The sequence below is a fragment of the Helicoverpa armigera genome, chromosome 10, assembly GCF_030705265.1.
Source record: "Helicoverpa armigera isolate CAAS_96S chromosome 10, ASM3070526v1, whole genome shotgun sequence".
NCBI classification, from domain to species: domain Eukaryota; kingdom Metazoa; phylum Arthropoda; class Insecta; order Lepidoptera; family Noctuidae; genus Helicoverpa; species Helicoverpa armigera.
The window spans coordinates 8032873-8093820 of NC_087129.1; the positions used below are offsets into that span (position 1 = coordinate 8032873).

At 37.5% G+C, this 60948-nt stretch overlaps 5 protein-coding genes and 1 long non-coding RNA gene across 11 annotated transcripts; 3 read left to right on the top strand and 3 right to left on the bottom strand.

Moving 5' to 3' along the window:
- Positions 1-6262: 6262 nt before the first annotated feature.
- LOC110378432 (G1/S-specific cyclin-D3) lies at positions 6263-27225 on the top strand. The gene is made up of 5 exons (XM_021337675.3): positions 6263-6788; positions 9129-9350; positions 19514-19676; positions 24317-24438; positions 24627-27225. The coding sequence occupies exons 1-5, from the start codon at positions 6555-6557 to the stop codon at positions 24804-24806; spliced, it is 921 nt and encodes a 306-aa protein (XP_021193350.3). The 5' UTR covers positions 6263-6554; the 3' UTR covers positions 24807-27225.
- Positions 12906-13862, bottom strand: LOC135117398 (uncharacterized). The gene is made up of 3 exons (XR_010276877.1): positions 13649-13862; positions 13352-13564; positions 12906-13060 (listed from the first exon to the last, which is right to left on the bottom strand). It is a non-coding gene; the product is annotated as an uncharacterized LOC135117398 (long non-coding RNA).
- Positions 27226-27791: 566 nt separating the features above from the next.
- On the bottom strand, positions 27792-39984 carry LOC110378430 (protein lava lamp). Its single transcript, XM_021337673.3, has 10 exons — positions 39563-39984; positions 39055-39196; positions 38547-38663; positions 38285-38442; positions 37680-37881; positions 36422-37591; positions 36115-36222; positions 29536-36004; positions 29238-29392; positions 27792-28843 (listed from the first exon to the last, which is right to left on the bottom strand). Exons 1-10 carry the CDS (start codon positions 39677-39679, stop codon positions 28764-28766), a joined length of 8718 nt encoding a protein of 2905 aa, XP_021193348.3. The 5' UTR covers positions 39680-39984; the 3' UTR covers positions 27792-28763.
- Positions 39985-40153: 169 nt separating this feature from the next.
- LOC110378444 (large ribosomal subunit protein bL28m) lies at positions 40154-42257 on the top strand. Its single transcript, XM_021337698.3, has 5 exons — positions 40154-40314; positions 40414-40681; positions 40753-41072; positions 41223-41404; positions 42059-42257. Exons 1-5 carry the CDS (start codon positions 40297-40299, stop codon positions 42114-42116), a joined length of 846 nt encoding a protein of 281 aa, XP_021193373.1. The 5' UTR covers positions 40154-40296; the 3' UTR covers positions 42117-42257.
- Positions 42258-43168: 911 nt separating this feature from the next.
- On the bottom strand, positions 43169-58335 carry LOC110378433 (probable phosphorylase b kinase regulatory subunit alpha). 6 transcript variants are annotated; one of them, XM_064036496.1, is made up of 19 exons: positions 57895-58335; positions 55249-56234; positions 54959-55172; positions 54728-54837; positions 54436-54583; positions 52766-52930; positions 52360-52527; positions 52028-52163; positions 51861-51940; positions 51472-51657; positions 50998-51254; positions 50566-50604; positions 47076-47204; positions 46269-46407; positions 46024-46068; positions 45464-45568; positions 45195-45310; positions 44561-44818; positions 43169-44177 (listed from the first exon to the last, which is right to left on the bottom strand). In XM_064036496.1, the coding sequence occupies exons 1-19, from the start codon at positions 58151-58153 to the stop codon at positions 43962-43964; spliced, it is 3756 nt and encodes a 1251-aa protein (XP_063892566.1). In that variant the 5' UTR covers positions 58154-58335; the 3' UTR covers positions 43169-43961. The 6 variants fall into 6 exon arrangements, with proteins under 6 accessions (XP_063892566.1, XP_063892565.1, XP_063892567.1 ...); XM_064036495.1 differs by lacking the exon at positions 54436-54583 and adding an exon at positions 53660-53807 and having other exon boundaries at positions 57895-58334; XM_064036497.1 differs by lacking the exons at positions 50566-50604; positions 54436-54583 and adding an exon at positions 53660-53807 and having other exon boundaries at positions 57895-58334.
- Positions 58336-59261: 926 nt separating this feature from the next.
- On the top strand, positions 59262-60711 carry LOC110378443 (uncharacterized). Its single transcript, XM_021337694.3, has one exon. It carries the CDS (start codon positions 59377-59379, stop codon positions 60142-60144), a length of 768 nt encoding a protein of 255 aa, XP_021193369.3. The 5' UTR covers positions 59262-59376; the 3' UTR covers positions 60145-60711.
- The last annotated feature ends 237 nt before the right edge of the window (positions 60712-60948 follow it).

The following is a 60948-nucleotide window of genomic DNA, read 5'->3' on the forward strand; positions in this document are numbered from 1 at the left end:
TTTAATAAATTAATACTTGCAACATAACTTAACGATGGTAACAGAATAGCTTTTTGTAAATTCATGAAGCAAACCAGTCAGCGTAACGCAAGATAAAACTAAGTACTTATATATCTAAAACAATAAGTAAAACATTAATTGAATCCCTCTTCTCTTATTTTCCATACAATAAAAAGTGTTCCATTTTTCTTAGTTTCGGCACGGACTACTAAGATTAAGAATTACCTAAATGAAGCATTCTGAGAATTGCGCACAAAGATATACGTCGAGATTAAATTGCTCACAAGTTGGTAACATAACGACAAGTCAAGCCAATGAATGTCTGTCATTTGTTAAGGACGTGCATGACATCATACCGCCAAGTCAGTGGTGCCCCTGGAACTGCCTGCCGTCTGCCGGCCCTCCATAGATAAGATATTACATTAGCTCCTTCTCCTACTGAAGTAGGTCTTATGTAATGGTTCCAAGCTGATGACAGCGGTGGTTGATACTCAATCTATGTAGGAAATAAGTTAGTGGAGTTAAGTAAGCAATTAAAGCACCAGCATACATTTAAAGTACAAAGGTATAGTAAAAAATTTTTTTGAATAATGTAATACTTATCATTATTTTAATATTTTTTAAGCAAAATGGCACAATCACATTATCATTTTAATAATGTAATTTTCCATAGCAGTATAATGATTTTGGTAGGTATTTTTTTCATGGAATTGTTCACTAACTACGCTCGAGTATGTCGAGTTCAATAACCTCAACGACAAGCTATTATTAGAATTTGTTTTATTTTATTTATGCATATTCCACAAAATTTTGATGAGCTGTATGTTTTAATAAAAGCATATAACACTCGAGCCGGCTATCAATATTGATTTAATTGACTTTTAAATTAGTTGGTTAGGTAAATACCGACATATGCTTGAGTTATGTGTGGTGGGAGAGATGTGAGGTGTGAGCAGATGTTGGGCCGGGCGCGGGGCCTCACGCTGGTACACTCGCTCGCAGCTGAAACCCATGAGCACCTCCGCGGTGACGTCACTCCGGACGCCGCCCGCGCCGATCAAGGACAGTAAACATTAGCAGGTCAACGCTCGCCGCTGTCTCTAGTCGCTTTTTTTCAATTCGGCCATGACTGCCCTACCAACAGCCGTGAAGAATCGTTCCCAAAGAGGCCCACTAATGGATACACATTATAAAACCTATCTAGGAACCACAATTGAAAATACTCATTTTCACCCGGAAGTGTGAACAAAGACCCTTTGTTGCTTGTACAAGCTTTAGCAATACCTTGCTGAAATAGGTACATCCTGAAAGATAAATGGTTAGGTTACAAAGACACGTATAAAGCCTCCACAAAAAAGGTTCTATTGCCAAACCTAATAGCACAGCAATTCCAAGACAACTATTTGAAATCGTTTCTTGATTAAAGACATATAATTAAAGAAACGATCTTTATAAAAACTCTATCTAAAACCATAACATTAAAAAAGTTGTTATGAGTTACTTTCGTAGTGAACGGACAATTTCCGATGGGAAAATAAATGAGTCGCTACGCTGGCCGAGTGTCTTGCGGTCTGCGTAGCCGACTGACTGGACACGGGAGTACAAGCTAAGCATTGCGGCCCAAACTCACCAAAGTATTGTGGCATAACTTATACATTAATTGGAGATGTCAATCTTGGAATAACTCACGGCGTGGTTTGATATAATTTGTGGATACTAATAAGCGTTGGATTGCGTGCGAAAAGCTGTTAAACCTGTCACAGTGTTTCGGGCCTTTGATCAATATGTTGTAATAAACTTAGCGAAACCAACGCGTTGATGCCCGCCCGGTGCCGCTGGATATGTTTAAATTGCACGTTACGTTCCTGCCCGTAGCCTTTTAGCTTTTTTAGGTTGTGTAGTGTTGTGGTTATCTAATCTACTTTATTGATAAACGTAGGTATACGCTAATGGAATAAAAACGTTAATGTGCACAATCAACGAGTTATTTGCAGATTATTTCGTGTGCATGTTTGTTTGACGTACGTTTTCTGGACTTTATCCATGTAGGTGGGGTAGCATGACATGTACTTATGAATAAGGTGATATCCTTATTTTAAATAGTATCACACAAGTAAGAATACTCAGCGTGCTACCTATAAAAGCTGCTGAACCCACATGAGTAATTTTGACACAGTATTTAATAAAGCTATTATACTAATTATTACAAGTACATACTTTGAAACAATAATAGGATTCAGGTTGGTTTGGTGGGTTTAAGAACATTATAACTTCCTTGGGCCATCTCTCATGGAATCGACTACACTACCTAGAAAGAAAATGTCTAAGAAGTAAGTTATGCAGAGAGTTAACTCCTTCTAAAAGTTGTATTCCACAAATAAATCAAATAGCAGTTTTACTAAACATCTAATCGATTTTGTGCATCACAAAAAATCTTCAATCTAACCAGGAAATCAGATACAGAATGACTTCCAAAACAGATTCTATAATGCACGATGAAAAAGAGTGTACAGGAAAACGAGATTTTTGAAGCCAAAGCTCTTTTATTACGTCCAAAAAAAACTTGGGTGTACTTGTCAAACGGTTACTGAGAAAAACATTGTGGCTGCAGACGTGTTTTATTGAGAGGTCCATGCTCCTACGGTGGACATCTAAGCGGAACGATGAATTGATGCCTGAATACCTGCACTGGCTTTGCGCCTCTGCGGCTATCACGCGATAATTTCATCCTTCATTTTGAATGGCACTCTTCAAATGATTTGTACGTTAACAAGAAGTGTATTCAAGTGACTAAACTTACACTTATGCCATTCGTTTTACTTCAAATATACAAAGATCTTATAAAATGATGGCTGCATTAATACATATAGTACCACTTCTACCACGTATGATGTTTCCTATACTTTTCCTTCAATCACAACGGTGTTATTAGAGTGCCGGAGTTTTTTTACACCATCGAAGTGACTGAGCTAAACATGAACATTGACATGACAAAAATCATAAGTAATTTATAGGTAGAGTGGGTTGATTAATTTAATGTATTCCTAAACCTACCTATGGATTGCTTGATAGAAGCTTAATCGATCTGTTGTCACTAGTAGAACATGACTTCCTAGGCAATATGTAGGTAGGTATGTGTAATATGAAGAAGACATTCCTTAGTTACTTATAACTTTTAGTAAAGAGTGGTCGGTTTGGCCGATCAACGGTGCCGGTTGCATTCCATTTTGCCGCGTTCCATTACGCAGTGTCGTGTCGTGGTTCCAAGAAACAGTGATGTCCCGCTCGCACTAAGCATTCCATATTATTGCCGTGTTTTGGAATTCTGTTCATTGTTTGCGCTCAAGCTCATTTCAATACAAGTAAGGAAACTAAGCGCGTATCCGGTCAAAGGTCTAGAAGAATTGCTACCCACTAGAGGCAACTCCCTCTTCATGATTCAGTCGCTATGACTTAGATATGGCACAAAGAAGAGCAGCAAAAAGCGAGTGAGCGATCTCAATGCTGGAGCAGTCCGGTGTCCACCGCAGAAAGAAAGTAACGCGAGGCGTTTGCAATAAAAATTAAAAATACGCGAAACAATAAAAGTGTCGCCCTCATATTGGCGGAGTGGAGTGAAGGAAGCCGGCTAGTCGGTGATTAATGACGCGCGGTTATAGCGTACTTCCTGTGCGAACCGAGCCCTGCGCCTGCGCACACCTCAGATTTGAATTAGTAAAAAACCTCGCGAAGGAGTTGATCGACCCGCAGCTATTGCCATAAGCAAGTGCTTTTATATGGCCGTTGACATTCAACAACAATGAGAACAAATCGCCGATCGATCACTAGCTTTATTCAGTAATTAACTGCGAGATATTAGAGACACGTTCTTCGAGAAATGGACGTTGGCGGTTATAGCGAATAATTCAAGCAACGGACATACATATGTGTTAAGAAATATAATTAACATTCTGGAACTTGAACTTTGTTGCTTCAACTAAGTACCTATCTATAGATAGCTTTTATCACGAGTACAAGAAATCTGTGTGTCCGTCGAAAAACCGTGACGATTAAAATTTTCGATTTGTTTGGGTTTTTATACCTCGGAGATTCACGATCTCGACTGAAGAGTGAAGTTTAAATATCGTAAATGGAAAACCGCTCGTATAGGTAGTTACTTATATACCTTTGTAGTTTTCATAGAGAGCTACATCCTGCTGTCGATGACAAGAGCTACGAAGTAGACCCGGCTAACATGGTAGCGTTTTCCGCTCAATTTTCACGATACACGCAAGTCCAGAGCACTTGTAAGTTTTCATCTACATACTCGTGTGTTTCGTAAGCATAACAAACTTTTTGTGTCTTTCTTACTTTAATGGAAGTTAACCAATATGCGCTAGTAAGGCTTTATCGAATTCTTCATGTTTTATGATACTTAGTTAAAAAACTATGAATCGTATTTATGCACACCAGACTGGTAAAATCGATTAAATTTTTTGTGATAAATTCTAACGATTTTCGGGTCAGAAACCTAAACTCATTTAAACGAAACATGAAACGCTCACTTTTATAAATAGTTTCCGTATAAACTGTCTGTCTACCCATTTAAATTAAAGTAGTATCCATCTAAAAACGACAAGAAATTGTGGACAGTTTGTTATAATTGTATTTATTTTAGATTTTTAAGATATTGCGGAAATATTACTACAGGCAATTTCTTAACGAAGTATTGACTGTTAAAAAAAAGTAGGTAAATGTATTTTTTGTGTTTCAAAAACAACCATTCGGATTATCCAATGAAGTAATGTACATCTTAATGAAACATACACCAGAACAGCGATACACGTATAGGTAAACCATCAGTAAACTACTCTATTACTAAAAGGATTGAAAACTTTTAAAAAGTGATAAAACCAATTATGATTTTCCCCTGACTTGAATCATTAATTTCTTGTCAATGTGTAAAGCATTTTCCTTTGTGAAAGTTGGTTAGATATCATGTTGAATAGGTATTAAGTGAGAAAGGTAAGAAAAGTAGCATTACTTAGTAAGCTTTTGATAACTAAGATCGGGTGTGGTTCGGATCCTTGCTTGCGCGCGTATGGGGAGTGTGTTGTAATAAAGGGATTTCCCCGAATTACAATGAAAATGGTGTCAGTCTCAACGGTCATAACTGACACCCGATAATAGTAATTTAGGTAAGTACAGTATGTATGTAAATAATTTCCAAAATAAGTCACTCCCATCAGAATCTCTGATAGGAAAGGTAAATTGTAACGACTTTACCTAAGGAGATAGGCAGATAATACAGACTTCCCTCGTTCTTAAGTTATTAATCGTGAATATAAAATAATTATCTTATACTTAACGAAATGAACCAATTTTGCTGAAATTCCGAATATGAAAATTGTTTATAGGTAAATTCTTGTGCATTGAATCTCTGCTGGGAAACAAAAATATTTGATAAGTAAGCAAGTAAATCTAGATTGTAAATAAAACCGTGGACCACCTTAGAATTGCTGCTTACTTAATTACATATTGATGATAATAAATTAGGTACTATCCTGTCGATCTAACACTAATTATAAAGGTGATTGTAGGTAAATAGGTAGGTATTTCCGTCTGTCGCACTTTCTCACCAAAACCGCTAAACTGACCTACCTATGATCTCAGATCAACTTTGATCTGAGCCTATGATGATGATAATAAACCATTCTGATGAAACTTGGAAATCTCGCTTATAGGTACATAGAAACCTTCACCAGATCTTGTAAGGTAGGTCATTTCCAAAGAATAAATAAGGGTCAACCGAGTTATCGAGAATTCACAGACAGATCGCTGATCATGTGATGTCAACAAACAAATCTGTTTTATTATTATGATGAGCAGACAGGCGTGAGGCCTGCATGAAGGCTGGCCGTGCCGTCGTGCCGTGGTCACAGACTCGCAGCCGCCCTAGCCTCGGTGCTGTGGAAAGTTCAGTGGCCGCCTGCGCCCGCCCCACCGGCACCGGCCTCAAGCCGGCAATTACATTGCTGCACTCATGTAAACACTGAATGCCTCTTATTCATATTACGTCAGATAGGTACCTACCTAAAGTTTACATTCAAATGTAAACTTTTTGAAAGAAATACAAGTGTTCCATGTCATCATCCCATCTACATCTTTGACTATTCCATTATGTAGGTATACGTATTCAATCCGTGGAATTCATCTTATATTGTAAGTTAGTAGGTACGTATCTACTAGAATGAGAAGCAAGAATCGAGACTGAGTGAGAAGTTCTTCAAAGCGTGAGCGAGCAAGAAAACATGTTATGTATTATTATTTGAACGTCGAATGGGAGAAACCTGCGTGCGGGCCTCACGGGCCCCGCCCCGCCCCCCGCACCGCGCCGATCATATGTTCGGCGGCGAGGCGCTTACCGGCTGCTCACTGCGACTCGGGCACTCGCCGTCGTCGCAACGCAACGCGCATCACTCCACGCCGGCCGCTCGCGCACGATCAGCTGTCCGCCACAATACGCCGAGACCGGCCGCGACGCGAGCTGTCAATAAGCCGCAGTGCGGTGTAACATGGAGCTGCTGTGCGCGGAGCGCGTGAGCCCCGAGAGCGGAGACAGCGTGCGGCCGCCAGCCGGCCGCTCGCACCGGGCCGCCGCGCCCGACCCGGTGCTGCTGCGGCGCCGCGTGCTCGACAACCTGCTGCGGACCGAGGAGCGCTACGCCGTCACCGCCAACTACTTTGGCACCGTGCAGGCCGAGGTCACGCCGCACATGCGCCGCCTCGTCGCCGAGTGGATGCTAGAGGTGAGCGCACCCGCGCCGCATGCCGCACCCACACCGCTCCATCCGCGGATCGCGCAACCCGAACGATCGCCATTTTGTCTCGTTTTCCGGCCACGTGTAGGTACTCCCTGCCGTCGCCGGCGGCACCAGTGGCTCCCGTATGCTCTCGCCACTGTCTGCTGACGGGCCCCCTCGCGCTCCTGTGACTCCTCGCGGAGCGGGGACGTTACTCCAACCTACATTGGTGGAAGAGTGTTGCACTTGTGTTGTTACAGGATGGTGATTACGAAAACCTCGACATATTACTCAGCTGTTTCAATGCTGGATGTTATGACTTTGTTTACACGATCAGCTGATTACTGTTTTGTTCCACATGTTAGAATCTTATAAGAATAACAATCATTATCAACTTGTTTGTCGTAAATATCTCGAGCACACGAACGATGGTTTGTCAAAAGTTGAAGATTAGGTATAGTTATATGAATGAGTAAGCATCAAGTCGGTACTACTCGAGCAAGTAACTGGTGGCGTAGCGTGCGCAGTGCGCGAGGGGCCCCGGCAGCGCGGGCGCGGTCGCCGACCGATGCGACTCCGCTCGTTCTATTTGAATAATCAGCTGATTTTGACACGCACACAGCTGACGCTCCGCTGCGCACTTATCTTTTGCTCGTATATGTACATATAAATAATTACTAGCGCACACACCAACGTCATTGTTCGTACTCAGTGGCCTACATGACGTGTAATTTATTATGATCTTTGCTTATTTAGTTAGTAGAATTTAACTGGTAGTTGGTAGATTTTTTTTATTGTTTTATGTTACGCATATCGTAATAGTTATGTTCTGTAGTTCAGTCGTGCTTACTAGTAGAACCAATTAGTGTTTAGATGAGGTATTAAAGTAATGAATGTGCCGGTGGCCACGTGGTGGAGCCGGCCGGCGGGTCTGACGTCACGGTGCGCGCGCGCTGCCGCCGCATGCACCTCGCGGCACAGCACGGCACGGTCGCCACCTCGGCTTACCTCGTGCTTGAAACTAGTCGCATACCGATGTTTCAGCACAAGCAGACCGAAACGATCCTCACTTAGTCAGGTCAATGACATCACCAACGTGCTCACATTAACTTTTATGTTTAATCATCAAGCTCACCCAAAAAGCATTATAATATGACGATCCAAAGATTGTTCACGGAATCGTATTATACAGGGTGATTTCCAGCGTCCAGAAAGCTTCGCGTGTTTACCGTCTTAAAGAGTGTAAAAATGTTCATAGATAACTCAACAAAGTTCTATTGATTTATATTACTGACTCGGTACCTAGTTACCTACTACGACAGTCGTCTCGCCTGTGCCATTCATTAAATCTTTTCTCGTTCTCGTTATGGTTGGACAATTAGGATGTTGTAAAGACCGTGCTCTGCATACCTACATCTACTTACTATTATTAGCATTCTTATAGCTTTTTCAGCTATTCGGTTTTAAACTCGTCATCTATTCGGAGGCCGCGTTGTTGAAACAAAAGAGATGCAGGCAGATTGTTTGGTGATTGAGCTTTAGGAATCAGCACATACTCGTGTGAGGTAGTTAATTACCTGTGGGCGAGGTAGAGCGTGAGAGTGTGAGCGGTATGCAGCGGGTTATACGTTATAGTACATGTTTTGTTTTCACGGTGATACGATTGGATCCGTGCCGGTTCGCGAGTCGCGTTACCGTGCGAAACAATGCCGGGAACAGCCGCGCCGTTCCGTCTCTCATGACACTCTCTAACTACTTACTTTATGACTACTTTGGAACAGGGTACATCCTTTCGCTTTTCCCAGCTTTCCATTTTACGGTACCTGCCTACTGTTATGGGAACTGTTTGATTTTTCTTTAGTAAATTTTGAACTTTATAACGTAAATAACTCGTTCGATTCTTGTTATCTATGCTTTAGTTTTGTAGGTACAGCTTAATGTTAATCACGTTATATATTACAAGGAAAAATACACCTATTTACGTGGCATTAAATAAGCACGAACAAGTTATTTCCGGGTCCTGAAATTACCAATTATTTTCCAAACAAAATGTATCTCTGAAGTAATATGTGGTAGCAACGTATTACATTATAACGCGAACAGTTCCGGCTCTAGTCCAGTACGTTCAGGAACCATTAACGTTGATAAGGAACGTATAACTGCTGCACTGCAGGAAAGTAACGCGCGCTGTATTTATCGCAATAAGTGTGTATTTCCATTTTATATATAGGTTATCAGGAATTCCCGATGATAAACTAAGCATAGGCCTGGGTGCGGTATCGACTATTTCTAAGAAACAAAACAGTTATTCCGTTGCAAAGTTTATGAACAATTGTTTCATTTCAGGTATGTGAAGACCAGGGGTGTCAGGAGGAAGTGTTTCCTCTCGCCATATCGTATCTGGATCGGTTCCTGAGCACTTGTGCGGTCAGCAAGAGCCAAGTGCAGCTGCTGGGCACGGCGTGCCTGCTGCTGGCGTCCAAGCTGCGCGAGCCCGGCTCCCGCGCGCTGCCCGCCGAGCTGCTGGTCTTCTACACCGCCAACAGCATCACTCTCACCGACCTATGCGTAAGTAGCTACCTACTTCTGCCGTTAATCCTACATCTATGTCTAAAGAGATATCGCGTAAGCACAATGAAATACTTCGTGCAACACTGCCAGCCAGTGTCATCAGCGATTCAATCAATTCATTGGTTGCGTACTGTTAATTACATCAATAGCACACGGAGTATGCGCCTGGCGTTCCGCGCACTGCCATATGAAGTAATATGAAGATTTAATTAACTTTCTTCGTCTCGGGAAACAGCTGATCTCATTAATCATGCAGTTTCGTGTGGCTGAGTTTTTGCATTGCGCACGCGCATGCACTAATTTTGCAGTTAGCTCTGCTAGGTGCTTTCGTGTCGTTCACTCGGCTGATTTCTAAATCATTCGCGCTCTGAACATCCGCGAGAGATTGGAATTCCAGTTTTATGTCGGAACATTAATTATATCTATGGAGTGATCGACTCTAGGCGCTACGCCGACTGTGTGATGAGATTTATCTCACCACGTGTTCTACTTGCCACGTCGCCTCTCCAGGCGAATCACCTATTCTCTTCGTATGGTGACTGCTACAACTAAAAATACATGATATGAGATTGTAGCGTTTATAGAAAACATCAGTGACTAAACAGAACACGCTGGTATTTATAACTGTTCCTAAAAATAGCCGCACTCGCCTTTAAATTAAAATATAAATAAAAAGGTAAAGTTCGAGCCTCATCCGTGTAATGTATTAGGTATGTAGATACTGTTCCCGGATTATTGATATTCTGTATAGGGACAATAAGTTTAATAAACTTTTCCTTGTATTGTTTATCGTTGCCTTGGCAGTTATTATTCTATAAAATAAAAGGTATTAAACCTTAAAATGTTGTTCGATCATCCGTATTACAGAAATATTAATTTTATGTGAGTTTCTTACTAAATTATTTTTTTGTTCAAGTTCGAGGTAGCGTGAATCAGATTTTGTACTGTACTTGTAGGTTTATATATTTAGGATAATATTGTGAATTCTTTAGAAATTGGGTAGGTACCTATTATATTTAGAGTAACTCATTACGTTTTGATTGTGGGACTGTTATCCCGGCGACACTGACACAGCTTGTTCCGTTCTCGCAGCGCACCATTACTCATAGTGGTCTTGTGCAGTGTCTGGTAACATGGTACTCACGTGGACAACTTTCCTAATCTTAATAAAGGGCATTGGCATTTAGGTTTGTTTTGCTTATCTATTTCAATATTTCAGTACCGTTACATTACGAATAGTAAAGTTTAGCATGGCGCCTGGCGTTGGGCAGATTCCCAGTAATAGTAGCTGAGCGGTGTTATTTCATGTATAGTAGGTATTTGCATTTAATATAACGTATTACGTGTTGGCTGTGCTGCATTTCGGGCGCGGCGGCCACCCGCCGGGGCCCCGTCCGTCGCCGCTCGTCCCGTAGATAATAAGTGCACACCACATTTTCGCGCGTCATAATACACGACTCGTTCTGCCTGCGATGCAAGTGCATTCCGCGCTTTGCGCTTGTCGTTTGTACCAGTATTTAGTAACGGCAATTTCACAATCGGGTATTAATAAGTTATTGATTTATTCGTAGCGAAGTACTTAACATAATGTAGGTATCTACTGCACTGGGTAGCAACGACTGCTCTAAATTAGGGCGCTGGTAAGCGGCCATACGAAATGATTGTAATTATACGACATACCGTAGGTGCCACAGAGTACTTTTTATATTATGAAATAGAGGTCCAACTCGACTACCAAACTAAGTAAGACAAGTGGCGCCTTCTGAACGCAGGTTTAAGAAACTATTTGTCAATATATATACATATAGCTACATAAAGCAGTGGTTACTGGGTCTAGGTAGATTTTTGTTTCTTTTTGTTTAATATTTATAAGATGTTTTTCAATAAATAAAACACTGATAACCTTTAATATAATTTATTTTTTTCTTTTAAAACATTTCATGTATAATTTTTTCGCTTTTAGCTTATAGGAATCCGTATCATCATCACACTCTCTCCTATTTATTAATATTTTATTAATATCTTTACAGTAATTGTAAATAAAGAATCTGCAGGATATATTGATTAAAAAGTCTATTAATTTTTCTTTATGAATTTCACATTTTATGAAATCGAATTTCAAATGTATAAATATTAATGTTTTGATGAAATCTTTTAAATATTTTTTTCCAAACATTTTTAATTATTGTGTAATTTATATCCTGCAGATTCGAAACACAATTTAAGAGAGAGTCGCTGGGACTGCAAAGCCATTTTTATTAGCATACTCTCTATATTTTAAATAATCGTGTTCCTGATCGGACATTAAATTTTTTACATTCACTACAACCCTTGAAGACTTTCTTCTTAGCGGTTTTAATAAAATAACCGCTAACATATTGTAGCCCCCAATTATACGGGGTCGCTTTTGTCTTCAAGGGCTGTAAATTCAATGTCCGGAATCTCAGAGAGCTCACAATTTATTTGTTCTTTGCAGGCCCCGCTTGTGATGAGAACTTCATGCAAAGCGTGGCAATTATCTGCCTCACAATTTGTCCCTGGGGCATGGACACTAGATAGGCTGTTTATTAAAAGGCTGCTAAATGCTGCTTCAAATCCATCTGGAGTAGGGTTTACGTTGCGGCATCCTTGACTCCTTATCGATCCAAAAATTTTCTATTGGATCCTGATTCAGATGCCGCAACCAAACCGATGTCACTCCGTACTTCGCAGCAATTTTTTAAAAGCAGTTCTATTCCTTCTAGTGTCCATACCCAGTTACTTAAGGTGGGAACATACTCCACATTCGAGGTTTTACATTCACAAATTTCATATTTTTAAAAATATTTTTGCCTCCATCCATGTTTTGTGATGTATTGAGTTCGGCGTCGCAGGTCCCAGCAGTGGTTTACTGTGCTTCCTTCCCGAAGCTTCCGTTAATGGAGTCAAAAGTTTGTCAAAACAAGATGACGTCCGCTGTATTTTGCGCATCTTGAGAGATTATTCCTTTTCTGCAAAAATAAGAAAAAATATTAATAAATATTCCTCACACGTTCTTACAACGCAATCTAGTCCCAAACAAAGCATTGCTTGCTTGTAATTTGGGTACAGCAGACAACCAATAAATGAACTTATATAAATATAAATATTTTATAAATAACATAACATAGTGTACATATGTAGAAACACCCACACACATAAATGTTTGACTTATGCGGGAATCGAACCCGCGACCTCCTGTGGCAGGCAGATACACTGGCTACTATGGCATCTAGTCATCAATAAGAAACTTGTTATTATTAAATCTGAACTGGGAGCAGTTTTTAATTTGTGAAAACTTTTACTATACAATCTTCCGCCCGCGGTTCTACCGCATCCCGTTTTTTGGTAAATGTGACATTCAAGTTACTCAATTTCAGCCTAATTTGTAGGAATAAATGATCTTTGAAATAACTTCACTCAAAAATGGCTGGACCGATTTGGTTGAAATTTGGTATGTAGATAGGTGATACCCTGGATTAAGACATAGGCCACTTTTATCAATACACCATGCGACGGCCGCAAGTGGAAGCTAGTACATACGTAATGTAAATGTATGTATGTATGTATAAAAATGAATTGCTTGTTTATATGTATATGATAAAATATACCTTTTGATGTAGACGGTCCTGAAATCTGAAGAGGTCTTAGTGCTCTTTTTTCAATGCTGAATTTCGAGCAAGATAATCCTGTAAACAACGATAAAATAATATGAATTATAAATATAGTAAATTTTGAAATGTAATATAGAAACTCTTGTATGACATACTGCGTACATACAGAAATTGTGGCTCCAAAGAAATCTCTATTCAGATGTTTTAGACTTACTGCAGCTTTTCATTTTGTGATTTGGAAAGTTTACTTTAAACTCAAATAACATGACTGTTTATTTCTTTCTAACATCAACTCTAGAAATTTGAGACTTAGGTACTCTTTAAGGTAAACAGGTACCTTAATTTGGGTATTTTACTAAAACTAACCTGGCATGTTTTTTGTAGGTACAGCTCCTTTGGCAAGTCGGTTATTCCGGCACCAATATTTTGGTTCGAAATGATCATTACAGACGCGGCGGTATTTGAAAATATGGTTATTTTCAAGTTGCAAAATGTCACCACCAATATGAAAGACCCATGTATTAAATAGCTGCCTATCCTTATCTGGATTAGGGAATTTATGTAAATACCCCGTAGTGTCTGAAAAAGGGTAACAAGTTAGAATTCAGTGGAGTCGTGACAAAATGACGACTATTTGTTTTAAGGATGTTGATAAATGCTTACCTAAGCCATTTGTACATCCGGGAACACAACACTTTCTATTAGACATGATAAATATTAATTATCACAAAACGGGTCAACGAGTCCTATCTCAAGCACAAAATTCACAAGATTTCGATCACCTCAAGCACAAAATCGACACGGCCGAAGGAGCAGAGGCTCAACTTAACGGACTTAGGTGGATAAAGCACTAATAGGGATAAAATCTGGAAAAACAAACAAGACACCGAAAAGCACTTCAGCGCAAACCGGCAGCCAAATTTGTTTGATTGACAATTTTGCATAATGTTGCATGTAGAAAATGGATTTAATGTTGCCAGTAGAAAATAAATTCTTGAATTTTATTTTATTTCTGGCTAATTGATAATAAACATTAAATTTTAGTAATTGCTTCAATATGCAACTCAAAATTTTTATTATTTATTTTTTTATTTTAGCTGAAAAAAAAGATAGGGTAAGAGTAGAACCAATAAAAGATGTGATAGCGCCCTCTTACACACCTAAGCATAACTACTACGCAATCGCGCATCATCGTCATTACAAATAACGCCATCTATATTTCAGTTTCTTTAATATCTTACATTATAATACTACCAAATTAAAATGACACTTCCATGTAAGGACCTCAATGTATTTACTGTCTCACTTCATTTTGCAGACCTATAATGATACGTTTTCTCGTTTGCCACTATTAAGATTGTCACCCCTGGTAGGTGCGTATGGCGAGCGGTGGTCGTGGAATGCGACAGGTCGCGGTCTGGGAGAGGGCTGCCCTGCGGACAGTGTCCCCTAACGAGCCGGCGGCTTCTCGGAACAACTGCCGAACGAGGCTCGCGTTTCAATCAGACCAATTACAGGCGAAACACGCGGCTTATTTTTTCTCACGCGCCGCGGTGCAAGTCGCGATCGCGCTCGCCTAATCTCATCTCACGAAACTGCTCTGGATCGACAACACGCTCGTAAATGGATCGCACGTTCAAATTGACTAGGTATTTTTAATTTTTCACGATTGAATTTTTTACACGTCAGTCGTGAGTGGGACTCGCAAGTGTTCATCTGCAATATACGCGTTATGCTAATGCACTGAGTCATGCTGCTCATGCCAACCAGTTAGACGCCGGTATCGCGTCTTAGTATCGATATCAATAATAAATAAATTGTTTATGATAATTGCCTTTAACGGGTAATCATCAAATTCTTGGTAAATATAACATGAAATGGTACACATTTCTGTCGGACCCACCATAGATGCTATGCTAGCCGTAGCCATAGCCATAATGACCCGTCAATAATTTTAATAACATACCAAATAGGTCAATGACATAATAATATTAGGTATTTAAAATGTTATTTGAAGATTCTTTAATTTTGAGTAACATAGGTCGAACAAATCGTGTAGTGCAGGTAAAATTGGTTTCGTAGCAATTTCGTAGACTCGCTACGCTACGAATAATCGTAGATGCTCCAATTCAGACAAACATTAATATTTTCCTGATAATGCTCGTTTCGATAAAGAAAAAACGACCGATTGCAATTTAAAACAAATAATCATTGGTTTATCAAGTCTTTGGAATCTTTCGCACATTATCGGAATAACGGTTTTTGCACATCATACACTCGTACAGTACCTACTAAAAATATGCTCATCTTATAAATAACCAGTCATCCAAGTGTAGCAAATAGAAGTCTGCGCCAATTAATTAAGTTTTTATCTAAATCTAAGTTAACGCGGTATAAGCTAGAGTGTTAACCTGTAATTTTTTCCATGTGCGATTGTGTGAATGTCGGACAGATGAGTAGACTAGAGAGTATGTGTGTGACGCGGGCGGTGTGTGTCGCGGCGGTGTGGGTGAACAATCGGTTAGATTTGATTGTTGAGGTTGTTGGCGGTTGGGCGGCGCGGGCGCACAGGCTGGAGCAAAAAGAGCACGTCCTGGCCTCCGAGCGGGTATAATGCGGGGTTCTCGCGGTCGAGCGCCGCCGCTCAGCGCTCGCCCATAAAACCTGCGCGTTCTCACATCCACACTACCACTGTAAACGTTTATTATAATTGAAGCATAAGTTTACGACCGCGGTGCCAGTTTGTCAAAAGACTATTCAATATTGCGTTTACGGTTAAAATTTAACTTTAATGAGAACTATTACAAGCAAAATCAAGTTCGATATCATAAACTTCTTAATGCATGTTTGGTCGACGCACATTCCGAACTATATGAAAGAGTCCTAGCTATGAGGGGTTACCCTATTTAAAGTTCTAATAATAAATCTGGGAATGCAATAATCTTTTAAAGGAAATTATTGTTTAGAATATGAGGAATGAGCATATTAGCACGAGCGCGCGTTGTTTGCCGATCTCACGGCGCGCCGCTGCTTGTTTCCGGTGCAAATGAAACTTCCCCCGCGAACTAATGCGACAGAACAAAACGACTACTTGTGTGCACTGCCTATGTAACTACCAATATATCATATACACCGAGCACATTCGTGTATGTGTACACAACTGGTGTATTGCAGTGCGACTCGAATAATGCAACACCATTTATGTCATTACGTAGGTAACCTACTGCATATAAGTTTTATATAACAATTGAAATAAATAATCTCTCTCCTTACATTTGACGGGTTCAACCCACAAATACCACCTGAAATGTTGAAGGTAACCCGAAGAACATGACGAAGCGGTCATCTTGGCATCGAACCTTACGAACAACATACAAACTTTGGTATGATCTATTCATGCCTTGAAATATTTATATTTTCGACATCACTGTGAACCTAACACCGCAACAAAGAAACAACTGGAATTGTTATTGATATCTGTTTTATTTTCTGTATTATGCGTGACGACATGTCTGCATATCGATTGGTTAAACGACTCGTATCGTTTGTGTCCAAAAAGTTGATTTACCCAGCTATTGAAAAGTCGGAGAACCAGTCGCATTCCACTCGGCTCGGAAACTCCATGAGGCCCTTTCCGATCGGTTTCCCTTTGTTTCTTTTGGTTGACGGCCGCCGATTCCTTAACATTGCGTTCGGAGAGCATTCAGTCAGTCAAAGATAACTGCATATGTTGTATGACACCTAGGCTAGAACAGAAATGGTGTTAACGAGCGCGTGTGCACGATAACCTCAGCGCACACAAGTGAAGGTGCAGCGCCCGCCACGCTGCCGCTGGCGACTGCTCGTTAGAAAATTGTGTCACTTAGCGCGCTTAATAACATCACGCCCATACGTTACTTACTTCAAACTATTGCTACTTTATCGAGATTGTGCACCACAAGTTTCCCGTCTACTTGCTGCGCTAATGTCAACAAACTGCAACCTACCTCAGCTCTCGATCAGCGATCTTAATTCACAAAGACCATAGTTTAAACAGCAGTTATTATTAGTATACAATTTGCCACTAAAAGGTACCTTCAACGGTAATAAAATTCCAATGGGTGGTTGTTGAACAACTGGTCCTATGCGGGCTATGGCATTGAGTGTAAAAAATGAAAATTTGTGGTTAGAAATAACGCCGTAAGGACCGCGGCTTGGGAGACGGGTCCCATACCCATTGTGCTGCCTCAACCCGTCACCAGTTCTAGGCACGATGCCCGAGTTATGGACAACACTCCGAAATTGAATGTTGTAGAAGAATCTTCTTCGAATTATTAATTATTATGTACATACTTATATCATGTTTAAGACGTTGGACACAGTCACCTTATCGTTTAATACATACGGCGGTGCTCATAACTGTCAATATAATCATTTTACAGGAATGCGCTGATGGTTATAATGTCTTACGTAAGAATTGCGATATCGTACATGCCTAGCACGTTTTGTACGCTCACAGCAAATTTTGTATTCAATACTGCACTCCTGAGGTTTTCATCGATGACTGTCTCCAATTAGGTTTAGTAATAATAATCTAACGGCGAACCGGCTGAAGACATATTCTAAGTTCAAAACTAAAGCCTCATTGTTGGAATCTGCATTTGATAGTACTCATATTTACATTCCTAAGTCCAAAATAACTTAATATCCGGTAAGCCTGCATGTCCCCATCCGCATCTAGAAAATTCCGAAGTTGTTTAGTCTCATGAGCTTAGTGGCCACGCGACACCGAGCTCATTGTTTGATTCTAATAGCGGCGCAGTCACACCGTTCGATGAAATTGGATAAAGCATGGGAACCGAGTGTGGAATTCAGCGAGTGTGTTGCGGGCAACGAGGGCTGTTTGCATAGCTCGCTTTATTGGCTGTAACGTGGTTCGATAACTGCTGCGGCCGCCGCACCCGGCCCGCCGCCCGGCCTCCTCCACTCTAATGAACACTCGCTTGCAACTTTACGAGCTGCATTCCATCCGTCTCGGGTGGACCGACTCCACACATGCGAGATGTGTGCGCACTGCGCACCCACAGCCGCGCCGCTCCCTGCTCTGAGCACTCACTCCTGTGCCTCGGCTAATTTATGAGATCAGCTGATAGGGGTAGGCTTTAGAAAAAAAAAAAACAAATATCAAAACATTTTTTATAACAACGTCTCTTAGATCGGTACATCCGTCGGGTCGCCTACATTTGCGGTGAACGTTTTATGAATGCATTGTCTTGGAAGAGCTTTTCAACCATCCGTAAGTCGTACGATAAAGCGAATCTTCTCATTTCGCGGTCGACCCGCATACTGGCGTGGTTAGCCGCTTTTACTCACCTACTCTTTTTAGCTTCTGTGTCAAACCGTTTATAAATATTGTTGTTCATTGGCAAAAGTTCTTATTCATACTTATTTATTAAATCTGATAGTATCATTGTATCGTCGTGTGGCGTTCTCACAAACACACACAGGGACAGTACCGATTTAATTCGACTTCCAGTGATGATACTTCATTCATTCATAAACATGATATGCGGAGAATCTATATGCCCTAACATCGTTCCCTCGCCGAACAATTGCCAACTCTAAACTCATCGGTATGAGGAGCATATTCGGCTGAATGAGAAGTAACAGCCGTGCCGCCGCGGTCGACCCCGCCGATTGAGTTAAGTAAACATCGAGTATTATCTGTCAACGGACATGCAACTCGTACATGTACGAGTGTATACGTACACAAAATAATCAACTTATTCATAAAACGACACATTCAGATATAGGGATAAGCTGTGTTGTTACTAATTCTTTAAAAATTGCGTGAATGCGAGAAAAGATCATACTTTAAACAAGAGCTTCATACAAAGTTAATTTTTATGTAGGTCAACTGCTGTTTGGTTTTCGAAAGATAACAACTTGATAAAGTTGAACAGGTTTGTCGTCTTTGATTTGCCATTTGTGTTGTTAGACACTACGTTCTACATTAGAGCTCTATTTTGGGTCTTCGTAACCTAAGCAGCGATATCAGAGCAGTCACTTGCGTCATGCTTGCACAATTATACGATAAAAATACTCAGATATACGTTTAATAATTTAAAACAACTTGGAAACAATAAGTAGAGCTTAACGCAGAATATAAGTTAATACAGATATAAGTATTTTCATCTATATAGGTACGTTTAGTCTGAACCCACGACGAAGTGTTTTCTGAACATGTCGACTAGGTATACTTTACATACTTTGTTTTGGAATGAGACTAAACAAAACATGTACTAAAACGGTAACATTGTTCATATTGTGATTGCACAACCCAGCTCCGGGGACTACCTACGCGCCGTTCCGGGAAGTCGAGCGAAACTCGGCGTGTTAGTGATTATAGTGGCGGATGTGGCGACAGGAATGCTATTTATTATCCAACTGTATGGATATTGACCTTTCTGGTTTTTAACTGCTAAATCTATATTTTTTTGAAATGTACTACCTAGTTACCTACTTAATAAAATATTTCTTTGGCAACAGAGCTGGGAGCTGCTGGTGCTGTCGAAGCTAAAGTGGGACGTGGCGGGAGTGACAGCGCACGACTTCCTACCGCTGCTGTTGTCGCGGCTGCCGCTGCGAGGCCTCGTCAACACGGAGATGGTGCACAGACACGCGCAGACCTTCATCTCGCTCGCCGCCAGAGGTACGTGTCACTATAAACCCTGGAACTGTAGCAGCACTACAATATGATATACCTTATCATCTATATAAAACATACGCTTGCCGAACCCAAACGATACCCAAAACGTCAGACTATAAAAACTCACGGTTACTTACACCCAACTTAAAAATAGCCGTGTTCGTAGGGATGATGTCAGCTGATTCTTGGCCGTCAAAACCAATCCACATAAAATACACGAACAGAAGGTTCATGTACCAAATCCTGATTATTTAAAACAGGGAGAAAACGACTACGCAGATAGTCTGACACGGATTTATGCGAAAATAGTTATTGTTTAGTAGTTGGCATATTATCAGGCTGTGTCGGTATCATGTGTTGCATAGACATCTCGCTTGAATGAGAATATAACGTTTTGTTAGCAACGGCAGACGGTAATTAGCATCTAGATACCACGTCATGTCACGACAATGTCGTCTTGCGCTGCGGACCGCGTTGGTCTATGGACACATGTCACTGAACCTTTACTTCAATACTCTATTTTCCATATATTTTTTTATTTTATTACTCAACTTTACGCAATCAGCGTCTTCTATAATGACGTGGATTGTTAATGTCTTTCCATTGGTATCAAACGTCTCAGTTTTATCACTGTAGATAAATTATATATGAACATTGTTAATCATGGCCTCTTTGCTATGTACAAAATTCTATGTTAATAAATTAGATGCAACACGGTAATGGTTCTAATACCATTAGCTAAGAAACACCCTAAGAAATGTTGTTATTAACCTTAAGAATAAAAAGAACTAATTCATGAATAGTCGAGAGGATTTAGTAGGAAACTGGATATTTAATAGTTATTTATTAGGTGTAGAATGTTTAGGTTACGGTGTAGGTCAATTTATTAGTAGAAAAGATGGTTATCATTCGCTGGCGGCTAGCAGAGAGATGTGAATAGGTTTGTTTACAGTGAGGGCAGAGCGCGGCTCGGCGGCTGTGTGTGTCCTGGCAGCGGCCGCGCCGGCGCCTCCCACGCGGCTCGCCTGAGCACATTCCAGCACGCCTCGGGACTCGGCCCCCGCGCCGCGCGCTCGCCCCGCTACCCTCATGGGATCATATGTTTTTGTGCAACGGTTTTTGTTGTTCGCCGCCGCTGTCGTATTGTTTTTTGTTCAAGAAGTTCACGCTCCAGCTCTTTTATTTCACTTGCTTCTCGGATATCATCTCTCACTTGTGAGTCCAAGGCGAATGAAATCTCCACCGCTAATGTAGCCAACCGAGTGCGCAACTACTAATTTCCATTTATGAAATATTGATGATCTTGTATCTTCGAGCTAATTGAAGATTACCGCGATATTCATGTCATCATAAAATGAAAACTACAAAAGGCCCATTATCTTTGATGGATTGAGAATAATAATACCATGGTTTTGTTTCTATATAAAGGTCGTATGTGTGAGGTGCGTGTATGTGTAGCGTGTACTACCCTCCAGGCAGCAGCGGCGAGATCGCGTAGACTTGACGTTTCGCGGTATCGAGCGAACCCGCATTATGTATCATTATTTGAATGGCACAATTTACTCTGGAATCATAACTCGTCGGGATATTAAATTTGTAATGGGTTATTTTAATGCTGACAACTCTCGCCGGCCTCTACCAATGATGATGATAACTTATACATATTTTGTTTTTAAAAGTGTTGTCTCGTCGCGCCGTCGTCCATCCAGAGTAATTTTGCAGGCATAGGTGTAGTTAAGGCATAGCTATTCTCACATAGTTAGAATGCGAGGTGTGATGCCGGCCTATATTGCGTGAGACAGGTATCTTATCTGCGTCGGACGTTTTCTTTGACATGTGTGAGCGCTTCGCATCGGATAGCAATCGTTACCGCCGCCGATGTCGCGGGGGCCGCGCGGTATTTGTTCCGGTGCCCAATGAATGCCGTGTCTACTATCTCCGGACTTGTGATGCTCGATTACAAAATAATCGATTAAATCCTCAAATAAATTGGCATATGGACGAACACGCTAGTGTCGAGTCAGAATTGACTATCTCGTAATAATTTTGAGCGATCTTCTCAACCCACTTTTAAACGAATAGACATCTACGTAGTTCGGCCTTGTCGGATCGTTCACCTCGCGAATCGACTATTACGTGTAGCTCCTACCTGTACCGACAACACCTACTATACGCAGGTTGGTACTTCATTTTCCAGGGCAGCAATATAACTATTATGTCATTGCTATCATCATTAATCGTAGGTAAACAAAAGTCGGATGCTCTCAACACAATAAGCTGTCAGGATGTCAAAGGACTATAAATTTAACTTAGGAATAATTAACAACACTCTCCGTACAACGAACTTTAACAAGTGATATGGAATCGAGAAACGGAAGTATCACCGTGCGTAGACAGGCCGTACTTGGCTTCGGCCTGTCTACGAGGGGCGACACTGAACACAATTTTATTAATTTACATACACACCAAAGTGCGGTGGGACCGACGCTGTGCTACTTCCTCTAGAAAGTGTACATTAGTGTTATTAGCTCGTGATGCAGCAGTCGCGTCACGACTAATAAGGACGGCCTCGCTTCCGCTGCGTGTGTGTCCTGTAGCGAGCGCACTCCGGCGCACTAGGCGTCTAGGTAGCGAGGGCTCACATTCGGCAGTGGCTGTTGATGCGCTCGTGACAAAGGGACTCCTCGGCAGGGTCGGCAGCGGTCGGCAACGGTCGGCCGGCGCGGACGCGCACTGGGTACTGCGCTGTTTGATTAACATCAGATTATGCAAATACCTCGAGTGAGCGGCCGCTTTCGTTGTTTCATCTCTCTCTTTTTATTCGTTCCCTCTGCCCGTTCCCTTTATCTCGGGTATGCCGACATGCAAATTAAAAAAAATGAAAATAAATCTTTTAAATGAGCTGAAAGAGTGTTCGATATCCATACATTGGTTGGTATAATGGAGTCTACTTAATGATGAATGGAGGGCCCTTGTAGACTTCACTCATATTGTTTTGCGTCTTCGAGTTAGTGGGCATTTGTGGTTCCATGCTGAGCTTCTTATCTCACGCTTATAATAGCGTGGGAAGATATACAATTTTAAATTCTCATTTAGGCAAAAATATTTTCTTTTATATGTATTTAAAAGCGGTGTTGGTATCCATCATTCGGTCGGTTTGTTCTTACTAAGCTTTGACAAGGTCAGCCAGCAGATTTTCCTGCTACATTATCAAGTGAAGCAGCTATACGTGGTGAACTGTAACTACTGATAAGCTGCTTTGAAATATTTGCTTGATGGTAATGAGGTGTACCTAGGGCTGCGATCTCGAATTTCGCGAAACCCGGACAAACATTTAAAAAACCCGGACATTTGGCGTAAATCGCATTTTTCCCCCGAAGGAGTACGATTTTGTTTTAAAAAAATAATACCTATTTTGTAAAATAATACCTATTTACATATACTTAAATTCAATGAGGTGCTTTCTTACATGAAAAGTGTCCGGGTTTTCCCCGGACGCTTCTAGAAAACCCGCCCGGACGTCCCCCGGACGGGGTCAAAACGAGGACAAATCCGGGGAAACCCGGACGGATGGCAGCCCTAGGTGTACCTATCCTGTTTTTTTAAAACCCTGGGAAATCCATTTCTTTTAGGTAATTTTCCCAATAGTATATTTTTTTTTAAGTAGGAAAAGGAGTCATTAATTAAAATTAACGACTAAATACCTATATTTGTTAATCAAATGTTTTGGTTGTTAATGATAGCCAAGTCTGTTGGAAGAAAACGCGTTCAAACATGTTCAATTAGTTACATTCATAGATGTGATTGTGTGTAAAGTAATGATGATGACGCAAAAACGAGATTACGTACCTTCTTGCTATAATCAAGTTAACAAATCTAGCTTATAGATAGGTAATTAGTAGGAAATAATAAATTCAACAAGCAAATACATGTTTCCTAAATAAAAATATATAGAGCCAAAGTAATGCCCGCAGCCCGCTTGTAAAATGTTGTTTTTCATGATAATTATCACAATTTAAGCAGTTTTCCTGCCTGATATTCTGGTCCGTGTAGGTATTCCATACAAAACACAAGCAGTGTTCGTTCAATATCAGCTTACATACGTGTGCACGTATATGATGTATGTTGGTATAATGGTTTTGCCAAAGTAAGCCCGTGAGAAATATTCAAGTGAGGCGAAGGAGCGAGCCTGTGGAATGCGGCCGCGAGGGCGGTTGCCGGCTCCTTTGAGGCTGCACTCTCCACAGGAGACTGACAACCTGCGAGACAGAGAAAGGAACATTTCTTTTGCCGGATATGCCCCACTCCTCTAGCGTCTACGGCCGACGATCGCCGTATTCGCGCCGTCTACGCTCCTCGCCTACTTGAAAACCTAATGCGCTACACTTTAACTACCTTCAATTTTAACGTTAAACTCTGAATGCAATGAGGAAGCACTGCAGGAAAATTTATTTAAATTACCGTCGAGTGGACTGATCCCTCTGCGTTAATAAACAAACGGTCGCTTGTTTAACTAAATAATCAGAGCGCTGAAATAACGGATAATTTTAATTGATGTAACAACAGAAGTTGGTATGTTTCCGGATTTATGAATAAGATTTAGAATGTGTACAGTGGATATAATGAGTGTTTGTTTGTTACAGACTACGAGTTCACGTTGTACTCGGCGAGCACGCTGGCGTCGTGCAGCATCGCGGCGGCGCTGCGCGGCCTCGGCCTCGACGGCCATCTGGCGCGCCTGCACGAACTCACGCGCATCGATTTGGTAAGTTTCTCTCAATTGCACTAACATACTATCATAGATAACGAGATCATTTTATACTTTGTCAGATTCCTGTAAATAGTTGCCTGTTTATAGTTCAGCTAGCAGATTGTATAGATGTTATGCAGTTCCCTATGAGGATTTAAATTGTCAATTGAAGTATGTGATCTAACGATGAGTTGTTGTTATAGGACTGCCTCCAGACATGCCTTGAGCAGATCGAGGAGATGGTGCAGACCATGATAGAGGAGCGCAGCACTGTCCCAAACGGACAGCCGCGCGAGGCAGCGGGCTGGACGCCGCCGCCGACGCAGGACAAGGCGCACAGTAACGCCGCCACGCCCACCGACGTCCGCGACGTACACTTCTGAACCTCGGCCTCCGGAGACCATTGCTTTAATTACGGTGCACCAGTACGGAAATACTTTAAACTAACATGTTCAAGATGCCCGTGATCAAGGACTGAACCCAAGACTGACAATCGTATGTCTCTAACGTAGGTAATTTTGTACGTATCTTACTAATTGCAACTTGCGCATACATAATAAAATAAGTGTAAGCCCTGCGTGCTACTTGTAATTTGCCTCTAGTCTGTGCGTTCACTAAAACTGTTTTGCATTGAACGAGTTTACTTTAGATAAAACTTTCAGTTCTAGTTTTTACGGTTCTTGAAATTACAATCTACCTCTTAATAATTTAAGCTTCAATTTCACCTGCCGAGTGTGCTCTAATAAACTGTAATAGTTTGCCAATAAAATAGCTGTTACAAATAGTCATTACCTTGTTACATGTTCGTATGGGACCAAAGTTAGCTTCACATTTTTTTCTTATTTTATAACAGGAACTGACTCAATCCTTCAGTTAATTTGTAATTATTATATAGTAGTTTTATGCAAGTATATAACTTTTGTCAGTAAGATTTTAATCAGCTGATTCAATCACTGATGGTAAAAGTAAGCCAAGGTACAATACCTTTAACTTTTACTAAATTCCAATCAATCGTTTAGAAGTTCAAATTAATTTTTGTTTACATTTTGGTTTGCGAAATTCAAGCTGGGATAACTGAATGACATCAGATTTGTGTTATTGTATCGGGGGAAGGCAATAAATTACGCTTGTGTATTGTAAAAACTAATATTACGTACATTTACACATATTATATTTATGAAACACTACGGAGTCAGAACTATGTATAAAATTAGCCGAGCATCTGCAAATAATATTTACATGATAAATAAAATAGGTAATAATGTAGGCAAGGGGCTGTATATTTTTTGTTTTGGTATTGCACTTTTAAACTTATGTATGTAAGCAAATTGATTTATTACCTTTGTTCCTTACATATTAGTTCATAAAATATTGTGATAAGTGTTATAAATTTTAATTTAATTTCGTATCATAGTCACTTCCAGTCATAATATGTTAACTTAGAAGTACTATGCGACACCATTTCGGATTATTGCTAAACAAAAATCAAAAAACAATGTGATCCATGCTTAAGATGTTTAGGTTAGCACTTAGTTATAAAATCACGCGATCGTTCCTATGTTTGAACCATCTGAACTAACATACATGCAATAGTCATCAAGTTCCACTATTTGTACTTAATATTTCGACTAGACTAATTAATTATCGAAGCGCTCGTAACTTTAATTAAAAATTGTGATATAATATCTTCATATTTAGTTATATAGTTTATGTTAATTATAATTTAAGTACGGGTGGCGTAGGCAGACAAAGTGAGTGTTGTTTAAAATTTGAATAAGTTTATATAATTTTTAGATGTAAGTTAGATATCCGCACTCTGATAAAGAAACGTGCACGTTTAGTTTTGAATAGTTATATATAAAGTGAACAAGAAATCACTCCAATGTCTTCCATGAGTCTGTGAGAGCCGGCAGAACGTTGCTCTGTCTCCTCACATGTTTAGTAAGGTATTGCGTTTATATTTTTATAGTTTGTACTTCTTGTTATATCACATACGCCTGATTGTTCGTACAGAGTATAAGTTTAACTATTTAGGATCTGGTGTTGATGTACATATTTTAGATTAACTGTAAATAGTATATTAGATATGCTGTAAGCATGTGGTGCCATAAGTTACACTACTAAACGAGTATTTTTTAAAGAACCCTATACATATACATTGATTTAGTATCTCAGAGACTTGATACAATACCTACAGATGTTTAAATAACTATATTCGATAAGCGATACCCTTCAATGCAAGATTATATATATTTGCACAAACTTGGTTGTGGAGTAAAAACATACCTAATGTTTAGGTAACTCAATAGTAAATACACTGTCAGACATGAACATACTGCCTAATAGAAATATATGTTTAATATATTAGCTTGTATATAAAATTATGTGGGAAAACATACGCATTACGAAGTTAGTCTTATTAAATGCTATTTGGCTTTTGGACTGGCTTTTTCGAAATAGAATAAGAAATTTAGTATGTTTATATGAAGTTAGATTTATAAAATGTTAAGGAAAATTGTATTTTCCAATGATGCGATTTATAACAAAGGAAAAAATGCTTTAGAGCTACTTAGCTCAAATAGAGGTGAGCTTTGAGCAATTTATATGAATGATTATACTTTAATAATAACATAAGGACCAAAATTCTAAAAGTAATTATGACAAGAACATTTTCATTACTTTGATTTTATATTGTGATTTATTATTTTTAAGTGACATATTGGATTATAATAGAAAATAAGTCGTTGAGAGTGTAAATATCTAAAGAAAAAGTAATAAAAAATTCCAAAATATAAAACAAAATAGTATTATTATTTCTCCAAAACATACAGAAATCTTCGGGAGATATCGAGAAAGAATTTTATAAAGACGGATTTGCCAATAATTATATCTTGCATAATAAATAGATTTTTTTTAAAAATAGTTCTAAATAAAAAAGCTACATTATCCCTAAATAACATTGGCTATACTTAATCGGGACGCGAGTAATACCGCAAAAGCCGCTATTTGACATTCATGAGCCGAAGAGGATTTATTTTATTATCTAATGGGCTAACTCTTTAGGTCAGTTCTTACTATAGCCCAGTCAATTTAGACATGGAGATGATTCTCTGCCATAATAAATGCCCACTTCAGAATTTTGGTGGAGACCTTTGAAAAGTCCCTATCGATCCCATGAATGCAGTAAAATATTCATGGTTCTCTACAGTCTTACCAACTTATGTAAAGTGAGTTATAGATACTTATAATTGTGGGGTACTAGCGCAAAGTCGAAGTTTTAATTAACTTTATGAATTTGTAATTGCATAATAAAAAACAAAAAAATTAAAAAGTCTGAATCTCTGAAGAATGAGCATCATAGAAACACATTTTCAAATGAACACTGTTTATTCAAGAAACAAATTTACAAATTCAATATACAAGGATCCTTATTCACGTAGAATCCGCTGGTTATATACATAAATTATACAGGTTTCGAATTTAATAATACATGTTACAAGTGTGAACAGCTAACGTGAACAACGATAACATTTACATTATGACCTATGAATGAAAAGGCACGATTTAACCATTTGGAAAATATCAATTTCAAAAATTAACAATTCAGCAATTGGCTGAATAACTGACATCACAATTTAATTTAAAATTAATAAAAATAAAACAAAGAATACAAAATAAATAGGATAGTGTAATGGAACAGGTTTTTCGTATCTAGCATCACTAATTACATAATACATTACTTTGTCTACAACGTAAATAGGAAACGCAAGTGAAAGAAAACAGGGAAGGTTGATGAAGGAATGCATTAAGCTCAACACTTAGAAATGTTACTATATCGTTCGTTCGTACTTGCCAATCTAGTTTTTCTTATGCCCGAGTTTCCTCCACATGGATAAGTTTGTTAGGAACCTCACCCGTTATTTTAAAACCATCCACGATCAATAACAGGGCATAAGAATCGTATTTATTTTATATTTCGCATACCAGACCATAAATATAAAAGTAACTAATTATTGTACTAGGTTACAGATGGAAGATATAGATTCAAGAAAATATAGGGAAGATAAACGATCTGGTAATTATTAATTTTCGTTGGCAAGTTTCTAAGGGCACAATTTACTACTAAATGTTTTGCGAAACATTTAAAAATTGTGATGTGCAGAGTGGTGGCTCTTTTGATAAATGCAAGTAAAAGCAGAGAGAATTTTATTTTAACAGGCACCTAATTTTTTGGTCTCGTACTCACAGGAAAGTTTCTGTATTTCGAAAATTCATCGGTGTGATAGAGGACGGTTGGTTTAACCTCATTATAATATTAACCTATACAATAAATGCGCGACTCACATGTGGACTACTTTTGGCGTACTTTTCCCTCGGAGCCAGTTTAGAAGAACAGTTGATGTACTTTGGGAATCCCGAGCTGAAAACAAAATAAAAATCGTCAAAATTGGGATTATAGATAAACCGTAATTAATGTGACATTATAAGTACGATACCAAAAATAAATCAATAAGTCCTTGGAACCATATTTCATCATTCATAACAAAATCAATTTTAAATCAGTATGGGACTTGGGCCTCCTAACTAAAACTGCCTGTATGTCATGTCATGTATGATGTCCTCCCAGTCGATTATCGGGTACGGCGGCTGTCATGTCAGGAGATCAGCGAACTGCGCAGGACATATTATAGTGCACAAGCATTTGCGCAGACAGGTGCACTCACTATTCCTTCACTCTCATAGCCCGATGGGCCGGCAATCCCATGACGGTGTCACGTATGAGTAATATGAATAGGTGAATGATGTCCACTTACAGAGCGTGTGATGTGCTTGCGCGAGCTGGTCGACGGCTTCGGGCGGCAGATGGGCGACGTCTCGCTGCAGCAGTCGCAGGTCTAGTTGGCGCTGCTCGCTCTCCTGGCGCAGCCGCACGTCCCGGCTGTGTCTCACTGTGCGGAGCTCCGTCAACCTGCGGTAGTAGAGGAATGGTTATGATTGTCCGTAAGCAACACGAATCGTTTGATGTTCACATTTTTTTTTTACGTGAGCAGTAGGCAATTATTTTAATTCAATAATTGATTAGATAACAAACTTATATCGTTCGTTACTTACTTGGCCTGCAACTTCGGCTTCTCCCCTTCGCTCGGATCGCTTATACTACTGCTTCGGGACGTCTGCCCCCGGTGGGTATCAACAAACTCTCTCTCTACTGTAAAGCTCGGCAGTTCAGATATAGTTTCCTGACTAGAGTTCATGGATTCCTCAAACTCCGATGTCTTGAACTTGTTCTTCATCTCTTCATTCAAACGTAGACTGTCTGATAAGCGCAACTGTAAGGTATCTCTTTCTTCCAACAACTGTGTTAGTTCCATGGTGAGCTCTTCGCACCGGACGTCTCTCTGATGCAACATGTAGAGTGCCAGGTCCAGTTCAGCTCTGGGCACGGCGTCCAGTAGGTCTTTGTTCATAACATTTTCCGTTTGTTCACCCTCAGCACCAGGCTTGGTATCCGACGCAAACGATACGTGTTTTTGTATCTTGGAACTGGATGATTTCATCAGATTTTGTAAATTCGTTATCTCGTCATTTAGACCAACTATTTCAATTTCTTGGTTTTCTAAGGCAGCTTGCATTTCCGCAGCCTTCGTGGAATGGCTCTCCAATTCCTGATTTAAGTCAGTTATTTGTTTATTCAGATTTGTACATTCTATTATTTTGGCATTTAATTCTTCTAATAAATTTTCTTTTTCAGAATCTGCTTCACTTCTTGCTTTTTCGTAGAAACTATCTTTTTCGTGCATCTTTAGCCTAAGGACTGCTAGCTCCGATTCTTTTTCAAAGCTTAAATCTTCCACTTTTTTTTCATATTCCAATAATTGCTTTCTAACATTCTCAAATTCTTCATTCCTTTGTGCTAATGTTATGGTGTAGTCATGTGTCTTTTGATATATTTCGCTTTCTTTCATTCGAAGCTGATTAGTCACTTCTACAACCTTTTCTTCTGCTTCTTTTATTTTGCTATGTAAATCCAAAATAACTTGATTTAACTCATCATTATTGGTTTTGAATGCTAATAACTCATTTTGAATATTTCTGAAAGTTTCTTCATATGATTCATTATGTTTATGATTCTTTACAGTGAGCTCTTGAATAATTTTCTCATATTCCTCTTGTTGTTCTAAATATTTATTTTCATGGCCAACTTTTTCATCTTCCATTTCTGATCGTAACATATCTAATTGGTTCATAACTTCGGCATATTTAGTTTGTAAGTTGCGAACATGTTCTTCTTTGTCTTCTAGTTTAGTTTGTAACGAGGTTACTTGTTCCATTATTATCAATTTGCTAGTTTCTTCTTGATTAGAAGACTGCACATTATCAAGTAACTGCTCATATTTAGCTTCGGAAGCACTAAGCTGTGTTCTCAATTCTGATTCAATTTTTTGGAAGTCAGCTTCTCTTTGAGCTAGATGTTGCTTCCATAATTCTGCTATTTCAAAGCCACGTTGGTCCACAGCACTTGATACTGACGAACGTAACTCTGCAACAGTTGATAGCAAATTGTCGTTTTCTCCATTCAAATTTTGCAACTTAATGTTTAATTCGTTTATTTGCTCCTGATATTCCTTTGATTTTAATGTTAATTCCTGATTTTCTGACTCTAACAGGGCTATTCTTGCGTTTGCATCATCTAAGTTTTGCTTCAATTGTATGCAATGCTGTTCCAGAGAACTACATTTTTCAGCAAGAGCCAAACTGTCTGCGCTTGGTGCTTTTTCTAGGCCTTGTTGTTCTTCATGCCAAAGTAACTTTGATTTAAGGTTTTCTAGTTCCGACTGTAGAGTTGATATTTGATTCTTTGCTTCAGATTCGAAGTGTTTCAGAGTTATTGTCTCTTCTTCTAATTTTGAATATTTCTCTAACAATGAAATCTTTTCAGCTTCATAGCTTGTTTTGATTTCTTCATTGTCATTAATTATTTTGTCATGTAATTGTGACAAGTCTGTATACTGGATTTCAATGTTTTGCAACTTTTCTTTTAAAAGCTCGTTAGCTTTCAATAGTTCAATATTAGATGTTTGCAGCTCTTCTAGCTGGCTTTGAATTTGAGCACAATTCTGGCAAGGGGTCTGCTGGTGCTGCAATTGCTTATTAAGATTAGCAATTTCATTTTGTAGCATTGTTTGTTGTGTTAGAAGGTCTTTGTTTTGAACATTTAATTGATCTAATAACGACTGTAACTCGTCGTTCTCTTTCTCAATTTTCATTAGTTCTTCTTTGAATTTATTTTCATCAACATTTTGTACTGGTGACTTAGGTTCTTGTTGTTGCGTATCTTTTGTGTCACCACCCCATTGTAATGTCGAAATTTTGTCATTTGCTTCCTTGAATTTAAATTTCCACAATTCAATTTCGTTTTCTAACTTCTCTTTCATTTCAGTCAGTCTATCATTAGCGTTCTGGAAGATTTCGTTCTGTTTCCTCAAGGAGTCTTTGTCTCGTTTTTCTTTAGCTATATCTGTATTGAGTTCTTCAATTTTCTTTTCTAATTCTTGTACATTGAGCCTTAATTCATCCTCCATTGCATTATCGAAGAAGGATGTCTGAGACATTTGCTTGGCTAACTTAAGTTCATTGTTGAGCATTTCATTATTGCTCTTAAATTCTTTTAATTTTTTCAACGCCTTTAATAGTTTTGTATTATTTGCTTCGAGTTCAGCCTTCAGGGCTTCATTTTCTGCTTTAAGCTGGTTAATTTGATCATTTAAATGTGAAAATCCAGGAGTAACATTCGTAATTTCTTCGCATTCACCTAATCCCCAGCCTTCATCTGAATTAAAAGGATCTGCCTCAGGTAGAGCACTGTCATCATCATCTTTCGTATAGCAAACATACGCCTTTTTAGGTGTAATCATTGGTTCTTCAATTCCCTCTTGTCCAGCGGGCTGCTTTTGTATGCTTTCAGAAACTTTTTTAGAGACATGCTTGCTTTCCACTAATGGTTCTTCTACCCCAGAAACTATTTGAGATTCGAGAGCAGACATATCAATATTCTTTGTATCTGCACTCAATTGTTCAATAGTTGAAGAAATAATCATCCCTTCAGTTTTGGGTATGTTCATTTCAAATGTTAACTTCTGATTTTCTTGTAATTCCTTTATCTGTTCATCTTTTTGTGAAAGTTTGGCGTGTAATTGCTCATTGGCCTCTTTCAAAGATTGAGTTTCGAAAGTTAATTTCTCTAATTCAGATGAAGAAGCTTGTAACTTTGCCAACAATTCTGATATTTTACTTTGCATATCTGATGATAATGTGACGTTGTTGGTTTGTTGAATTTGTAGCATGTTGTTAAGTTCTACATTTTCTTGATTTTTACTATTAACAATAGCATTTAGTTTATTTATTTCAGATATATACTGTTCTGTATAATCAGGCGTCGTGACCTCTTTTTTGTTAGATAATTTCTCTTCCAATTCTTGATTAATATTATGGAGTTCTTCAATATTAATACTCATATTTTCAAGATTGGTCTTATATTCTTGTAGTTTAGCCTCTAATTGAGATACATATTCATTCACCTTCTCATATTTTTCATTTAGGGATTTCTTTTCTTTAATAGCGTTTTCAATTTGTGTATTGAATTCTGATTCTAGTTCTTCGATTTCTTGTTTCTTGTGCATTATTAAAGTTTGATAGTCATGTGTTACTCTTTTTAGGTTTGAGTCAAGTTCTCTTATTTGGTTCTGATATTTCGATACTTCGGATTCAAGGGAGTCAAACTTATTGGCCTTATCTAGTATCACATTATAGTGCTCCTGTATTTCCGAAAGGGCTTTCCTTAACTTTTGATTATCCTCGTTCAAATGTTGGAGTTTATACTGCAACTCCTTATTCTCATTGTCAATCTCAAATAGTTGTTTCTCAAGAACTCTGTCATGGTCCATCAGTACAGCTAACCGACCCACTAACTCATCCTCCTGACTTGTATATTCTGAGTAAGCCTTCTGTTTTTCTTGAAGTTGACTACCTAATTGATCCGCTTTTCTTTCTAGGGAATGTCTTCTGTCCTCCATAACTGAAATACTTTCTTCTAGGCGGCAAATGCGACTTTTGTATTTACTGATTTCAGTTTCTAGGTTTTCAATGTACAAATCACGTTCTTGAACTTTAGCGTCGTAACCAAATTGCACTTGATTTTGTTGATGCTCATAATGCTCTACTTTGTTCAATAGCTCAGCAATTTGCATTTGTTTTTGATTAATATCAGCTTCCAAACTGGATATTTTCGTGGTCAAGTTAGTATTGTTCTTCTGCTCTATTTCATGTTCTACTAACTTATTATTTAATACATCAATCTGTTCCTTAAAATGCATATTTTCTTCGCGTGCGATATGCAGGTCTTTATGTAGAACATTCACTGAATCATTGAGGTGAGATATTTCTTGGGAAGACGTCACTATCCTCTCCTGCAAAGATTTAATTTCTAATTGAAGCTGGTTAATATCCTGAGATCTCTGTTGTTCTATGGAGACCTTTTGTGATTGTAATCGATTCATTTCCTCTTCTGCATGTTTCAGCTTTTCTTGCAATGCTGGGAGAGTCTCAACCTGTATTAATAACTGTTCTAATTGCTCATTTTTCGCAATAAGTTGTTTTTGACTTTCGTCATAATGTGTTTCAAGTTCAGTATACATCGCGGCCTTCTTTTTAATGGTCAAAGCAAACTTCTTTAATTTCTCCAATAATTCCTTATTTTTAGTTTCTAAAGCCACAAATTGTTCAGATGAGTTATTTTTCTCCGAAGATAAGTGATGAAGCTTGTTATTCGTTTCTTCTATTTGATGCGTCAATTCCTCAACCTGTTTCTCTTTGTCTGCAATACTATTTCGTAGTTTTTCATTTTCTATAGATTCTTTACGAAGTTGCAACTTGATTTCGTGAATTTCTTCATCTCGCTCTTTAGTTTGTAGTGTTATGGTGGACATTTCTTCTAAATGCTTTTGTTGTTGAACTTGTAATTCTTTGATAAGACTTTGTTTTTCATTGAATGCTTCTTTCAACTTTTTCAATTCAGATTCAATAGATGTATTTTTATTGACCAATTCACCTTTAAGGCAATGCAATTGCATTTTCTCATCTTCCAAAACCTTAATTTTCTCCTCAGTATCAGCTAGCTTTTTCTGGTATGCTGATATTTGTTTGTTCAGAGATTTAACTAGTTCTGCGCTCTGATCCTTTGCTTTTTCTTCTTCAAGTAATTCTATAGTAGACTTGAGTTTCTGTGATACATCATTCAGTTTGGTTATTTGATTAATGTACTCAGCCATTTCTTTGTCCTTTTGCTGTAAACTGTTTCTGCAGTTGAACATTTGTTTTTCGTACTCCAGTAATACGCTTTCTAGTTCATTAATTCTAGCATCGCGGGAACCTACATTCATATTATATTCATGTTGAATTTTCTGTAACTCTTGTTGCAGCATTTCATTGGACTGTTTAAATTGTATTAACTGCTGTTCAGATTCTTTATCTTTCTTTGAACTTTCTAATTCTTGTTTTAGGTTATAGTTTTCGTCTTTCAGAGATTTAATTTTATTTTCATAAGATTCATTCTTCTCCAGTAGCTCGTTTTGTTTTTGCTGTTGCTCTTCCATGGACAATATCTTCATTTGGCAATCACCTATTTCGTCTTCTCTCTCTTTGATGGTATTCTTCAGTTTAAGTATTTCTTTCGTTAATTGTTTCACAGTTTTGGCTCCTTTATTTCCCTTATCGCCAGCAGACTTATCATCGTGGTGAGTCTCAACTGGTACTCCGTCAGTCACGTCTTCAGTAGATGGTTTGGCTGCCTCAGCAGTCTCTTTCACTATTTCAATCCTTTCACGTTTCAGCTCTTCTATCTGACGTGTAAGGTCTTGGTTTAGCTCCTGTAGTTCTTGCTTTTCATTGCTTAGCATGTCTATACTGTTTTGTAAATCAGTGCATTGATTGTTCAATGCCGCAATTTTTTCTACTAACGATTCATTTTCTGTCCCGATTTTACTCATTTTTTCCATAACTTCCTGTCTTTCTTGGGTAAACAATTCAATTTTGGTATTTAATTCTTCTCTTTGTTCAATCAAACTATCAATGTTTTTATCATTTTCAGGCACAACATTTTCTTCATGATGGTCATCGATTTTGTCTTCAATAATACCTTTGTTGTATTCTTCAAGTTCAAGTTTTTCTTGGGTTGTCAAAGATTCAACAATTTCAATTGATTCTGCAGAGCTCACTTTTTCAGCACTCAGTTTTTCAAGTTTATCAGTTAGCTCCATATTTTCTTGGATGTAATTTTCTAACTTATGTGTCATCTCCTCCTTTTCATCTTGAAGAATTTTGATAGTTCCGTTAAGATATTCTTTATCTAGTTTTAAGTTTTCTATAACAAGTTCTAATTCATTTTTCGCAGCTGTCAGCTCATCAATCTGTTCTTCCATTTGGACAGACTTCATTTCAGTGCAAACATGCTCATTTTGGAGTTGGGATATATCTGCCAGTTTATCCTCCATCTCAATATTTTTCTGTTGCAACACATGAAGCTCTGTAAAAAAAGAAAGGTTTATAAATTCAATGATCGAAAAATCTATTAAGAGACGAGACAGCATTAATGCTTTCATTTATAGTATATTCCTTGCATTTATTACTACATACCTTGGACTAGATCGAATTTCTGAGTCTCCAAAACGCTTATCGCTTTGAGTCTTGTTTCTGCTAGATTTTCCATTTCAACCATCTTTTTGTAAATGTCCGAATCAGTCACTGTAAATTATAAGAGAAATTATAAATAAGTCAAAGCAAAACAACAATGAGTATTACAAGTGGTTTAAGTTATTTATGGAAAATATGTATAAGTGTATGTTTTAATGTTATAATATTTATGTATTGTATTTTCTATGGGCCTTAGATGCCTGATACAAATAAATAAATAACAATTTCTTTAGGAATACATTACACTTACATCTGCCACTGTCGTAATCCACAAGGTGTAACTGCAGATTACCCTTTTCTTCTTCTAATTCGGCGACTTTTTGAGAAAGTTGATGTAATTCCTCATTCAGCTTCACTATCTCTGCATTCGCATCTGATACTTTGCTGAAATTATCGATTGTTTTCTGCAACTGCTTTAGTTTCAATTTATTGTTAGATTTTACTTTGATCATATTCTTGTTAGCTGCGTCGATATCATTGTTAAGGATAGCAATTTGCTCTTCAGCGGCTTTTAATTTTTCAAGAACTTCTTTTACTTCGATGGGTGTATTTGCATCAAAAGGAATCGATTCTAAAGCGATTTCCTGTCTTTTCTCTTCTTTATCCACCTGTGCAAATTTATTGTCATCTGGGAAGTCGGTGATCAGTCCAACATCAACCATATCTACAGATTTCTTTTGTTCCTCAACCACAGGAACAGCTTGTAGTTCAGTAATTAATGCATCTTTTTGTGATATTGCATATTCCTTTTCCAGAATATCTTTATTGAGAGATTGCACTAACATTTCTAATCGTGCAATTTCAGTTTTAGCTGCTTTTTTATCTGTTTCCTGTGGTAATGACTCTGAAGATAGTTGACTCCAAGGAGATTTCACTTTCGCTGCTGTATTACGGCCGCCTTTGCGAGTAGGCAGGGGACTTCCTTTTTTGCCTGCAGCAGTGCTACTTGGTGATTTAGGTTCAGTATTTACAGTTGCTAGTTTATTCTCAAGTTCCTTATTTGTTTGCCTGATTTGACAATTCAATTGCTCCAGTAATTCAATTTTCTTTGTCAACTCAACCATACCTGCTATTTCAAGAGAACCCTTCTCTTCTTCAACATCGTCTTTTTCTTTAGGAGATGGTTCATCAATAGGTATGTGAGATAATTCTTCAATCTTTTCTTGTAATTTTGTTATTTCTTGATTCTTTAGTTCTAATTGTTCAACTAATTTAGAGTGAGCAACACTTATTTCAAATCTAGATGTTTCTAATATTGTATTTGCTTCTTCTAGGTTGCTGATCTTTTCGTCCTTCATGGCTATTTCTTTGAATAAATTCTGTTTTTCTTCTTTCCATTCAGTTTCCATGGAAATAAAATTCTCCTGCATTTTTGTCATTTGTTGCCTTGTGTCCTCAAGTAGAATCAAAGAATCTTTTTCTAAAATATGAAATGTAATTAAAAATATGTGAAAATTTTAGTAAAATGTTACTTCATCTTGAAAATGGAAGAAAAGTTGGATATTTACCTTTTTTACTCAAGCTGTCAGATATTAGTGTTGTTGCTTTATTTTTAGCTTCAATAATTTGGTCCTTTTCATTGATCATCTCCTGTAGGTCTAGAATAGTATTTTCCATTGCTCTCATTTTAACTTGAATCACACTCAATGCATTTTCCTTCTCTTTGATTGTGTTAATAAGTTGAGTCACATCGCTGTTGTCTGTTGTTGGCTGAAAATTGTTCATAAATATTTATTGCTTGATGTTTTGATAATCCTACTAATATTATAAACGCGAAAGTTTGTATGTATGGATGTATGGATGTTTGTTACTCTTTCACGCAAAAACTACTGAATGGATTTTAATGAAACTTTACAATAATATAGCTTATACATCAGAATAACACATAGGCTACAATTTGTAAACATATTGTTCGAAATACTAAACCTGCGCAGACGAAGTCGCGGGCACCAGCTAGTTGATAATAATTTGAGAGAATAAACTGGCAAGTTTAGAAGCTACTTTACAATAGGGCTATTATTTAGAATAATTAATACTCCAATAAGAAAGTAAGTACATTTTAGCTGACATCAAACAAATTGAAACAAGTAGTTTATAAAACTTTAATACACACCTTTTTTACTTCTACTTTGGTATCAACAGTAGATTCCCTCCGTATTGTTGTCGGTTTAGTCATAGGTTTTTTGCTGATCTCTTTATACTGTCTTATCCTTTCCATGAGCAATTCTTTTTGTTTTAAGGTGTTCGCTAAACTCTCACTAATACCAGGAACTAAAAAATAGAAAAAAAAATGTGTTAGGTATTTTTTATCTGATTATGGTTAATTAAAAAAAAGTTAATTAACTCAGTATGCCTAAAACATAAGTCATTCTTACTGTTTAAAGCATCCTGGACTGACAAGGTAGTGGAAGTGTCAGTAGCTGCCGAGTAGCCAGTTCTTTCACTCATGGTGGATGCCATTTCAGAAGCTGTATCCCCACCATCATCATCTTCTGGAAAAGAAAATAAATCTCATGTATATCTCATAAATTTGGGTTTTCACTTGAATGGCAATTCTGTTTGCACCATACTAGTACAGCAATATGAACTTAGTGCAAACAATACAAGGTCAATCCCAGTCTTATTTAGTTTGCATAATACTTCGGTATTTCTGCTAGCATGTTTGGAAAACATCCAACAAACAATAAATATATATCATTCAGGGAGTATCATATATTTACAACAGTCAACTTTCCTGCAAGTTCTATCGTGCAGATTAAAGAGAATAAAGGATTCTGAGTAAATTAAATGATCAAAAATTGTATTGGGCCATAATGTTATTTCATTCTTTACGTATTGAGTAATCCATAAAATTACAATGACTAAATTACTGATGAAACTTACCAAAAGGTCTTCCTAATAGCTCAGCAGTTGCTTTTCGATGTTCCTTTATCCTTTTAGAGACAAGCGCTGCATTTTCAAGACATTTCTGTGCACGCTCAAACTTTATTTGTCTTTCTGAAGATGATGATATGCGCTGAGATGTCTAAAAACACAGTCAGCGTTATAAATAATACATCTCAGGTCATATTTATTCATCCAAAATGTGTTTAGAACCAGTTTTGTTGTGTTTTATACGAACAATATGGCTGTTGTTTTTATAGCCAGCTGATGTAAACTCATTTAGACAATAACTACAATTTATTGAATAATGGTAAAAATTTCAAGATTTTAATTATTAGAGTAGTACCAACATAGTTATGATTTCATACAGATTGTTGAATTGCGTAGTATTTAATTAGTCAATAGCAAATCGAAACACCAACGTCCTTGCATTGCTCTCATGACTGACTTGTCATACAAATATTGTATGTTAGATTGTTTACACAGGCTTAGAACTATGTTACGTTACCTTAGAAGTTTTAACACTTCCTACAACACTGGACACTTCGCTGGATGATGCTAAATGGCTGTCAGCAGTATCAAATTGTTCCCTTTCGGGAGGATTATTGTTTTTATTGTCCGACATATCGTTTTGCTCTCTGCCAACATTAATAATAGACGTGTTACGCGTTGCACAATCACTACTTAATACACTTTAAAAAAAGGCACAGCAAAACAACAGAAATATTATAAATATTTAACTAATTATCAAAATATTTAGCCACCACCACTGAGCACGAGCACTAAAAATTCCTAGCTTGCCATTAATTTTTTATCCACGTCAGCAGTGGTACTACTAAAAAAACAGTCAGTTGACAGCTGACAGCTTCTTGGTGAATCTCGTGCAGTTCTCACAAAATTCTCGCTTGAGTCGAAGAGGCTGAGTGGTTTCTAGTTTTATTAAAATAAAGTAGAATTATATTCTGCGATATTTCAAGAAACGGGTGCGATTGCCTTATTTATATAGTTTTAGAAATTATTAGTTTTGCCAAATCTGTGGAAAACTAAACCACATTTCAGTTCCGTTTAGTTCATTCAATAATCAAATCAAATCACTAACTTCTGTTCTGTCAAGTGTCAACTTTTTACCATTGTCAAATGAAAAATTTGTCAATCTAAAAGAATTGGCCAAGTAAAATAAAAATTTATTTGTTAGCTATCACAAATTCATAATTTTATTGTTTTTATTTACAAAATAATTCAATGGCGTCAAGAATTCAGGTAAGCTACAACTTAGTTGTGCAATACAACGTGTTTCATCATTCTATGATCACCTTGTAGAGATTACTTTGCAACAATTTGACGCGTAGATTGTTTCAGGCTACAGCTCGTCAACTCTCAAAAACATTTAAAAGAAAGAGTAGGTTTGATATAGGTATCGCCTCTGAACTACCAGTAGCTTATAAAAAGTTCTGGCGTGAATGGAAGATACTGAAACCAGCTGCAGTGCACTACATACCTCAGGAAGGGAAATGGAAGCGTGACGACCTCACTGGGGAGATACTTCCGATACAAAACGTCCCTCTTCCCCTTAAATATCCGGCGGAAATTAATGAGGGATTGTGGGGTGGCGAGGCTGTGGTAAAAGGTGTGTTCAGTGTTTTTTTAGATTATTAAATATAGGTTATGTCTTTAGTTACTGATGATAAACCTTTTCAGGATTCCAAAAACGTGACCCTCGACGACGCAGGGTTCCTCACTATTGGGTTCCTGTATTGAAGAGGACTGTGGTGAAATCGGAGATCCTGAACACCCATTTATCAGTGACGGTAACTGACCGTACCATCAGCTTGATCAATGATCATTATGGTTTTGATCACTATTTACTGAAGACGCCTGCATGTGACCTTGTGTCTATGTTAGCATTGAAGCTCAAGAAACAAATTCTGATTGAGTTGATGAATGGATGCCCCCGGTATGCACATGACCCTCAAAGACAGAAAGAAGTTTATGAGGAATATAAAACATATTTATCATCGGTGAGTTGTTATCAGTTACAAATATTATGTTTATTTAAGGTGTAATGCTGCAATGATAATGCGGTTCCTTTGTTGTAAATTATTGCATAACGATGTAAAAAAAAGCTTCCCTCTGCTATATTATTGTGCTAACAATGTTTTTTTTTTCAGTATACCCCTGAAGAGATTGAGTGGTATGGCTTGTCATGGTACGAGGCTCTATGCAAGCTCGCTAAACAGAAGGAGGCAGCCAACAAGCCCGTCCCATTAAAAAACATGTACCGAAAGAATCTAGTTGAAAAACTAAAAGCAGCAGGAATTGATTCAACTAAGACTTCGCCTGAAGAAATATCGTAAGTATCTTGTCTAATATGTAATAACGAAATTATAAATATTAGGTAGGCAGTATCTTGACTGAGTATGCAAATTGTGTAATTTTGTTTACATAGAACAATGTGTTAACTTCTTTCTTTATTTAAGGATAACCAACAGCAGTTTCAGTAATATATGGTCTATGTTTAATATAATGTACTTAGTACTGCTGCACAACCAGTTGCAGGTAAACACAAATTGTTATGTGTTTACCAAGTCATTATTATACATTGTAAAATAATCACATCATTATTGATAATACTATCTAACTGATTAATAAACAAAGAAGATAAACAATACCACTTTTGTAAATAAGAAGTGCTGCACTTTTTTGTTGGTTTATTTAGTAATCACATAATAGGTACTCACTTAGTTGTTAGTTGTCAGCTATGGTTGCGCATGGTAGTAGAATGGTAATGGCATGGTCAATTGCAGTAGTAAAGTGCCTACTCCTGTGCCTAACAATTTCAAGAAAATAACAATATTTCCCTTAATTAGAAAATAACCGAGAGTTGGGAGAAAAAAAGATGTATTGATTGCCAGAAAACACTAGCCCTTGCCCATGATGTTAACTTTTATTTATCCTTCTTTATTTTTTTACTACAAAAGTTAATATATTAAAATTTTCTTTTCAGGAATACAACTTCATGGTTATCCAAGATGAATCCTTTTGGTAAAAAAGACGAAGCTTAATAATGTACATACGTATGACGATTATTCAAATTGTTGTGTTTTTAGCAAAGTTACATTTCAAGTAGATGTGTTTACCAGAGATAGTCTTTAATTTAGAATAAATAGGTGTTACAAAATAAAACTTTATTATTATAAAATGTCCATGCCACTGTTTTCTATCTATAGATAACATTATCATATAATTTACCCACCTGTACATACTATACACAATTTCATATATTTTTTTTCATTTTATAAAAAAATCAAACAAAGGATACAGTTTAACTCATTTTAATATCAGAATATAATCAATAAACATATGAACTATTTTATGCCCGGTTTACATTATTCCAGTCCAGTGATCTAGCGAGATTTCCAGTACAGTGCTGGACTGGATCTGTACGTCTACACTATTCCAGTTATTTAGAAGCCGTTGAAGTGTGAACACTATAGTGACAATGATTTCAAGAAGAGATCAGTTCCGAAAATGTTTCAAACGTGCCCAATGCCACTAGCACCAGATGTGGATGATTTCTTAATCTTGTCTAGTTCAAGGTCGTATGTCGAACGAATACTTTTTATTTTGTGTGAATCCTTCAATTTCCATACCAATGCACAGATTTTGCAAAGCAGTTTGGCGCATAGCTTTGTTTTTATAATGTTCTGATGTTATATCCCATAAACACGGATTTTCTCTGTATATAGTGACAAACTTTACAGTTTCGTCTTCAGATAACTTCTTCACCATTGTTAAATCCTTTTACTTTGCAAAAAAAGTCCGCAAAAACAACCAACACATGTGTACCTCGTCAGCACTGGAATAGCACTGGATTGGCCGTCTACATTATTCCAGTTGCACTGGATTGGTCGCACTGGATTCAAAAGTAGACCGCAAATCCAGTTACTGGACTGGAATGCTTACTGGATTCAGTTCATTCCAGTGCCGGTTTACATTTTTCCAGTAAGCAATCCAGTACTGGACTGGATCGCTGGACTGGAATAATGTAAACCGGGCATTAAACATGATTCAATATCTATACAATGTCTGTCGTAAAATAGAATACTAAAGCACAAAATATTTTGATTTAGAGTCAACAGTTTTATAAAGGAACCAATAAGTGCATAATTAATTATTTCATAATTATCATAAACACTGTTTTAACTTATATAAAGCAGAGGGTTGAGTTCACTTACGAAGCCTATTTGAGATTGCAATATAATGTTGCTACAAAAATAATGGCAAAATGCCATAATCTATTTAAAATAATTGTCACCAGTCACAATGATGGATAGAAGTCATAACAAGGACACAGTTTCTCTATTTGGATGATATACGTACAACATCACATAAATATTTTGTCTTTCATAATCTTTCTAGTTCAATGAGTGATTGACTGAACTTGTTTTTTTTTCTAAGAATAAATCTACTGTGCTACTGGGGCTTGGCAATATAGGAAGACATTAATAATACCAGTAGATAGAAGATTGATCTATTTAGTATCCTAAATTAGGTATGAGAGTAAGGTATAATTAGAGATAGGGCAAAAAAGGCTTCCTGGGGGCATTGTCTTGCCTTCCCAATACCGTACCTTGGGCCGACTGAGTGAGCCGCAAATGTGGCGAACTGAAGTTTGACTGAGCAAACTCAGATCGATTTTCTTGTTGGTTTCGTTGTTTCTGACCTGAGTGGATCACTAACTGAGAGATGCAACGCTACAAACTGCGCAAAGTGAATCTAGACTAGCAGACTTTGGATCCTCGATTTCAAATACATGTATGGAGGGGCGTACTAAATCACTACGTCGCTCTCAATCGGCTACTAATAGTTTGGTTATTGGGAACACAAATTGGTACAGGGGACACAGGCTATGTGATGGTGCACTCGATGGGCGAGTCGAGCGGCATGGTGTCGGCGAGCAGCGCGGCGACGGCGCGGGCGAGGTACGTCATGGTGCCGTACGAGCCCGACGGCGCGCTGTCGTACAGGTGCTGGCACACGCCCGCCGCGCCGCCGCACACCAGCGCCGTGCCGCGCGTGCTCTCCTTCGCGCAGCAGAGAGTTGCGTCGCCGTTGCACCGCGTCTGTAGTAATGTGTTTTAAATATGGAATTATTAAGTCGTGTATCGACTGCGCGCGGTTAACTATCGAACTTTGGCTCGCGTGGCGGCCGCGCAATATGGGGATGGCGCCGCCAAGCGCGGCAGCTCGAACATGGGCTCGCAAATACTGCAAGTTTTGTGCGTTTCTATTGTAATAGAGATTGCTCCTGTCGCGTGTCCAGCTTGTGTGCTTACACTGTCTTTTGCCTAAGTAAGCGAAAGCGCGCACGCGGTCCACATGAAACTAGAGGGTGTTCCACAAACGCCACATGTAGACTCACTTAGATTGAAACAACATGAGTACCTACTCGGGGCTTGAAAATTACAGTTGATAAAACAAATGACAGTCGACATAACGAACTCACCTGATCATCCAAGAATATTTGGTTGGCCCTGTGCACCAAACTTTCCACCTCAATAGTTCCGCCCAGATGAGCTACAGCCTTATACTCCACGACTAGGGTCAACACCATGAGAGCTTCGACCACCAACTGACGGTATTCCGGCTGAGGTATCGAGTTCAATACCGTCTCCACTGCTAAGGCGAACTTCAGCTCGCCGGATGTCATCTCTTGGGTGAGGTTCGGTTGTAAGATCTTGCCTTGGATTACTAGGCCTTGACACTGAAATTAATTATTTAGGTCAGTTATCCCTTGGAAAACTAAGGAACGAAAGGAAATGACGGTTCACTATGTATTCTCCGAAGCATGTATGGTTGTATCCAATTTTTTTCAGACTTCACAAACCATTACTTAGTAACATGAGTTTTGTATATCAATACATCAGAATATATCATGGGGGCGTGGTAAGGTGTAAATAACAGTAAATATAAGAACGTCCCTTCCGTATAAAAATCTAGAACTACCCTAAAAAAAACTGCCGCCGAATTTTCTGTAAAAAGTTTAGTTATAAAAATGCGTTGTTATATCAAATTCATAGTACAGCACTTTAAAAATTCTAACAAAATGGAATTTCTAGAGGATATCATAAAATAATTACCCTTTCCAATACTCCCCACACACGTGGATAGAAGTCTCGCGGCACTCGGTTGAGCGCTCCGTCGAGACGTCGTCGCCGCAACCATTGTCCCTGACGATCTGGTTCCGTTATAGGTGCTGTTCAATAAAATAAAAAGGTCTTAAATCCCAAGGGTTCCAGACAAGTAGTTAAAAAAAATAAATTGCCATATTCAGGACGAGGTCATGTTGTCTATGGCTAAACAGAGATAGAACGCTTTTTTTTTCTTTTAGGTGATATTGTGTACTTACGGTCTTCAATACCGCCTTGAAGAGATTGTCCTTCTAAAACGATCTGTGACTTCTTGCCATATCTATGAGACTTGTTACTCACTATAGAAAAGTTACCGCGGCCCACTGTAAACAAATTGAAAAAGTGAGAAAACAACCTTTGGGTGATTTACCATTTATATAACACATGACTCCATTAATGAAAAGAAAAAGTTAACACGAGCACAATAATAAACTTGCAGAATTGTTCGCAATTCAAAACATTAATTATTAACATTTAGGAATATAAAACAAAAATGCTAAAAAAATGTATTTACAAAACATTAATCCGGTCTCAACAATAGGCAAATTGTTTAACGGTAAGATTTGTTGCAACAAGTCTTCTGTTATCAAAAGGAATAAGGCAAATATTTTTATGGATCCTTCAGAACATAATGTAGAAAAAGTATGGTACTTTATACATAATGGACCGGCGCTTCAAATACACATAGTGCGAAAAGGGATACAGAGTGAAGAGGATACAACGGGGAGCATTCAGACATAAACATAAGCAAAAAGGTTTCTGTCACAGAGCCACTCGCCTTTACTCTTACTGATTTTCCCCTTTATTACAAACAGTGAGTTTGCTGCAAAGAGGAAACATTTGTTCAGATGAGGATAGCTATACAATGAGTGATAAATTACGCAAGAAGTTTACAGATTCATAAACAGTAATAGTTACAGAAATACACCAAAAGGAGTAGGTTCCCTGAATTTCTTCAAAATGTTAATTCATAAAATTCTATTCCCCACTAAATATATTTTATTTGTGTTAAGTAATATTTACCGCTATTGATAGCAAACTCCTTTCCGCTGAGTATATGATGAAGTAGGTTCTTCATCTCGAAGGGAGACAGGTTCAAGAGATGTTCAGAGGCTTCCTCGCCATCACATGACAGTGTTCGTGAAAGCTCCGTAGCCATTACCTGTACAAATAAGGTTTTAAAGGGATCTCAACCTAACTATGTTAGTGGCTGCAATGGTCACTCCATGGAAGAACGAGATCGTTAGGCATTCAAACTTTACTTTGAACTAGTGTGTAGAGTTTAGAAAATAGTGCCTTGATTTTGCAAAGGGTATAAAAACCATCGAAAAAATGATGCCAGATTGTTCATGCCGAAATAAAAGGAACAGTCTGTACTCACTGCGCGTGTACGAGCAAGCTCGACACTTGTAACTTTTGCTGACATCGCGGGCCGTGCGCGATTACTTTATAACATGTATTTTTTAGTTCAATAAACACAGCCAACGGGAACGGTCAGTTTTATTGCTCAACCTTACAACATAACATAACATACAACATAACACAACATAACAAACAAACAATTTCAAGTGTAGAAGTGATAGTGCTGCTACATTTATTGGTCCTTCGAGCCGGATGTGTGATTTGTGATTTTGCTGCAATAGCGAATCGGTTCAGCCGGTCTCCCACAAGCGGGTCGCCCCGGCTGGATTGAGAAGGCGCACATATTGCAGTGAGACCTACGGTCGTGTTGATATAAAATCAACGAAGGAGGCTCTATGTCATTGAAAACCAAATGAGGTATATTTGACCTCTGTTTATGTATAGGTAACTACTTTTAAAATAAAATACCTGTATAATAAGTCCGACGCGCAGACGTAACATCTCGAGGAACAGCTGTGGTTCAGTGCGGATGAACATGGCTAGGTAGACCAGCAGTTCTTGCGTCAACATAGCAGTACTCTCATCATCGCCATACGCCTGTCAACACATGTAACGTGATGACGAACATGCCTGGAGATTACCGAGTTTAAAGTCATAGTAAAAAAATGTTATTCATAGAGAAAGATTACAGATTCTTCCGATACGAGCTGGGTGCATTGTTCCCAGGAGTGGGTCTTATGGAGAAGCGCCGGTAAGAAACTCCATGAAATCCGCAAAGCGGCATAATCCCTTTCGTATGCCCTAGTAGATGCGTAGATCCACATTTTCGTCGTGCAAAAGTTAATAGCCTCAATTGCTTAGGCGGGAATCTGAACTCCTTAGGAGAATTTTATTTTTTTTAATGCCTGACTTGTTGTGTATGAATTAACCCCTCTGCTCGACAAGATTTTGACATATGACTTTACCGTTGATTCGGCGGGAATTTTGAATCGCGACATGGAAGTCAAAAATTTGCACTAACTTTCAACACATGAATTCTAAGTCCGTAATGCCTGATCAGAAGTATTTTAACTATAACTTTAGAGCTCACTTATTTGACAACAACGTGCAAAGGTCAAATGGGGTCAGTTAATTCAGAAAAAGATAATAATTACGGTGTTTTTAAGTCTATCGAAAAGTTAGGCATTTCAAATTTGGTGAAAACTTACCAATAAATAATCGCATCACTTTCTCAAACACAACACAAACGTCATATTTATAACATTTTCAATCCGTTGCAATACATTTCGTGCACTTATTTATGTTCAATAACTAAAAAATCAGCATATAAAATACACAATAAAAATGAACAATTTACAAGATCAAAAAGAAGTAGAGTTTGGAATGGAGTATTTTTTTTTTTTCAATCGGCGGTGTGCATTCGATACCTAAATCGGATATTTATTATAAATAATCGAATACCAATTTTATATATACCTATTTTTTAATAGCAACTTATTTCAATTTTATTTATTTATTTTAAATTATAGGTTCAATTTGTTTTTGTTGTTAAGAAAAGAGATATTTAAGTTTTATGAAAGTTTTTAGCATTAAATTTTTATATGTATGTATTTATTTTGGTGTTGCGTCATTCGTAATAATTTTTAACTTTAATTGAATTTTTATTACCTATTACGGAATTTTAATTTATTCTTATATTATTTCTCAACAATTCTAAGATTTTTGTTTCGGCGGAGGGTAAGCCTGGTGTTCTGAAATATAATGCAATTTGTAACTACCAAAGTAATGTACTTATTTGATGATGAGAAACAATAATAATAATTGATTGATTTTAAAGTCACCAAATATTTTTTACCGAATCCCAAAAAGGAGGTGGTTCTCAATTTGGATGTTTGTTTTTGGTCAAAAGGGTATATTCCCCATTTTTGTCATTAGGTCCAGGATCTGATGATGGAAACCTTGAGAAATCGAGGGCAACTCTCGAAAATTGTAAGCATAGATAAGGTTATAACTTGACACTCAGATGTATGTCTGATAACACTATGAAACAGTAAAGGTTTGGAGCTGACCTGATGATGGAGACCAGAGAAGGTCGCGGGAACTCGACAACCGAACTTCTCTCGTCTCCATCTCCTTCACTGTTGCAGAGGCCTCGTAAATACGAATAATATAAGCACAAACACGAGAAAGTTTAAATATTCAGTTGTCGAGTTCCCTCGTCCTTCACTGGTCTCCATCATCAGGTCAGCTCAAAGCCTTCACTGTTGAATAGTGCTACCAGGCAAACACCTGAGTGATAAGATTTCAACCTATGTCTTTCTGCAACTTTCGAAAGTCGCCCTCGATTTCTCAAGGTTTCATCATCAGATCCTGACCTGATGATAATGGGACCACCTCGAAAGTATACGCTATCAAACAAAAAAAGAATCATCAAAATCGATAAATAAATGGCTGAGTAATCGCGTAACAAACATACAAAAAAAACGGTCGAATTGAGAACCTCCGCTTTTTGGGAAGTCGGTTAAAAATAAGTCGGCGGCGGCCATCTTTCCAATCTTGGACCAGCTTTCGATGAACAGCGAACTATTTGCCCTTTCAAACAATAAAAACGTCATAAAATTTTGCGATAACTACACCTAACTACGGCTCTCGTCAAATAGCTTTGCCGCTCAGTTAAAAAGTTGGAAGTAACGAATCGCCATTAAGTTTGGCAGGTCTACAGGAATCCTGCACATAAAACACCCGAAGAAATAAATAAGTCTTCATTTGCCGTCTTCGGAAACCCTAAAAACCGAAGATTTTTTTTATTCCGGCTACAACGTATTTTCTACCACTGATTTTCTAGCATTTTTTTTCAAAATAAATTAAGTCATTTTACTTTTCCTAATTTATTTACAGATTATGGTAAGTATACAAAAGTGCAATTTAGTAATATTATAATATCAAATAATATAAAATTATTAAATCGATTCTTTATTTTAACGAATCGGATCATTCGATGCAAAACTTCTATCACCGTCGCCATCTTGTCTATGCGTCTTCAAATTTAAAAAAACAACTAATGTAAACAAACATGGCGAGTTCGATCAGAATTCCCGGTAATTACGATTGGATTTTAAAAAGGTATATTTCTAACGGGATGCTAAATATGAAAGGTTTGAATGCGTAAAAATAATTTAAATTTATTTAGTTATTTTATTTAGTACTCACAAATGTGGTTTGATTGGAAAGAAAATAAATATGAGCGTAAATAATTAGGAAAGTGTATGACTGATTCGCAGACCCCAATTGGGGTCTAAACCGAGCTTACGGTGACATTGATGTTCAGACCCCGATTGGGGTCCGCTACGGATTTGACGGTTAATGGACATATGATGATTTATGATAGTATGAAAAATCATAGCAGATTTAATGAGAAAATAGTAAAAATATGAATTGAAAGTGTTTATGTTGACACACTGACTAATGATGATACACCAAAAAGCTTACAGGTGCGTAGGCGTAAAAACTGTTTATTTACATTTATTCGTTTCATGATAAAGTTCCTAACAATATACCTATCAAATTATCTCATAAAAAATACACACATAAACTAGGTACATACTTACTGACATTTATTTTTACCTCGGCGGTAATAAAAACCGGCCAAGTGCGAGTCGGACTCGCTCACTAAGGGTTCCGTACCAGAACAAAAATTAGCAAAAAAAAAACAAAATATATATTTTAATCTAGTTTTCAGGATTTGTTGTTATAGCGGCAACAGAAATACATCATCACGGTTAATGAGATACAGCCTGGTGACAGACGGACGGACGGTCGGACAGAGGAGCGAAAACAGTAGGGTCCCGTTTTACCCTTTGGGTACGGAACCCTAAAAAGTAATGAGCGTTTACAACGTTAGAATGATAAAAACCTACTAATGAACGTTAGTCATTTTCACATTAACATTTTTTATTACCTTCTTCTGTTCATTCCCTTGATTTTCATGGCGAAATGACTGCATGCAACAAATATTAAGGCGTTGTTACGAATTATAATTAAATTAATAAGGCAAGAAAGAATATTAATAGGTACCGATTTTGTCAATAAGGGAAGTTAATAATTAAATAAGTGTCTTGTGTCTTCTTAATTAAAAGCAAGTAAAGTGCTTACAAGTTTTAGTAGGCCTTGGACATTTACAGTTGCATACAAATAAATATGTACATGGCAATTATAGCTAAGCTAGATATCCTTGATCATTCAGAAATGTTTGACATTTCCAGAAGGGTCATCACGGCACGACGTCACAAAGGCTTGCCTTTACAAAGTTTAAGCATACAAGAAGCAGGAGCGACACGACCTCAACTCACAATATACAATACAAATAGAAATAGAACAAACAAAAACCTACCTCATGTATAAGCTGTCTAAGTTCATTTTCGGGTAACGGCGCGGTGATCGTATGCTCATTATTAGGGGGCATACCCACAGTGATTTGTTTCTGTCGAACAAGCAAGTCTGTGACGGCTTTAGCAAGGTCTTCAACTCTTTTGCCGAGCATTCCCGCAGTATGACGAACGAGACCCCAAAGCTTTTGTGTACAAGCCTTCTCGTATAGAACTTTTAGAAGGTCCTTTACGGTCACCATTTTGCCGTTTTCTTGCATACCTGTTTGGGAGCAGTGAGCCAATATTAACATGTTCTAAATGTTTTACCTATTTTTTCAAGATACAGATATAAGTTCTTGTACCAGTGGGTAAAGTTTTCAATAAAATATCGAATTTCAAGCACTCATAATGCATTAAAATATTTTTTACTAAAAATGAAATGCAAAAAAACGTCAATCTACTATCTTTATTTTTGTGTTGAATGTTCAAATACATACCTGTACTAAAATCAAGTCCGTGTGTATCGACAAGATACTGCAGGATATCTCCCTGTTCGTCCAAGCTCTCTGTTTCGCGTAATATGGCTATCAATTCATCTGTCTCTTGTTCAGCATACACTGAATTCTGAGAATCTGATGTGGTGCGATTGCGAACTATGCCTGATAAGTTCTTGTTTATTATTGCTGAAAATATAAAAGTTTGTTTTGTATTTATTCGTTTGATTGCTGTATTATTATGACAGTGCCGGTAAGTCAATTAGATTTCAATAAAGTTGAAATTCACGCGTTTAAACTTATTTGGATATCGACCTAGCTGCGTATCATGATACTTTAATAAAAAGTTACATATTATTATAAAAATAAAACATTAAAAAACCCGTGCTTACCCTCAGGTGGCGATGGTGATTTTTCTTTCGTCACTTCAATAGTGGGTGTGGTAACCGTTAAAGAAGTTGTTGATGTCCCCCTACAAAATAAAAATAAATAAACAATCAATCTGATGTATAGAAAATATATCTACCATTTATCTCACAACTATATTAAAAAGACATACTTAGTAAAAGCTTTCTTTTTAGCTGCTTCCTCAGGCGATGGGCTGCGACCATAAGTAGCAGGGTCTACATCAAGCCAAGAAGGTTTGCGTTCTAAAGAACGTCCCACTGATTCTCCCTCCATACCTAGTGTTTCAGCTGAAAGGTTGTGCATAATTTAAAAACATATACCTACATAATTATGTAAAAAATGTGAAACAAAAGCTACACTCAAAAGAGCAAAACGTAGCAAGCAAAAATAAATCTTATCGCATTTCAACAATGATCATATAATTTCAACCTTATCTTTTACTACTTAAAGTCGCAATTCGAAAATCAAATACAAAATACATACAGTCCACATTAATAGACCTCGTCTTCTTGATAGCGCCTCGCACAGACATGCGCCGACGCAGCGCGCGGGCGTTACGCGCTCCCATTGGCCGCGGGAGGAAACTGATCTTGTTGCTAAAAGATTTCAGCAAGTGCTCTTCTAGGTAGCTTTGTACTTCTGGATTCAGTTCTGAAAAATAAATATTACATTATTTAAAGTTTTAGGAATACGTTAAGAATGTTGTGAATATTTTGATGTCAATTTAATTATGACTATTGACTTGAGTGTTGAGACCCATGTTTGGTTACAATCTAATCGTACGTAAATCTTAGAAATGAATTACGGTAACCGTATTGTTTATAACTTAGTAATTTTGAGATATTCAAGCAGTTCTGCTAAGGTTAATGTTAATATGAGAATCACTTACTATCAGGATAACCATCTTCTTGACTGCCAAGGAAACTTAAATTCGTAATGGCAGATGTGCTCAAAAACTCTCCAAGGTTCCCAAGAGTGACTCTAGTTCCATTGATATATCCAGATTTGAGCTTCTTCATAGTCGTTATCATTGCCATTGGGATCTTACCTTGGTCTGAAATATATACGAAGGTATGTAGAACGTTCGAGAAGAGTATTTTTAAATATTTCAGATAATATCGTAGCCCGCAAGCGTGATGGTGAAAAATGAGTAATTTGTTAATATTAATGACTTTGCTGGATATTTGTTAGACTGTATGATAGCTACGCTTGAACCGTAACACACTGCGTACATTGAAAAAAAAATAATTTCATAATGTATAGGCCACCTGGCCATCCCGTTCCGTCACCAATAAATATAATAATTTATGGAATACATAAACGTTAAGTCGTGGTGGCCTAGTGGGTAAAGGACCAACCTCAAGTATGAGGGCGCGGGGTCGATCCCAGGTCAGGCAAGTACCAATGCAACTTTTCTAAGTTTGTATGTACTTTCTAAGTATATCTTAGACACCATTGACTGTGTTTCGGATGGCACGTTAAACTGTAGGTCCCGGCTGTCAGTGAACATCCTTGGCAGTCGTTACGGGTAGTCAGAAGCCAGAAAGTCTGACACCAGTCTAACCAAGGGGTATCGGGTTGCCCGGGTTACTGGGTTGAGGAGGTCAGATAGGCAGTCGTCTTGTAAAGCACTGGTACTCAGCTGAATCCGGTTAGACTGGAAGCCGACCCCAACGTGATTGGGAAAAGGCTCGGAGGAGGATGATGATGGAATACATAAACTTTTCTAAGTTTGTATGTACTTTCATACATTTCATAGACAAGACAATATTTGACGTATTACCTAACAAATACTGCGTAGCGAGCAACGTAATCGTCGGCCGGCCAAGCATTTGCTTCCAACTCATGCCAAGGAACGCGACGTTCGCCGTAAACGTGCTGGCGAGCAGAGCCGGGTCGCGTGACATGTAGTACTCTTCGTAGTCGAAGTTCTATGACACACCACACCCATGCGAGTTATTGTAAGGACATGTGGGCCTAGCTTCTATTGGAAGGTGAGGTGAGGTCGGCAAATGTCCCAAAGTTAGATATCATAAAAGTATTTTAAATATCAAATATTTAGGAAATTAAGGACACAGGTGGATACAAATGTAGGGACTAGATAGCCAAATCGGTATTTCATTTTATGGCTATTGTGGGATTTTAGGGAACAAACTCAGCCACATACAACATGAAAATATATCTTAATGATTTTCTAAGGAATACTAAGATTTAATGAGATAGAACTAATCGTCGAGCTCTTCTAAATGGCGGGTGCAAGACACAAATAACACTATATTTTAAACTGTACAACATGGCTTGACCAATTACCAAATAAATAGTACATAAGATACGTAAACAATTAGATATACTTCAAATCGATAAGTATATAAATCCTGTACCACAGCACATGATTGCATTCACAAACATACTACTGATGGGACTAACAAAATAAACATAATATAATATCAACCACTAACAGTCTACAGGAGAATATGTTATTTGTGAATAAACAATTACTATTTTAGACATGAATGGGCCAAACCAGCAAGCAATTCAAAAAAAGAAACAAAATAATACCTAAGTGCATTTGACTCAAAGTCAAGACAACAAGTGGTCGCCCAAGGAGGTTTTGCCAAGAGGACTTCAAGAAATTAATCTCTGCTTTGAGGGTATCAACCATTAGATCGAAGTCAGAGGCGATGTAGAAACGTGTCATATCAGAAAACTAGTAAATAAATTAAACAAAAATATTAAATGATGCATGAAAAAAATCATCAAGTAAAAATAAGATTAAATAAAAAAATATTTATCATAAAACTACTATCTGTTCAAAAGTTTTAGGTGAATAAATGAAGAAATTAATAATTACCTGTGGTGTGAAGGCAAATATGCGGTCATTCAAAGAGTACAGCTTGCTTGTACTTAAAATGCCCACATCACGTGACTTTCTGCCAGATAAACCCAACTTTTTGTTTCTACCTGCAAATTAGAAATACATACTTTCTTATTGTTGAGTATGGATGATTCTTTTATTAATAAAAATTCTTTTCAACATGATAATGATGTTGACTCCATTTATTGTAAATGGTCAACTGCTTACCTAAATATGTGTACAAATGGCTAAGAACTCGGGCTGGTTGAACTTCTATTGGTGCCACTTCGCTAATAGTTTGTACATGCAGGTCATACTCCAACAATTTGTCTCTTATTTCATTATTCTCAGCAAGTATCACAATCTGGACAACCACATCTGGCTTCTTCTCTGAACATAATCTTCTATTGAGGGGATCCAATTCACCAACAGCCAGAAAACCCTGAAAATCATAATTTAATTTTTAATATAGGCTGGAGATTTTATTGTCAGTGGAATAAGGTTGGAAGTTTACTCACCTCTTGTAATAATTTCCCTAGAATGTATAATGACTGAGCCCATATAAATGGGCACCTGCCAAGAGGTATGCGTTCTTGGCTCCCTGGATTCTGTTGTTCCAAGTCTGCTTTATCTGCTGGCACTGAATACAACTCAGGAACTAATTTGATTCCATCATCTTTCCTCAGCATTATCTTTTCTAACATCTGTGTGTACTCTGTGACATTGTTTTTATCACCTTTGAAGCAATAATCCAATATCAGGTAACAGAAGAATAGAGGCCACTCACATTCAATATTTTCAAACATTCTAAGTTCCCAAGGTTCATAGTAAAGCCTGTTGGGATCTTCTCTGGGTGTTTTGTGACCATCCCTAAGGAACCTTTTGCATCCAAATTTTCCTTGTAGTTTAGTAACAATAGTGTCCCTAGTTATAGCAATTAACTGTGGGTCATCTACTGCAAAAGCTGGATAGCTTATAATTGAAAGTAGCCCTGAGTCTAACTCTTTACTATTAGATTCTCTTGGAAGCATTGATTGTAGTACAGCTTGACATTTTTGAGCTTCATCAGCCAAAACATGGATTACACTAGAAGGACCACCTCGAGCACCAAACAGGTCCAATTCATTCATAGCTTCCAATGCTGCTTTGGCCATACCAATCGAGCTGGCATTTAACTCTGGCAGACCATGGTTGGTTTTGTCACCTCTTTCCCAAATACCATAATCAGGGGTGCAATAAGCAGATTCAATGTAAAAAACTAGATTCTGAATGAATGAAACTTCATCTAAGGAGAATACTATCTGCAGACCAGATGCTGTCATCTGTGCAAGAATGAGGAGGTACAGAGAAATGGCGTCAATCTGGAGATGTCCCCACTCTGTGTCCTTAACCACTGAGCGTCCAGTGGTAGATGAGTATTTGGCATGGAGGGAATCCAAGGGGTGTTGTGTGCTTTTGAATTTCTCCACTTTATCTTTATGCTGCATCATTGCCATGAGCAGACCTGGAAATGACAAAGATTTAAATAGAATGTAGTTCATGCCAAACTTTTTGGTAACTCCCCAACAAACAAAAACGTCATATAAGTCTTAACTTATACGACATAAAGTTGGATAGCAGTCTTATAATGATAGTGAGATGACTACTAGGTCCTGTAGACGTCTTTAATTTAACTTATTAGTAGTGCGATGAATATGTCATAATAAGCTGGTCTTAGCAACGTTGATAAGACTAAACTAAACGACGTTATATTACAGTCTTAGCTAAAACGTTTTTACGACAACGCAATAGTCATACTAACGTTATAGTCTATTAAACGTTTTGAACTGACCAAATTATGTCTTTGGAAACCTTTATATGACATCTATGTAATGTAGCAGTTGTATAAACGTTTTCACAGTGACGTTTATATAACGATCACTATCCTGTTTTACAGCGGTCAATTGGAGACTCTTAAATGACTTGGTTGTTTATTTAATACTCAAATATAACATATATATTACATGATGTCCGTTTAATGTCATGCCCTGACTTTAATCAAACGTGTAGTCGCATTTAAGTCAGTTTTTTACTTTAAAACGGCTAGGCCGCTCTATTTACGGAATATTTGATTATATATAATTACTACGAAAATGGAAGCAAAAAAAATTTGGAGTAGACTTAAACGTAGTGGAACTTTCAAAAGGAAAGTAAATCGAGATTTCCTTAATGGATCCTTGGATAACTAGCTGTCATGGCGTATTGCATGGTCTTGAAATAACCTTAATACGACTTTATGAATTTAAAACGTCGTAAAGAGATAGGTGTGTGACAAAAGCAACAATGTCCTACGTTTTTAGAAATAAAAATATTTTTAATAATAAAAATATAATCATTAAAACACAAAATTGCGAGGGGGCATGAAAATCTGAAATAAATACATATAGGTATAGTATCATAAAACTTTAATACCAAGTCGAACTAAACGGCATGAGAGACAGGTACATTTATTAGCGAGATATATAAATATAAGTTAAATAACACTCATCAACTTTTATTTCCTTGTTATTTTTTATTACAAAATCACAAACACCGTGTCACTATCAAGAAAAATGAATAAGATTTACAGGTGTTGTTCCTTGACTCAAATAAAACGTTTTAATCATTCAAAAACGCCCTTATGACGACAATACAACAAACTAGCCGTTGTAAAGTTATGATGCGACTTCTGCGCGACGAAAGTGGTAATTCCATAACGTTCATACGACTTTTGAATGACTTAACGAAGTCGGCTTGTGACTTTTGTATGTCCGTTATACGACAATGTTGGTCATATAACTGGGGCCATTTTCGCGTTTAGTAACCGTAATTATAACGTAAGTTTGACTTAGGTATTACGATCGATGGAATTAAGATAACGTTTATTAAACTTTTAAACGACGTTAAATTGTTCGTTGGGGCAGAACATTGCACAAACAATGCTTGAAATCAATTAAAACATGCAGCAGATATGGGCCACAACAATATAAGTTGTGAGATAACTAGAGACAAAATTGAGGCTATACCTATCCATTAGCAAATGACAACATTAGATCAACTAGTTGCTGACCATGCATTTACTGTGTACCTATAGTAGCTAGAGCAGCATTTCCTAGGGAGTGTCTTAATTTCTTATGAATGATTACCTCTCATTAACTTGACACAGCTCTGTTCCAACTCATAAGTTTTGGCACGATCTTCATCTTGGTCGGCAATCTTCTTAAAGGCCATGGATAGCCCCCATACGGCCAATATGCAGTACAAGTTGTCTCTAATCCAAGCATGTTCATTCTGCGGGCTTGCGGGAAACAAACCAGTCACAGGCTGCTGATGATCTAAAATTAACTTGTGTACTACCCGCTGATAATAATCCAAACGCACCCCCGAATTACTACGAGTCCTCATTTTAGTAGCACTTTACACAATACGGAAAACTGAACTACAGGGCATTTTTAATCAAATACAAACTGTATAAACTGAAAACACTATGAAGTTTTTATTAGATTGATTTATTTTATTTGGAACTAGCAAAAAAACATTGTGTCATTTGAAAGTCGCTGTTGTCAATGTCATTCATTCATTAAATTGACAATAGTCCAACTCAGTGTTGCCAGATGGTGATCTAGCATTCTCCCCAAATCTCACCCAAAATCCCCCCAAAATGTTAGTCTTTTGAGAAAAAACCCCCAGTAATTAAAAAAAAATATTTAATTGGAAAGCTTTGGGAAGTTTATTGTAAAAGCGTATACATTGACCCATGAACGAGTTGCTTACTCTGTGGAGGCGAGTAGCATGTACATCAAGATTATGTTTATTCCTAGTATTTTTGCTATGAACACCATCATATCACATTTGAACAAAGTTAGATATGTTTTTACGAACGTACATTAAATTTTCAAAAATGTATTGAAAAGCAACAGTCAGAATATTTATTTCTTTGAATTTCTCTCTAAGAGAACAGCTCTTCTGTAAAATAAATATATAGTATCATCGTTCATCGTCGTTCTCCGCACGCAGCATTATTGTGGTACTGCTGTGTGTATGTTTTTGTGTGGTTCTATGGTGCGTTCAAATTAAGTAGTAAAAAAGTAATTTGGTCGCGTTCAGTCATAAAACTTTTTCGAAAAATCCTCCAATTCCCTCCAAGCCAATTTTTTATCCCCCCGCTGTTCCCCCCAAAGGATTTCACCCCCCAAAAAATCCCCCGTGGACAGAAAATACCCCCAAATTTGGGGGGAATCCCCCCCATCTGGCATCACTGGTCCAACTGGGAAAATGTGCGTTGTCCAAAGTTTTGAGAGTTGTTTACCAAACGCTTTTCGAATAATGTTGAAAGTTGTGCTTCTGAATATTCAGTCCCTTAAAGTCATTAATTGCCATTAGTTAATTTTTATAAATTACTTTGTTAATTTTATAATAGGTAGGAGAAAGGGATTAGAGATAGGAAAGTTATAGTGCATCCCTTAAATTTGATATTCTTTATGACAGATTCTCCCACGTCACTTTTGACAAATTGACAATGACACGAATTAAACGTCATATTTTATTTTTCTATTCTTTCTAATGTTTTAGTGACTGTTGCAGTTATTACCATATTTTAATTTTCGATAATTTTCGTTTTATACAAAATGATATTTTATCTTTTATTGTGTAATGTTTTGTTCATCCCACTAATCAACAGCAGCAACTCTACAGCCAGTAAACCGGAACTAACAAATAAAACTATATCTGATTCTCCGAAGGTAAATCCGTCTAATGAAACGAAAGTTACATTGTTAAGTGAAGGGGGTTTGTTATTGCCTGGGGCTTCTTTTGCTTTACCTAAAGAAAAACTGTCCAATTTAGACAGCGAATTGAGCAAAAATAAAGTTAAACCTGTTGTTGCGCGGAAAGGAGTTGTTTATATAGAAGACGATAATGTTGCATCTCATCTGAAAAATTCGTCTACACCTGATGGAACGCCTTCGATTACCCCCATAACTCAAATTAAAACTGATACAAAGGGCAATTTAACGATTTCAGCTAATAAGACAATTAATTCAAAGGTTAATAGCACTCTAGTGAAATCAAGTGATGTAACTAGCAGTGTTAAAAATGAAAATAAGACGAAAGTGCACAAGAAGCCTGCTATATTATCTTATGATGCCCTTGCAAATGCAACAGTCAAGTCATCACCAGAAACGTTGATAACTGCACAAATACAGTCACCCAACAAAGTATACACTAAAAATGCCAACAGTCACCCTGGTATGATAATGCCTCTCGTTATAACAATTTTGTTAGTTCCTATGTTTGCAGTACTGGGGTATATGGCTTTGAGACGAGGACAAGAGGCCTGGAAAAACAGACATTACAAAAGAATGGATTTTCTCCTTGATGGCATGTATAATGATTAGATATTAACTCGAAATTAAAAAGTAATTACTGGGTAAACTACTTAATGATATTGCAGAGATATTAAAATATTTATTACATGACAAAGTTTGGAGTGCCAGTGGTTTTTTACTGTTTTTAAAAAGAGATAAACTTTTCTTGAAGTTGTTCTCTGAATGTTAAAACTTCTATAGAAGTAATTATTGGCAATAATTATTGTTATTATAATGCTAAAGCATGTTGAAAGTATATAACAGAGCTATTTACATTTATGAGCAGAGGTCTAAATTAATTATTTTGACAAGTGACTAGTTTCCAATGTAGATAGACATTATAAAAATGATTGTGCTTCAAATGTGCCTTACATTATGGATAAAAAAAACATGTGAACAAGTTTCCTAAATGCATGAAATTTATTTCAAATAAAAAATGTCTTCCTTTTTATTAATGTAAGTTATTTATTAGATTGTTATTGTGATAATTTAAAATAATATAATATCTCATACAAATCTTGAAATGGATGTATGTTGACAATGTTTCATTGTAGTTACCAAATAAATGTATTATTAAGTTTATACAATCTTTAATGAGTTTTGCATTTTGTTTAAATAACAGCCTTTTTATTAACTTTTATACTGAAACATTATGGCTTTTTTCTTGTATTTACTATTTTGTCAATTACATGTATGTCATATTTTCTGAAAACAATTTTCTTTAATTAATAAATGAGAAAATTCAATGAAGCGATGAATTAGCAATATTAGTTGTAATTTTTGTCATAGCATTATAACTTAATGCAGTTACAATGTAATATGAAAGAAAATATA

What these genes read in the sequence shown, in the direction of transcription:
- LOC110378432 (XM_021337675.3), top strand. Translation starts at nt 6,555, where the DNA reads ATGGAGCTGCTGTGCGCGGAGCGCGTGAGCCCCGAGAGCGGAGACAGC. An exon ending in TCGCCGAGTGGATGCTAGAG is followed by an intron (nt 6,789 to 9,128) that starts GTGAGCGCACCC and finishes GTTTCATTTCAG; the next exon opens with GTATGTGAAGACCAGGGGTG. An exon ending in AACTCACGCGCATCGATTTG is followed by an intron (nt 24,439 to 24,626) that starts GTAAGTTTCTCT and finishes TTGTTGTTATAG; the next exon opens with GACTGCCTCCAGACATGCCT.
- LOC110378430 (XM_021337673.3), bottom strand. Translation starts at nt 39,679, where the DNA reads ATGTCGGACAATAAAAACAATAATCCTCCCGAAAGGGAACAATTTGAT. An exon ending in GCTATTAGGAAGACCTTTTG is followed by an intron (nt 38,664 to 39,054) that starts GTAAGTTTCATC and finishes TTTCTTTTCCAG; the next exon opens with AAGATGATGATGGTGGGGAT. An exon ending in AGTCCAGGATGCTTTAAACA is followed by an intron (nt 38,443 to 38,546) that starts GTAAGAATGACT and finishes TCTATTTTTTAG; the next exon opens with TTCCTGGTATTAGTGAGAGT.
- LOC110378444 (XM_021337698.3), top strand. An exon ending in ATAAAACATATTTATCATCG is followed by an intron (nt 41,073 to 41,222) that starts GTGAGTTGTTAT and finishes TTTTTTTTTCAG; the next exon opens with TATACCCCTGAAGAGATTGA. An exon ending in ACTTCGCCTGAAGAAATATC is followed by an intron (nt 41,405 to 42,058) that starts GTAAGTATCTTG and finishes TTTTCTTTTCAG; the next exon opens with GAATACAACTTCATGGTTAT.
- LOC110378433 (XM_064036496.1), bottom strand. Translation starts at nt 58,153, where the DNA reads ATGAGGACTCGTAGTAATTCGGGGGTGCGTTTGGATTATTATCAGCGG. An exon ending in TTTGAGTCAAATGCACTTAG is followed by an intron (nt 52,931 to 54,435) that starts GTATTATTTTGT and finishes TATATATTTCAG; the next exon opens with ACCAAGGTAAGATCCCAATG. An exon ending in CGGACTTGATTTTAGTACAG is followed by an intron (nt 51,255 to 51,471) that starts GTATGTATTTGA and finishes GCTCCCAAACAG; the next exon opens with GTATGCAAGAAAACGGCAAA.
- LOC110378443 (XM_021337694.3), top strand. Translation starts at nt 59,377, where the DNA reads ATGATATTTTATCTTTTATTGTGTAATGTTTTGTTCATCCCACTAATC.